Source organism: Salvia miltiorrhiza, chromosome 4 (genome assembly GCF_028751815.1).
Source record: "Salvia miltiorrhiza cultivar Shanhuang (shh) chromosome 4, IMPLAD_Smil_shh, whole genome shotgun sequence".
NCBI classification, from domain to species: Eukaryota; Viridiplantae; Streptophyta; class Magnoliopsida; order Lamiales; family Lamiaceae; genus Salvia; species Salvia miltiorrhiza.
The window spans coordinates 40,152,607-40,212,542 of NC_080390.1; the positions used below are offsets into that span (position 1 = coordinate 40,152,607).

General features: G+C 36.9%; 4 protein-coding genes and 1 long non-coding RNA gene across 5 annotated transcripts; 3 read left to right on the forward strand and 2 right to left on the reverse strand.

Moving 5' to 3' along the window:
- The first annotated feature begins 3,305 nt into the window (after positions 1–3,305).
- Positions 3,306–5,149, forward strand: LOC131021644 (heavy metal-associated isoprenylated plant protein 43-like). Its single transcript, XM_057950899.1, has 2 exons — positions 3,306–3,592; positions 4,672–5,149. The coding sequence occupies exons 1-2, from the start codon at positions 3,508–3,510 to the stop codon at positions 4,965–4,967; spliced, it is 381 nt and encodes a 126-aa protein (XP_057806882.1). The 5' UTR covers positions 3,306–3,507; the 3' UTR covers positions 4,968–5,149.
- A 3,312-nt stretch (positions 5,150–8,461) lies between these two features.
- Positions 8,462–11,151, reverse strand: LOC131021645 (uncharacterized). Its single transcript, XR_009101017.1, has 2 exons — positions 10,881–11,151; positions 8,462–9,493 (listed from the first exon to the last, which is right to left on the reverse strand). It is a non-coding gene; the product is annotated as an uncharacterized LOC131021645 (long non-coding RNA).
- A 16,743-nt stretch (positions 11,152–27,894) lies between these two features.
- On the forward strand, positions 27,895–30,721 carry LOC131021646 (mitogen-activated protein kinase 7-like). Its single transcript, XM_057950900.1, has 3 exons — positions 27,895–28,532; positions 28,660–29,086; positions 29,614–30,721. The coding sequence occupies exons 2-3, from the start codon at positions 28,664–28,666 to the stop codon at positions 30,301–30,303; spliced, it is 1,113 nt and encodes a 370-aa protein (XP_057806883.1). The 5' UTR covers positions 27,895–28,532; positions 28,660–28,663; the 3' UTR covers positions 30,304–30,721.
- A 10,918-nt stretch (positions 30,722–41,639) lies between these two features.
- Positions 41,640–43,103, forward strand: LOC131021647 (peroxidase 49-like). Its single transcript, XM_057950901.1, has 4 exons — positions 41,640–41,935; positions 42,026–42,217; positions 42,283–42,448; positions 42,526–43,103. Exons 1-4 carry the CDS (start codon positions 41,708–41,710, stop codon positions 42,936–42,938), a joined length of 999 nt encoding a protein of 332 aa, XP_057806884.1. The 5' UTR covers positions 41,640–41,707; the 3' UTR covers positions 42,939–43,103.
- An 11,872-nt stretch (positions 43,104–54,975) lies between these two features.
- LOC131021648 (uncharacterized) lies at positions 54,976–56,373 on the reverse strand. Its single transcript, XM_057950903.1, has 4 exons — positions 55,919–56,373; positions 55,672–55,854; positions 55,358–55,599; positions 54,976–55,281 (listed from the first exon to the last, which is right to left on the reverse strand). Exons 1-4 carry the CDS (start codon positions 56,219–56,221, stop codon positions 55,038–55,040), a joined length of 972 nt encoding a protein of 323 aa, XP_057806886.1. The 5' UTR covers positions 56,222–56,373; the 3' UTR covers positions 54,976–55,037.
- Positions 56,374–59,936: the final 3,563 nt, after the last annotated feature.

Here is a 59,936-nt window from a genome sequence, read left to right on the forward strand (position 1 = left end):
ATATAATATGAAAGTCTTAAGTTAGGAAAATAAAAGACAAGATATTAGCTAGTGCTACAACGGAAGTCTAAATAGGGAATTAAACCCTCGCCACAACTCAGTCCCGTCCGCACCAGCCAGTCAACCTGAAAATATTTGTGCAAAGTACTAATGTACTCAGTGGGCAAGCATTTTTTGAAACATTTCATATTTTCGTATAGAAAGTTTATCCAATCTTTTAAAACATGACTTATTAGGTTTTGAATAAAAGTGTTTCTAAGCATGCAAAATTATTTCGTTCATTTGGTGCCATTGTCACACTCAATTATGTTACTTGTCGTGATCCCGAACATTTTAGCCACCGACGGATCGCTTACTCCCATTTACTTGAACTGAAGGCTTAACCCAGATAAGTTTAAATTGACTTCGGGACGCTACCAAGGTAGGCCTTACATGCTCCGGAACACATCTCGTTGAGCACCCTTATAACGCCTCGTACATGATTAGTGTCCGATGGAGATCAACCTATCAAGTTAGCTAATTAGGTGTACACAATCCTCAAACAACATGTTAGGTCATAAGAGAACCTCGAACGCTTCATTGTTGCGAGCCTTAAATAGAACATAATGCACCCTTATAATTCATGAAATATTTAGAGCTTATATAACTCATTCATACATTTGGAAAGTAAACCACCTGGTTAGGTAAAGCCTGAAGATCTAATCACAAAAACTTGTCTTGGGAAAGTAGAGCTAATCCCCTCGTTCCACAAATATTACAAGAAATTCTATTCTTGATAGGTCTCGTGAAGCTAACATTATGGCTTAATGAGTGTGCTAAACATACATAGTTCATCACGCCAGGTTTTTAAAATTTAATTATAAAAATTAAAAACTAAAATCTTGAGCTAAAGGCACCAACAATATCTTTGCTCGACTTTTCTTTGATAATTAGATTTATGAAAATCATTTTAATCATAAATGATTTTATTTGCAGAATGCATATGCAAATTCATTTCATGCTTTAAACTCATATAGTAAGTAAATACACTTAATAATAATAATAATAATAATTAAACCCAAATATAAGGTCCAATTAATAAGCTAATTGGACTTAGTCAAATTAATAAATTAATTAAAATAAGCCCAACATCTTAAAATAAAAGCCTAGCGCAACAATTAAATAAGGACAGGCCACAATTCAAATAATAGGTGACCCAGCTTAAATAATTTAATGAAAAGCCCCTTTCTTGAATTAAAAAGCAGCCCAAGCTTTTAATTAAAGTCAATTGACAAATTAAAGAGAGGCCCAAATCAAATAATACGGCAGCCCCCCCTTCTCCAAATATTCACGCGCGCGCGCACACACACAGAGCACAAACACTCACGCAGCGGCACACACACACCAAATCTCATGCCGCAGCCCTTCCTCCGGCGAAGCCGCACCTGACCGGCAGCGCCGCTCCCCTCGTCTGCTCCTCTCTCCCTCCATTCTCACAGACACGCTCAACCCAGATCCTGCGCCGACTCCCTTCCCCCTCCTTCTCTCTGATTTACCAGCTCCGGTGATTTGCCTTCTCAACTCCGGCCGCCGCCGCTCGTATCTCGAGCGGTAGCAGCCGCCCCCCTGACCTCGTCTCTCTCCGAAATTTCCGGCGACATGGCAGCCACCATCGGTCAACCTCTCTCCCTCATCTCCCTCTGTTTCTCCTCTCCCCTGCTCCGGACAGAACGATGGCAGAGTCGCCGCCACCGAGCCCTAGGCTCCGAAATCCGGTCTCCTCTCTCTCTAATTTCCGGCGACCATAGCAGTAGCCATGGCCGCCGCCGACAACACAAGCCAGAAGCCAGGGTCGGGGCTAACCTACGGAAGGCCCGGTGCGAAATTTAAAATCGGGCCCTTTATAGCTAAAAATGTATCAAAAATATAAAACAAAAAAATATATATTACCGAGCGATAGTTTTTATTATTATTATTATTATTATTATTATTATTATTATTATTACATAATAAGCATGTAAAAACTAAAACATTTACTTGAGAAGTGTTGCTCTCCTTGTAAATTTTGAAATAAAATCACTAATAACACTTTGATAATTAATTTCACACGCCAGTTAATGAAGGAAAAGAGCCCCAAAGCAATAAAAATATAAAATTATAACTAAACAAAATCACTAATACCACTTTCATCATCAATTTTACACACCACTTAATGAAGGAAAAGGGCCCCAAAGCAATAAAAATGTAAAATTGTAACTCTCAAGAATCGAACCTACATCAACAAGATTCCACATAACTTGAAGAGAGCATCTTTTCACTGAACTAGTTAATAAAGTTATTTATTTTTCAATTATTTAAGTATATATAAATATATAGACCTATATATAATCAGGGGCCCTGAATTTTTCGGGGCCCTGTGCGGTCGCCCACCCCGCACACCCTCAGAACCGCCACTGCCAGAAGCCAACCCCCCTTCCTTCTCAGGCGACCGCCGTGAAGCCACGGCCGCTGCCCTCTAAGTCAGTGGTAAGCCATCGACGACCGGCCGTTGACTCACGACCAAACCCCCAGTTCAGCTTTTAAGTCCAAAAATCCTCCTATTTTATTTAATCATGTTCATTCATGTATGTAAAGAAAAAGTATACATATATATGAAGTTCATCACTTTATTCAGTTTCTTGCTTCTTGGTATACACAAATGTATGTAAAACATGTTTATCAATGAATGCGTTGCCTGCTAAACATGATTTTTTTTAGTCTGAAAATGGTTTGCTAGACTGAAATTTAGATGCTATAATCGTGAGGAAAATGAAGTAGTCAAGGAAATTCATAGATAAAACTTTTAGGAGTTTTTGGTCGAGTTGCGTCGTTGCTCTTGTCTGGATTTTTTTGAGCTTCTCTTGAGAGGGAAAGGAAAATGTGGTGAATGTTGAAAGATTGTGAAGATTGGGTGAATGACTTGGTTGATGTATAGCTTAAATTTGGTAGAGGCGTGGACAGATACGACTGCCTGAAATTGTCACTGTTGAGAAGAAGGCATGGTGGCTGACGGGGGAAGTGTCTTAAAAGGCTATGACCTACTCGTAGTCGTAGGTAAGGGTGTAATCGAGCTGAATAGTGTCTTGCTTTTTAATCGAGTTGAATACAATGTTGAGTCTAATAGAGCTTTTTAAATTTAATTTTTTATTATTATTACACTATAATGGACACTATCCAAAATTAACTATTTTATGCTTTGATTTTATCTTAAGGTAGTAGAAGTTTTGCATTGTATGTACCGAAATCTCACAGCCTTTACAAGATAGCTAGATAGATTAGATACACATGTCAAATTTAAGGTTAGAAAACCAAAGGCATTTGATTTAAACAAACCAATTCGGTTGTCCAGATGAAAACAAGGCCAAACATGTCTTAACAAAAAGGCGAAGAATCCGAGAAGATCCATCACACACAACTTCTCATTTTTATGTATGAATTGATCACCACAACGAATGAGTTTGCAACCAAAACACGCAGCAAGTTGTTGCGATGGTTCAAAAGACTGTGTTGAAGGTCAACATATCATGCGACAAATGCAAGACCAACATCCTCAAAGCTGTATCAGGCTTACAAGGTACTTATCATGTCACCTTCATACTTCCTTTCAATATTCTTTTTGTGTATGTGTTCATGGGAATCCACAATTTAGTGTCCATTGGATAAACCCACGTTTCTACATAATAACTTGCAAATCATACACGACGAAAAAAACTAGGTGTAATTGATATAGACCTTTAAGAGGATATCTCGAGGTCCTTGATTGTTTCTATCATTTAAGTTAGTTTTACTTGATTTTTATATCATTGAAAATGTGGGATTAAGAAATTCTACTCTTGAAGATAAAAATACTCAATCATGTATCTTATCAATCATGCAAAGTATACTACTCATAGAGTACTTCTCAAAACATGACATATGTGTAGCCTCATTTTGATATATACAAAAACTTGTGTCAAACTGACTCACCATGAGATCAGTCAAGATCTGAATTCAAATACATATTTTTGTTGCTCAATATGAATTTTGTTTGTACTATTGTAATTACAAAATATTATAATTTGATAGGAATTGGAATCCTGATCTTGATTTTTTTACAGTGAGATCGATTCCAAATTTAAACGTATATTTTTGTTGTGTATTATTATTTTTATAAGGGTAAATATCACTTTAAACCTCAAACTATTTTTGCACTATCAATTATATCTTAAATTATCGAAAATATATTTTTAAACCTTGAACTATCGGTTTTTTATCATTTGTACACCTCATTCATTTTTCACCCTTTAAATTTTCAATTAATAAGACATATAATGACTTCGTTTTGTACAATATAGGTTAAAAAAGAATAATTTTAAATATATCATGACATTGAGCGAACTAGGTCAAATATTTGGAGCCAAAAAAATGGGCTAGTGACATAATTGATACAAAATTGATTGTTCAAGATTTAAAAAAAAAAATATTATTTTTGATAGTTTAGGATATAAGTATGTTATAATTGAGTATGAATTTGAATCCCAATCTTGATTTGTCTGTCAGCAAAATGATTAGACACAAGATAAGTAATGAGACCAGTTTTAGACGACTAATATATAAAAAGGAATAATGATGTGTGAGAAATAAAAGAAGTTTCCATTTTAAATGTGGGTTTAGGGGTTGATAAAGTGGAAGTGGATGGTGCAAAGGGAACAGTAAGCGTGACAGGTGATGCAGATCCCTACGAGATAATAGTAAAAACGAGGAAAGCTGGGAAGTTTGCAGAAGTGGTGAGTATCGGGCCTCCTCCAAAACCGCAAGAGAAAAAGCCCGAACAGAAAAAGCCCGAAGAAAAAAAGGCAGACCACAAACCACATGACCACATTCCCTTCATTTGCCCACTTTGTGAGAGGTTGCCGGTTTTCCCCATCACCCCTTCGGAACAGCCTACTCCTCAATGCAACATCTTGTGATTATTATTTTTCCCCCAAATACTTTATTTTATTATTTTCTTAAGAATATATATGGGAAACTATTGATGCTTGTAATTCGAATGTTCCATTACTAATTCTAATTCAACTTTAGAAAGAATATATCATTTGATTGGAAACGAATTTATCTTGGAAAATTAATTTAATTCTATAGTTTTTGTTTTTATAAATGGTATTTTACTTGGTACGTGGTGAAGCAATAAATTACAAGTTTCCAATACTCACAAGATTATAAAGAGAAATTATTGACCTGGTGTTGAAACCAAAGAAGAGTGAATCAATGGTGTAAATTAAGAGCCTTCAAATTCCACGAATAATTAATGGGGAAATACTTTTAGAAAACCAGTAACGAAGAGAGAGACTCAGTATATTCAATGAGCGTAGCTTTACAATTTAAAAATACGGTCTATTTATAAGAGTACGTAGTGCTAAATATACATATTACTAGCAAGTGACCCGTCGAAATTCGATGAGGTGTATTAAAATATAAATTTATGAACTTATTAATGTAGTTTTTGGTTCATGAATTTTTTCATTAAAATAAAGAATTTAATGAAATTGTTTTAAAGTAGAAAATTATAATATTTATTTGAAATTGATCGACCTAAATTAAATATCTTATGAAATTTATATGTTAGCAGAGTTTCGATCCAACTTTATTGTGATTTTTAAGGGATCTGTAGTCTTTTTCTATAGTAGTTTTTTTATTCCTAATATACAGTAGATATTAGAGGCAAATTAAGATATACTAATAAATTTTAAATCGTGTCCATTAAAGTATTATTGATTAAGGGTATAGATTAGTTCTACATTCTTATCTTAAGAGTGGTTTTTATTTTAACCCAATTAAAATATTATATACGTTGGAAACTAAATTGGTCTGCCCATGATGTCGAAGATAATTTTTTAGGGAATATAAATAGAATTAATAACATCAAAGTCATATATATTAAAGTAAATCAAGTACGTTTTTTAATTGAAATTGGAGAGTTGGATATTATGAAGTATAATATTACAATAATCATTACAACCTCAAAATTACAAATATATGTATTTTCTATTTTTCATGTATGGATATAAAAAAAATTTAAGTTCTCATTTTTCGTGTATGGATATAATTGAAAGACAATGCTGTTGGGAACGTACGTGATAATAATAATACTAATAACAATAAAATAAATTTAAGTTCTCATTTTTTATTTTTTTATTTTAAATCATAGCCGTGAGATTCAATTTTACTCCTCATCAGCTACTCACTTAGTCTAGTGAACACGTAATCGAGTCCAACAGTAAATCTTATGGTTCAACGTTGGCGTATCAAGGCTGTCTTTTGGCGCTCAAATAATCGCTATTTCATCATCCTTTGGCTGACATCGTGTATAATGATGACCAAACAAAAGCTTTAATTCAAATTCAAAATGCACTTTTTTGAATTTCGAGGGGGACTTTTTGAGTTTGTAGTAATCTGGGCAGTTCATTATCTTTTTATTTTCGTTGATAAATCCTAGCTATTTGTTTTATAATTTTTAAATGGTAGCGCTAAACCCTAGGCGGAAACCATACCATCAATTCTCTTTTTCATCTCATATAAATATGTGAATTCATCTTTCATTGATACGTTTACTCTCTTCCACCATTTGAACATTCTGAAGCACTCTGCAACTCCAACTTTCTACGAAGAAGACGACCTTGATACTCTGGTTCCACCGTACATTTCCTCTGTTCATCTTGTCCATCGAAGCCCCTATCATTTTCCTCTTTTTTATTCTATATCAAGTACCCATTTTTCTCTTCCTGTGTTAGTTGCAAAGTCATCGCCATTTTTTTTTCTTCTTTCACCATGGCTATAGTAGGTGTCCGCCAAAACTTTATAAATGCAAAAAACGACACGCGTAGTCTAGGGATTTCCAATTCAACACTGTCATATGATGAATTTACCAAAATATTAAAAATCCTTCATTGCTCAATAGATAACCTTGAATTTAAGATGTAATCTAAGGGTAAAGTGGCAGGTTGGGCGGTATACCCATACCGACTGCCCAGAGCCCATTATGACTGACATACTTAAGAGTCTGGTACAGAGCAGCAGCGAGATCATTAATACTCTGGTGCAAAGTCAGCAAACTTTTTAGCAAGAGACACAAGCTGCGTTGGGTACATAGTATGATCACATAAATCACTCAACTTGCCACTCAAGTGAACATGATGCATGTAACAACCCAGCTCCAGAGTTGACGGCTGTCCCCACAAACCAACACAAGTTTTTTCTAGCGTGTTTTATCCTCACTCGCATGCTCCCCGAGAAACTTCACAGGGGGTCAGCCATCCTAAAATTGCTCCAAGCCAAGCACACTTAACCTTGGAGTTTCTTCCACGTGGGCAGCAGAAAAGAAGATGCATCTTGTTGATATGAGTAGCCCAATAAAATCTTTTAAGCTCTCCTTGAATATGTCATCGCATTCCAACATATTATCGGAATCCCTCTCATTCGGGTGTGTTTCGGTTCATCTCTGTGCCCTCCGCTTGGAATTCTTAATCGAAATCACTCCTTATCTGTGCCCCTTTTGCACCGGCGATCACTCCGCACTTCGTCCCTGAGCGTCACATTGCAAGCCAATCATGGAAAACTTCCATCTAAAACAGAAGTACATCTTAAGGAGTATGTTTATGCTGTGAATTTAATAAGGAAGAGTTGTTTGATCCAAAGCCTAAGGAAGTTGAAAATGAGAAGGAAGAGCAAGAAAGAGTTCAGAAAGATGAAATTGTCAAAGAGGCACAACAATTTGAAAATCTCTCTTCTTTCAAGGTAAGTGTTGAATCTAACATTTCTAATTCTAAACCACTAATTTCTTTGCCTTTTCTTTTCAGGTTGACTCAAAACAAGAAAGAAGAAAAATAAAAGGAGATTCTAGAGATATTCAAGAAGGATAAATAAGCACAACCATAATGTTATCATGGAATTCAAGGGTAAAGTGCAGTTGAACTCCACCAATGAAGTTCTCAATCGGCATCTATCGCACGGTATACTCATACCGACCAACATTGAACCGATTGTGCCTTCAATTGTGAAACTGTCAAAGCGGAAATTGAAACCACCTGATGATTGATCCAGATTCAGGATAGTTCTTTTAGTTTGCTTTCGTTTATTTATTTATTTAATTTTCTTTTTCTTATCTTTTACGCTTTCTTTGTTTTGTGTCTTTGTTCTTAGTACTTTCCCACACAATGAGGACATTGTGTTGTCTAAGCATGGGGGAGTTTTTATGTCTTTTGTCTTTAATCTGTGTGCTAGTTTTATTTTGGTTATCTTTTGGTAATCGTGAGTCTGTCTGTGGCAACATATCATGCATGCATTTTGATAGTTAAGATAAGCATATTGATATAGGTTGTTTGGTTGTTTTGTTGGATGATATAAAAATGTGTTGAAACCTAAATGTGTTTGAGGATGACGTGTCACACCCCAATTCTTGAAATAATAACTATAATTGGGGTACGACTAATCATTAAAATGAACAAGGGAAAAACCTTGTGAAATCCGAATTGAAGAGATAACAATCGGGCATCGCCCCTTTAGATGAAGAAAGACAAGTATCCAATTGATACAAATCAATCAACAAACATGACAAACGTCAGGATCACAAGTTTAGTTTCATGCTTCAGATAACCAACATTCCTTAATCAATATACTTGAGAGTCAAAAGTCTAGGCTCAACAAAAGATATCGTTTAGAGTCATAACATAAAGGTCTTAAGTCAAGAGAACGAAAGACAGATAAAGGCTAGTACTACATCGGAAGTCAAAACACGGAGTTGAACCCTAGCCTCAGCTCTCCCCGTCAACACCAGCCATCAACCTGAAAAATATTTGAAAATATTTGGGCTAAGTACTAATGTACTTAGTGGGCTGCAACTTTTAAAACATTTCACAATTCGTAAGAGCGGTTTATCCAATTATTCATGACATAACTTAGAAGGTTTTAAAGTAAAGGAACTTCTAAGCATGTTAAAATATTTTATTTTATTAGCGCGTTGTTGTCACACTCTGTTCTGTTACTCGCTGTGATCCCGGACCTTTTAGCCACCGACGGATCCCTCATTCCCATGATATTTGCCCTGAGGACGTAACTCAGACAAGTTGAATTGACCTCGGGACGCTACCCAGGCAGTCCTTACATGATACATGCTCCAGAACACATCCAGCCGAGCACCCTTATAACGCCTCTTGCATGAATTAGTGCCCGATGGAGATCAACCCACCAAAACAACTAACAAGTGTACACAATTCTCAAATAACGTGTTAGGCCATAAGAGAACCTCGATCGATTCATGAATTGCGAGCCTTAAACATAACAGAGCGCACAAAAACATTTATTGGATAAAAAGTTTTCATTTCATGAAATATTTAGAGCTTAATAACTCAATCATACATTTGGAAAGTAAGCCCACCTGATCTTCGGTGCGGAAGATAGAGATGATCTTAAGCTGTGACACTGTCCTGCGGACCAATTCCTACAAGACGAGTTCTTAACACTTAGCACGTATCATGGATAACGAAAACCGTTGTCTACTTAAGGTCTCTAGGTCAACCTATTCCCGGACTTACAACGCAAAATCGAACTAGGGATTATGCATTTTACATACGTTAGCTTATCTTGATGCCTTATCTAGGTTAACTCACTCATTTCATGAAAAATTTGCACAAAACATATCCCAAACTCGTCATGCACATATACATAATATTTCATGAAACATCCTTTAAAACCAACTTTCAAACTTAGAAAATAATTCAACAACTTGAGCTCTTAAGGGGCTATTTTGCAACAGACACCAAATATGTCTCGGGTCTCTAAGTGAGGCTCCAAAGGACATTCTGGAAACTAGGCATTTCAAGGATCATTCTCCAATTTGAATCGAATGAAACAGAGTTCAAACGAGCAAGATATGCCCACTCAAAGATGGGTATTTAACAAGCAAAAATCTGAAAATTTCAGATTTTCAGATTAGAACCAAGTCAGCGGGCTTTCTTTAAAAATTCATATCCCTCTTTACAAAACTCCACTGGGAACCCCAAAGGTCAATCCGAAAACTAGGGAGAGAGTGTAACACTCTACAATTCGATTTACCCCAAAAAGGTTCATGGTTTAGGAGATATTAACACCCAAAGTTCAGTGCACAAAAAGAGTTCAAGTTCGGCAGATTCAGAATGTAAATCAGAAAAACCACTTTAGGCTTCACCAAAAATTCTACAAATGGGAAAATAAGTTCCCAACATGTCAATTAATATTCAGTACAAAAATGGGCTTGAGAATCAAAGATTTAGGTTGGCCTTTGCAACCTCAAAGTCGTAGGTTTGTAAAACCTACTGGATGGTACAAAGAATAAGAACTAGATTTCAATAATTTATACCGGTTGTTTTCCTTACTCAAAAATAGTGAGGCCGATACTAAAAGAAAAACACGGGAGTCTAGAGGGACATATTCAAGTTTCAAAGGTTTTCACCGACTGAAACTTAACTTATGGCCTCCCAAAGATTGTTTACCAGAAATGCATTCCAGACAGGCAGTGATGTTCAAAAATTCATAAATAAACCATACGAGCTCCAAATATTCTGAAATTTTACCATAGTATAGAAAACATATTAAACACAATACACAATTAAGTTGGGAAATTTTGGGAACCGTTTGGATGGCTGGAATCTCCTTGCAAAACACTGCCGGAGCAGTGTGCTTATGGCAGATTCGCTGCCTTACCTCATGCACGGTTTTTCACCCAATAAAATCTACCAAAATAAACATCTAAAATCATAAAACATATCCTCAAATAATATATCACACATATGTGTAAAAATCCATAGTCATAAAGCTTTTTCAGTTGAGAAAATCAAAGAAAAACTCACCCTCGAAGCACAACCTTCACTCTAACTTTACGCCCTAGTTTTTTTACGCTCTCCCTTGCTTTGATACTTCTCTTGGGGCTTCAAGGGCTTCTATGGAGTGTGATAATGGTGGGAGAAAAGTTGTGAGAGTGGGGGAAAAGAGGAGGGACGAAAATGAAGAGAGGTGGAGAGAGTGAGAGCTTTTCTTGCCTTGGTATTTTTCTTGGAGTGAAATTGAGTGAGTGGGAAGAGTTATCAGCCAACTCTTGGCTTTAGGAAGGGGTGGGGCACGAAATTTAGGGTAGGGTAGAGGGGGGGGGGATGGCTTCCACCAATGCATGGATGCATTGGAGGTCACATTCTACTAGTTCACATGCACTTTTAATCATTATGTTGGCAAAAATAATAAAATAAGGGTGGCTGATCACATGTGGGCTTGGGCTTGAAAATTGGGCTGATATTTAACTAAATAATGGGGCCTAAAATAGGCCCAAGGCTTGTCCAAAAATCGGCCCACCCTTCGGCCCTTTCTACGAGCCCGTTCTCGCTCAAACCCGTTTTAAAAACAAACACGTATTAAACTAAATATGCACTTTGCTTTTCATACCTTGAAATAAAAAGTATGCATGTATATACATAATGATTTAAATCAACATCACACGGAAATATAAAATAATCATCTTCTTATTTTCCATTTTTCTTAAGAGAAAACCTAGGCATCAAGACTCATTAAATCATCGCGAGGATAATTATTCTATTTAATCGGGAATTAGGGACCTATCATATCCTAATAATATCAATATGATATTATGAATCCTAGGATCGAAAATTCGGGGTATTACATGACGAAAATGCAAATTGACTGATTTTTTTGAAAACCAGTCATATAGTGAGGATTGAGCCTTTCGAGTAATAATTTCAATGCTCCTTGCTTGTTTTCGATGAGTGTTATGCATAACTGACTTCTTGATATTCAGTTTTCCATGTTGTCATAATCAAAAATTTTAGAATTGGACTCATTTGTGAAAGTGATTTAGGCATTAGGAATGAACCTCATTAGCCTTAAAAATGTCCTACCTTTCAAATTTTGAAGCCTTGACCCTTTTAATTGTTATATGATTGAAGCCTCAAAAATTTTATCCATTAGCTTTCTTTTAGCCTTGTTTTGTCCATTACCAACATGATGCAAGTGGTTTGTTTTTTGATATTAGATTGTTGGAAAAATAAGGTTAATCAAAGGTTCTTGGTTGGAATAATTGAGTATTGAAATTAAAAAAGTGAGGTTACAGGTTGTCTAAGAATGAGGTGTTGATATGATTTTTTTTTTGTGATTTCCTTTCATTTAAAAAAAAATACTGAGAAGAGAAAAATTGAAAATGTCTGTCTATATATTTGGAATGAGGGTTGATTTGATTAAAGATTGATTTTGGGATTCGAATGTGGTGAACTACTTGCATTATGCTGATTTTATTAGCCTTGTTTATCCACTTTTGTTTATCCTACCTATGCACCCTAGCCTCATTACAACCTTGTGGAAAGACCTATTGATTCATGAATGAGTTTGTTTTCGAATTGAAGGTATTGGCATAGTGGCAAACTTATAATAGATAGAGTTGAGTTGCATGTGTGTGAATTACCTTACTTTTTTATATTGAGAGAATTGAGCGAACTTGGTGAGACTGGGTTGATTTGCACACTTTTGACTCGAATGAAAGGTGAATGCACATATTTGTTGATTCCAAGAATGATTTGAGGAAAAATGATGATTGCATCTTGTTCTAACTTTGAGATTTGCTTGTTATGATTGTTGCCATAGCTAGTCGTTGTTAGTTTGTGAGTTTAGTCTTGTCTTGTTTTGAGTCTTGAATTTGTTCTTCCCTTGTTTTTTTTTTTTTGTTTTTTTTTTTTCTGTTCTTCATGTGCTCGAGGGCGAGCATTGTCTAAATGTGGCGGAGTTTGATTAGGCGTATTTATATGCATATATTTTTGGTGTTTAGTATGAATTTTATGCTTGATTGGTACTCCCTCCGTCCATGAAAGAACTTCCTAGGAGGGAGTGACACGGGCTTTAAGAAAAAATATTGTTAAGTGTATTGAAAGTGGATAAAAAATAGTTGAGTGTATTGGGAGTGGTGAAAATGTGTTATAATTAATATTGAGAGTTGTGAAAAGTGAAAAGTAAGAGGATTATAAGTGGTGGGGTATAGTCCAAAAATAGGTAGGAAGTTCTTTTGTGGACGTCCCAAAAAAGAAAGATAAGAAGTTATTTCGTGGACGGAGGGAGTATTATATATCATCTTTTGGAATGATTTCAAATCTAGTAGTTCCTAATGGTTTCTGATAGGGTTTCGAGAAAAGTTCAATTTTTTGGAAATGTTAGAGTCGTGAAGCTATGATGAGAAAATTGTGCGCGTCTGCTGTGCAGGATGCCCATAACGTCTGAAGTCGAACTAGATTAATTTATGTTGTAGGCTAGAAGTTGTAGATAGCTTTTGACTTTTAAATATGGGGTGACTTTATTCTTTTTTTCTTTGTATTGGGCCTGTATGCCACTAATTAGCTTTAGGATTTGATTATTTTAAGAGTAAAAATTTAAAATGTCCACTTCTATTAAGTTGCAATAAAAAATGTCCATTTTTATAAAATTATTATGTTTATACTCAAATTGACTAAATTACCCTTAATGTCTCAATCAATATACATGCAAGACAAAAATAGCTTGCCTCAAGTAGTAGGCTGCCTCCCGCTCGACAACCTCACTAAGTAGGTTGCCGCCCGATCGCGTGGCAACCTACTTTTCCGACAGCAGACTATTTTTTCTTACACTTTTCTAACACATTTGTACTTGTGTCAGAAAAGTATAAGAATTTACACAAAAAATATTGTAAAACCATCGACATCCAAGGATAATTTCGACTCTTCACTTTAATTTGGGCATATGATCAATTTTTTTTATTAAAGTGGACATTTTTAAGTAGAAATTATAAATATGTGCATTTTTACCCGTTAATACTTATTTTTAATTTCCTTATGCTTATTTAACTAGAGTTTTGCACTTTTGGCAAAATAACACACACGCACACATTCTGGAGAATAGCCATTGGACGCCTACTTTGGATTTTGAATCAAGTTTTATTTTTTCATCTTTTATTCGCAATTATTTATTTATTTTTCTTTGATTTATTTTAATATGTGTTCTAGCTAATTTTATTTATTCAGGCAACAATTAAGGAAGCACCAGCAAGATTATTATGTGAGATTTAATTTGTTCTTATACATTATTTTATGCTTGCATCTACGATTCTCTGTGTTTATCGATATTAATTATTTAATCCATTAGATAGTGCGCGATATTTAGTGGGTTCAAATTAATTATACAACCAATTGAATCAGTCATATGTAATTGTGGTTTTATGTTCAACTATTGGTAAATTGACACATCGGGTTCAAGGAAAAAACAGTCTACATTCAATAACTCTAAGTTAGAGTTTATTGGTCTAGAATTGGATTTCTCAAGAAATTTATGTTATCGACTCATTAAATCTATAGAGCCTCTCTTTGTCGATTAGAGTAGTAATTAATGAAGCGTCTTCCTGGTTACCAAATAATTAAAGAGAAATAAGATCACGTCAGAAGCATCTTTGGTGGTTATAGCTGATTTGCTTACATAAATTAAAGTTATATTTGCACCAATGATCAGAATAATTAAGTTAAAGTTGACTTAATTGATTGATTGAATTATTTCTTAATTGTTGGAGTTTTATATTTATTCTTTAGGATTAGAACCATCGTAATTCTTTTGATTTTGTTTATTTATTTTTAGGTTTAATTTGATTCTATAATTGCGTGAGTTACATTGCTGGCTCTAATTGAAAAAAAATTCGCCAATCTTTTGAGAGATGATTTTACTTATTGCTATTTGTGGAGTGTGAACATACCGATTGACTGTCGAATATTTTTAGTGATCAACGAACCAATTACCCATATGAAATCACAGAGAAGAAGAGAAGATGCTAATAATTCTTGGCAAACATTATTAGAGAAGAAAGTGGAGTAGCAATTTTTGTCTAATTTAATTTTGTCGTATTCCGTATAACATGCTAAATAGTATAAGGGTGTGTTTGCTTTTTATCCCTCTAAATGAAGGGATAATAAAAATTTATGTCTTTAAATGTCTCCTTTCTTATTCCACATTTTACACAAAAGAGGAGTTCACAATTTTTCCTTCCTTATTTTCACTTCAAGGAGGGATAATATTATCCCTCCTTGAAGTGAAAATAAGGAAGAAAAAATAGTAAACTTTTCTTTTATGTAAAATGTGGAATACGAAAGGAGATATTTAAAGGTATATATTTTTGTTATCTCTCATTTTCCCATTCATCAAAGTGAATGCACCCTGGAGGGAAATCCATCATAAAACATTTTATATGAAATCAGCAATTGGAAACATATCTGGAGTAATCACAACGAAGAGATAACATTGGTAATTTTTATATAGATGCTTCCAATCATATGCTTGCCAATTAAATTAAAATAACAGCTAATATATAGTAAATTATATTTTTCGTGTGTCTAAATTCTTCTAACCATCAAGCGGCAGCCCTACACTTATAGGAGGGGTGGGTAGGCAGTGGGATCCTTGTTGGATGCACTAACATAAAACTTTATTCAACGATTTAATTTATTACACATAAATCTCCAAATATAACACAACCTCATGTGAATTTGGAAGCATAGGGTCTCTTCCGATGGTTTGTTAGGTAGACTTGGCCAACCACATCTATATATGATCATGATTCTGAAATAATTAATAAGAGAGAAGCCGGTTCAATGTATGCCTGACATATGTATGTTTCACATATTAATTTTTTCGCCAAAGATATATTCTCAACAAATAGCAAAATGGGACTGACGAGAACTATACTATAGTAATGTAATAGTATCATGTATCTTGAATATCACGAACTAGTTTATTCACATCATGCTTTCGACCAGCGCATAATCCTCCACACTATTATCATAATTCACGTTTTCAACCAGCTACTATCGAAAGAACCTTACCGCATTTACATTCGTTGAATCAATATTTGACTCATTCATGCTTTGAGATCACTTATAAGTCAAATATTGCATTGACTTGACTCATCATATTGACTCATATAAATTAATTTTAATTTTTAAAATTTAAATTTAATTTAAATTACTAAAATTTAAAATACATAAAATTAAATGACATAAATTTAAAATATGAAAATCAATCATTGTCGGCTCCCTGGCGTGCTAGGATTGCAGTCACCCGATGTGCATGTATTTCTCGTTGCTCCAGTGTCCTTCTCAACATATTTTTGAAAATAATTTACATATCTATTGCCTCGCGCTTGAGCCAATTCTTCTCCTCGTAACCCTTGGTGATTTTGGCGAGATTTGTGCGCATGAATTTCAAGAGCTCGGAAGAAGTCATTGAGGCTTCTGATCCTTTGTCCTTTGCCACCACCTTCGTCTTCCACGCCGCTTTGTAACCTATTGGCCGAGAAGAAGAAATTTCTTTTCCTGAAGCCGAAATTGTGAAATTACCGCTCTCCGATGTTTTTGTCTTCTTGGAGATTTGAACATCGCCTTTAAGGTACAAAGACTTGAACTTTTGGTTCTGCAAGAAAATTCTCCACACTTTCCACCACTTGAATGAAACGCCCTTGTTTCTGGATGTGTACAAAGTTTGAGCCTTCTCCCGGATCATGTCGTCGCTATGACCACTTGGCCACTTCACCTTTTTAACCCATGTTACCTCCCAAAGCTTCACCTCGGCAGTGACACGGGCCCAATGAGATTTCACTTGTCGGATGATGAACGGCTCGAGCACCACAACGTTTACTCGATCCAACACTTTTCCCCAATAGGCATCGCTTCTTTGGTCGACACCACAGATAACATCGTTCGTCTCCTCGATCCAATACAGGCTATGAGATCGGTTTCTTTGAGCGTATAAGTGTGGCACCCCCTTTTTCACCTCCACTTGTCGCCGCCTTATCCTTATACACCTTCCTCGCCGGTCACGGTTGTGGCTTCGCCAAGCCATGGCCTTCTTGCGTACACATAGCCCAAGTTCATCACCAAGAGGTCCGGTTGGTAATATGGCCCATAAAGATCACCGCACCAATTGGAGAATAGTAAATCGGGTCTGTTGGGATCTATTGGAAGAAAAAAAAGTTGAGAGAGATCGAGAGAAAGTTGAGAAAGAATGAAGAAGATAAAATTGATTTTTGGTGAAAATTTTGTATTGGAGTTACAGAGTATATATAGAAGAAAAAACAAAATAAAAATAAAAAGGGAGCAGATTTCCAATTTCAGTTTTTTTTAATTAGACGCATGTAATACACATACCTTTTATTATTGTCGTTGAGCCGAGCTCGTTCCATTAATTGAGTCAGGGCCTTTTGCATCAGCTAACTCATGGGTCCAGCTGATTCGAGCCAACCTATTAAGTCGGCCGATATGGATGCTCTTACAATGAAGAATATTTGTGAAGATTGGTTCACATGTGAAGTCTGCTATACCCATTTTACCCTTTTGCATTTTTTGTATTTGAAGGTTTTGTCACGTATTATGTGTGTGTGTGTGTGTGTGTGTGTGTGTGTATAGGGTTGGATTATTGTAATATCCAATTCTCATGTACTCCCTCCGTTCCACGAATCATGTTTCCTTTTTTGGTAATAATTATTACATTCTCTCTCCTACTTTATCACCTTTATTACCTTCTCTCTCCTACTTTATCACTTTTATTACATTCTCTCTCTTACTTTATCAATTTTATACTTTATTAATTACACACTTAAAATACTAATCTACAACTTCTTAATTCCCGTGCCGAACCCAAAAAATTCGCCCTCTAGAAACAATATCAGCCATATGATTGATAAAATAAACGCACAAGATCGTGTCTAAGATCTTATTAAAAATAGGGGGTCTCATTTGCCTAATCAGAACATAATTCGTAACAAAAGAACTTCAGATTCGTGTATAGAATATAATTCGTAACAAAAGTACTTTCAATTCGTAATAAGAAAAACGTATGAATTGCAAGGGAAACAGTTTTGAATTTCGGATCTCCGTATAATTTGATTGGGCCATTAATTCACTATGATCTAATGGACATGATTTGTTCCTATTTTATACGCTTAAAAGAATTTTCATGGTAGATCACCCCTATATATATATATATATATTTAAGCCCTTGTTATTATATTATTAATAAGGGTTGAGCTTTGACTCAAAATCCTTCACTTGCTTTGAGTGAATGTTCTTTTTTTTCTTTTTTTCTTTTTTTTTATACGGAGGATCAATAACGATTCCTCATTTTTCCTTATTTTACGTGAATATTTGTATATATTTGTTATCATAGTCTTAAAATTAAACATATAATCACTGATATTATTAGTTTGAAATAGTATATCCTATGGTAATCCTTTTGTCTAAAATAAAGCTCATTTGCCAATGCGGCCTATATCAAGTGGCAAAGCTGAGGTATTCAAAGACTTTTCTTTGTAAGAGGTCTTGAGTTCAATCTCGCTTGCGTGTGGGTGATTTTTCCACCTTTGTGTGGGTAGTGGTTCCGCCTACGTGCGGTTATTTTCCCACATTTGTGTGGTGCATAATTTCCGCATGCGTATGGGTTGCTTATTTGATTACATAATAGATACCTCTTGTAATTCTCAAAACATAAAGCCCCTTTCCTATTATTACCCTAAATTTCTATTATATTGGGAACCAGGATACGATAACTTGTTATTTTAATTATTAGGCATTTTATTTAGAAGGAAATATTAAATTAAACACTTTATTTCAGTAAAGGTTAATTCAATCCATAAAAATAAAAATTTAATAATTATAGCTACTGATGAGGAATGAGCTTTATCGGAGGAACGGACCTCGCTAGAGGGATGGATCTTGCCAGAGGAATGGGGTGTCGCCAGAGAAATGGCCTCTGTCAGAGGAATGGCTACCGCCAGAGAAATCACCGAAAGAGCGGAGAAGTCTCTCGCTCGGGAGCAAATTTACTACTATACCCTCGACCATGCGAGGCGCATGTTTTAGCATTGATTTTACTATTTTGCCCCTAGCTCGTGATCTATAAATAGCCATGCATACACTCTCTGTAACTTACGCTTACTTCACTTGCAATACTACATCAATCGGATTCTCGTGCTCTCAATTTTGCTCTTCTCTCTCGCTTTTCCAAACAATACTAGGTATAATTCGTAATCCGAGAATAAGTCACCGATTAAATCTATATCCGTTCAAATCTAATTCACCAGCTACAATTATAAAAATATGCCCTATTATATTTATCTTTGAAATATTTATAAAAAGAGAAAAGTTTAAAAGTTAAATAGATTTTTAAAATCTGAAATTAATTTTTATCATTGATAAAATTTGTAAAAATAAATCAAGCCTTAATAATCAAAATGGAAAGCCTCTTCCATCCTTAAAGCTCTGGTCGCCCCTTCCCTCTCTCTCCCTACCCAGACGTCGTCGTAGTATCATTGTCGATTTGTCGCCTGCATTATCACCATTATTGCTATTGTTGTTGCTACTTGTTCCACTATTGTTGTACTTCTATATCTTAGCGTCGTTGTTTCTCCAAGTCGCACTGTCATCTAGAGCCGCCTAACCCTGTGTCGTTGTCCAAACTGCATCCCATTGCGACTCGCTACCTACCGTTGCCCCGTAGCCTCTGACTAGTACCAACATCGCCCTTGATTTTTGCTGCATCCACCGATTCTGGTCTTGCTAAGATAACCACCAACTGATAGTTGTCTTGCTATTCTTCTTTATTTTGATTACATTGATATATTATCATGGAAACTTATAGTATAGATCACATTATATAATTACAACATGTGGCGACCCTTACTCTTGGATTTTCAAGATTGAGGAATATTTTCACTACCACAACACTCCTGATACTCATCGCTTTCATATTGTCGTCTTCCATCGTGATTGCAAGGCCTCCACTTGGTTCCAATGGTTGAAGTCTCAACGAATGCTTTCCACTTAGTCCGACTTCTTGACACGTGTTCGTTCTCGCTTTGGCCATTCTCAGTTCGAGGATTGATCCTGAGGGTGGTCTGCTCGCCAAACTCTTGCAACATGGCTCTTTTGCATATTACCAATCCTCTTTTGAGGCTCTCATTGGCTGTACTTCGGGTCTCTCTGAGCCCCACCTAATCTTTTTTTATATCTCAGGTCTTCAAGCATCGATACGTCATGAATTGCAGATAAATCGCTCTTCTACTTTGGACGAGATATTTTTCCCTCTCCCGTATCCTCGAGAGAAAATACTTGGATCGTCAAACTGAGGCTTGTGGGTTATCACGGCCCTTCTCTCGTCCTCCTATGTCGCCTTCAGCCACACAACGAACACCCTCATCCACTCCGGCCCCATCTTCTTCTGATCCACCAGTAATCTCTATCACAACATCCACTCATCGATGTGAGGCCACCACGTCTCTTCCAGTCGTAGTCTCACCCATGCTGAAATTCGTGAGAAGCGTGAACACGGATTATGCTTTCATTGCGATCAACACCGGAATCCTTCCCATTGCTGCAAAATTAAGGGCGTTGTCCTGCTTCTTGATAGCAATGACATCGATCCCACTTCTACAGTTGCGAATGATGATCCACATGACTTTTCTTTAGATGATGGCCTTATATTGGGCGATGTATCCACCCTTAACTCCCTATCTGGTGCGGCTCAACCACGCTCACTCCGCCTTTGGGGATCCATGCCCCTTGACCGTTTTTAGGTAATGATTGACAACGGCAGCACCCATAATTTTATTACCCCTTTACTTGCGGAACGACTTCAACTTCCTCTTACACCTGTTCCGAGCTTCCGGGTCTATATTGGAAATGGCGACTCTATTGTTTGCCAACATAAGTGCTCCAATGTCACCCTCGATCTCCAAGGGATTCCATTTACTCTTGATTTATTTGTTTTGTCGATCAAAGGGCCTGATATTATCCTTGGCATCCAATGGCTACAAGAGTTGGGTCCGATTACTCATGACTACAGTCGCAGTTGTATGGAATTCACTTGGCACGACAAGCACGTTCTTCTGGCTGCTGATGCTTCTCTCCGCTCTAAAGAAATTAGTTTCTCCATGCTCCAGACTTTCATTCACTCAAAAGACGTTGAGTCTCTTTTTGAAATTTGGGTAACTCAATCTGCACCTCATGTTGCCCCGATTAATCGTATTCCTTCACCATTCCATGATGTTTTGCTCCAGTTTTCTGATGTGTTTGCAGAGCCCCGCGACCTCCCTCCACATCGCCATTTTTATCATTGAATCCATCTGGAGCACAATGTTAAACTCATCAATGTTCGACCCTATCGATACCCATATTTTCAGAAAAATGAAATGGAGCGTCTAGTTTGTGAAATGCTCGATCAAAGCATGATCCGCCCCAGCCACAACCCATTCTCTTCACCTGTGCTCTTGGTTTAGAAAAAAGACGATTCTTATCGTTTCTGTGTTGACTATCGTGCACTCAATGCCGTGCCCATCAAGGATAAATTTCCCATTCCTGCAGCCGATGAATTAATAGATGAACTCGGCTCGTCCATAGTTTTTTCCAAACTTGATTTGCGTGCAGGTTTTCATCAAATTCGCGTTCATGAGAAAGATATCTTCAAAACCGCTTTTCGAACTCACGCAGGCCATTTTGAGTTTCTCGTCATGCCATTTGGCTTGAAAAATGTGCCTTTCACTTTTACATCTCGTATTACAACATAATATAACCACCGCCCTTGTATGACATGAATATAGTTAATTACAACTAGAGATGTCAAAATCGACCCAGCCCGATGGGCCGGCCCGGCTCGCCCGGGTTAGGAGGCGGACTGGGCTTGAAAAAATAGAGCCCAAAAAAAATCGGGCCTAAAAGCCCGGGGTTTTTGGCCCGTCGGGCTTATCGAGTTTCGGGCTTTTAAGCCCGGGGTTTTCGGGCTTTTTTGGCCCGTCCATTTATTTATATATATATATATATATATATATATATATATATACACATTAAGGAAACTTTAAAAGACTAAATTATCTCAAGCTGGATTACAAAAACAAAATTTAATTCATGTTTATTTATATTTAACAATGATATGATTTATGATTTTATTTTTTTATGAGAACTATCTTGTCGATTAATAATGCACTAATTAAATACATCATTTGTTATGAATTTTTAATTGCTCCATTTATGTAGAGCAGCAATGCAACATATGGTGTATTCTAGCTCAAATTTGAGATGTTTGTGCCGAAATTAAGATATAAGAGCCCAAGTTTATTAATTTAAATTTGAGTTAATTTTTTTAATTTAAATTATTTTTTATTATTTTTGTAAAAAAAATAATATTAAAAAAATTATGGGCCGGTTTAGCCCGACCGCCCGATGGCCAGAAAGAGGTTGGGCTGGGCCTAGAATTTTGTAGCCCGATCTAATTTTGGGCTGGCCCGACCCGGCCCGAAAAAATCGAAAGCCCAGTGGGTTCGGGCCGGGCTGGCTCGACCCGTACCATTTGACATCTCTAATTACAACATTAAAAAATTATTTATACCTAAAAGTATTTAGGAAATTGCTTACAAAAAATATAAGAGTGGATTTCACCCTTTTCAATTTATATATTACCTTCAAAATTGTGGGGACGAAATGGAGCCGACATTTATTCGATAGTTTCTCTTTTCTATCCTTTCCGCTGTTTTTATTCCCCGCAAAATTTTGGTCAATTGAGCTTAGTCAATTGAGTTTATGCAGCTTAACCTGGAGTAATAAATAAGGTTGGTGCTTGACTAGCGCTGGTGATGGAAGTTTAGGCCTAACACGTGGCAATTAAAATGATAATCCAAATTTATTTGTAACTACCTACAACTAAAAGATTTTTCTTCTCTTTTTTAATGGGAGGAGCCGTGAGATAAATTCTTCCTCTAACTTTTATCATTGGTAACAAACAAAATAGAAAAGTGACACCGCTTATATCAAAGTCCAATTATTTAGAAGTTCAACAACTATAAGGAAAGAAAAAGAAAAATAAATTAGATACTTGGCTATTTCATTGGGGGAATAATTCAGTGTTCGTAACATTTCCAACTCCAATTATAAAAAATAAAAAAAAATAAAAACAAGTTAAAAACAGAGGCACGAACAAATTGAGATAATCACTAGCTATTGAATAATAATTAAACCCATTTGAATCTTGTAGGGCATACTTAATAGGGAGGAAGCCAGAAGGAATGAAGAAAAATGGCTACAGAGAAAGTTAAATTGGGGAAGAAAGAGAGGGGAGAGGAAAAACACTTTTACTTGTTAGTAAGGGTAAGCAAAATACCCGAAATCTGAAAGTAAAATACCCGAAATCTGAATACTCGATCTGACGGATTTTTCGGATTTTTGGATAGGATCGGAATGATTTTTAAGAAAATTTGGAATTTTCGGATGTGATCGGATTGATACTTTTAAAATCCGAAAACATTTGAAATCCTAATTATTTATAATATAAACAATATTGTAATATTATATATAAATATATATAGTTTAGTTCTTAAATAGTTAATATTTCTAAATTCTAACCGTACACTCTCATCTTGGTTGATTATAAGTAATGATTATTAATTAGGACCTTAATTCGATCATAATTATCTAAGGTTAAATACCAAATACAACCCCAAGGTTGTCCCCCTTAGGGAAAAGATAACCTTATGGCAACGTTCATCGCATTTAACACCCTAAGGGCATGTTTGATAGGGAATATAAGACTTGATTGTTTATATTTCTTGCATTATTTGCATGTTTGATAGGATATATCTGCTATAGCTGCGGCCCGCAAATAAGTGAAGGCCCGCAGTAAAGTTACTGTTACACTTTGTAATTGTGTACCTGCTCCCCCGAGTTCCCCAATACCTTCGTCAACAGTACTTGATATTAATTTTGCCATCTTCCAATTTTAGCCTCCCTTCCGTCAAAGGAAAAAAAAAAATTGGCCCTCCCTCATCTCTTCTCACCGTCCTCCTCTTTCCTTCACTCAGCCATGCTGCCGTCTCCCTTCCCTTCCAACTCGGCGACCTCTGTCGCCACCAGCCACCAGCCACCAGCCACCACCACCACCACCACCACCATAGTACCACCCCCCTCCGTTTCCCCCGCATCTACCTCTCTCTCGCATCCCTCTCTAAAAAAAATCCCTAGCTTCCACCCCGCTGCGATTACCGGCGAGTTTACTGTCGGAACCACCGCCTCCTTCTCTTTTATCCTTTCGGAACCACAGCCGCAGTCAGTGGGACCGCCGCCATCATCGCCTCCCTCATCCTCTCTGTTTCCAAATTAGGAAGATGGAAAATTGTTCCTTCTCTGTTGGTAGAAATAGGTATTTATTTGCAAGTACTTAGCAGATGCTATTGGGTAAGTTCGATTAATGAATATTTGTTAAAAAAATTGGAGGCGAATGTTGGCTTCGAACTTCCAGAGTATGAGGGATATGGCGGCTATGGTGATATCAATTTCCCACCGAAAATGAGCGCAAGAGATAAGAGGGAATTTTGATGTTGCTTTGAGGGTAAAAATGTAATCTCCCTGCTTAAACTCAATCCCCATCCCCCGTATCAAAAAATTATACACCTTTTCTCAATTCTAAACAACCGCTATCAAACACAAATTTCGTGTAATGCCGGTATTAACAATGATCTATCAAACATGAGATTTGCTAATTAACAACATATTATCTACACTACTTTCTTCCACAAAATTAATATTTGCTTATCTCTAGTACGCTATCAAACTGGCCCTAAGATCTTGATTAGTATGCAATTTCATCCAGCTATGCAACGGACATTAACATTCCGTTCAGAAATTATTACTCCATCTGTCCCTCAAATAACTTCCTAGTAGGGGACGACACAGATTTTAAGAAAAAGTTGTAAAGTGTATTAGTAGTAGAGAAATGAGCCCACAAGTAATGATATATTGTGTTGATTAATGTTAGTTAATTGATAACTTGATGAAAACAAAATTTCTTTAACAATTTAACATTTTTTTATTAATTAAAAACGAGAATAATTAATTAAAAACATCAAAATGTTTACAGATTAAAAAGTGAAATGAGGGACACGCACTGTACTCTAATTAACAAATTCAATATTGGAAATGAATTGTACGCAAATCGATAATGAAGGGAAATGACTAAATTTTATATTTTTACCAAACTTTTGGTGGCTGAAATTAAAAAGATTCTTTTAAATACAACTACACGGTTTTCTTCATTACAACAAAAAGCCTAACACTTGCATTCACCACTGCATTAATTACCAAAAAAAATAAAAGTTTTATCTTTCGATAAAACAGCAACATTTTCCAGCTTTTTCAACATGTTGCAAAAAAAAAATTGCCTTGCACAATTCCTACTGAAATAACAACAACCTAATAAAGAGATTAGACGAGGGGCTCAAAGAGAAGCCGCAGAGAAGTATGGATTAACAAGAAGAACAATTAGAAGCATATAGAGAGAAATCAAGTTTCAGTTATCACTTGGTATTCCAATCTATTTTAAGAATAAAAAGTAAGGAATCACATACAAAAATAAACTCAAAGTTGATACAGACAAGGTAAGAACCTTATATGTGCTTGAAAGATCCACCATAAGAAAAATGGCACCGAAGTTACATGTAAGTAAAACAACTGTGGTCAGATGGATTAAACAAAAATTGCTCAAGCCTTACACAAGTAGGGCTGTAAATGAACATAGCTACTCGCAAGCTATTCAAAATTCGGCTCGAAAAAAGCTCGTTCGGAGCTCGATTCGATAATAAACGAGCCGAGCTCGAGCCTAATTTCGAGCTCGAAATTTTTATCGAGCCGAGCTCGAGCCTGACAGTGCTCGGCTCGTTGAGCTCGCGAACATGTTCGAATTCGATTGTTCGCGAGCTTGTTCACGAACCTTCAGTCGAGCCTTCAATCGAGCTAGTACACGAGTCTTAAACGAGTCGAACTCGAACTCGTGTAACATATTAATTAAGAAGATTTTCTTAAATTTATAACAAATTCGAGCTTGAACACCATATATACAAACATCTAACGAGCCGAGCTCGAGCTCAAGCTCGAATTCGATATTATCGAGCATCACCCGAGCCGAACTCGAACCGAGCCCGAGCTTAGTAAGTGGATGACGAGCCGAGCTTGATCATCAAGATAAAAGCTCGAATCGAGCTCGAGCCGAGCTCGAACACCCAAATATTTAAACGAGTCGAGCTCAAGCCTGCTAGTATTCGGCTCGGCTCGGCTCATTTACAGCCCTATACACAAGTGCCATCAAACCAACACTTTCTGAGGAAAACAAGTTGAGCAGGATGAGATTTGCATTGAGTCAATTGTCACTTGAAGGTGAAACAATTCCATATCAGAATATGAAAAATGTCATACACATAAACGAAAAATGGTTTTTCATGACCAAAACCACTGACCGATACTACTTATTACCAGATGAGGTTGAACAACATAGGTCATGCCAATCTAAGGGGTTCATAAAAAAGGTTATGTTTATGTGTGTGGTGGGAAGACCTCACTTTTCAAGTGAAGGGGCAGTGTTATTTGATGGGAAATGTGACATTTTCCCATTCACTAAACAAGAACCGGCAAAGATAAACTCTAAAAATAGAATAAAAGAGACTATGGAGACCAAACTCATCCAGTCAATCACTAAAGAGGTACATAATATCAAAGGTAATCTACTGCATTCATTGTACTTTATTATGTATGCTATCAGAAAGTATCTTCATCATTTAGCTATTAGTAGGTGATCCCACTATCAAGGCTAAATGGCCAAGTACAGAGCCCAAGCACCTTCGATACAACAAGACAATGCTAGACCATATATACTCCCAGTTGACAATGCAAATAGTAATCTAAGCATTTCACGAGGAGATGCCCATGGGCCGCAGGTCACCACTTCTTCCCCCAATAGATCTGACCATGAAGATTAAGAGTGGTCGAAAGTAAAGGGCCAATCAAGGCGCACCCCACTGTTGGAAAACGCCATAAAGTAAGATGACTGAAAGTGAGAGGGCCGAAAGTGAGACGGCTGACGCACAAATGCAGAGGCCGGTGGCGGTGCATCCAAAGCTGCCATGGGCGTAACTGACCGCATGTGGGTGGGCTGAGCAGATTCATCGGCCTGTCGAAAGTGGGAGGGCCAAAATTAAGTGGGCAGAAGCCGACGCAGAAATGGAGCAATCGGCGGTGGAGAGCCCAAACCCGCGACGACGGTTGCGCCACCTTCACTTGAATCAAATTGTGTCTCGGGGACTAATGTATCCTCCTCGCATAAATCAGAGTATGGATTTAGAGTCTGATCCTTGCTTTCGTTCTAGATTTGCGAAGAATGACCAGATTCATCCATTGGAAGGTATGGTTTGGGGTGGAACGACGTATCTCATTTAAAGGATGAACATATCTTATTTTGTGTTGTTAAATTAGAATTGTTTTCAATTCGGATCGATTTTCATTAAAAAATTTCGAATTTTTGGATTCGAATTTTCGCATAATATGGTTGAAATGGAATTAGGTAAAAAATTAATATGAAATCCGAATGGTCATCCGGATTCCGGATTCGACAACAAACGATTCAAACTCAATTGTTATTTGGGTTAAAGTACATATTCACCCCTGAAGTCGACACCCCTAGAGCATTGGGCTCTCCAGACTCGGTCGTGGCGCGTTGACCTCCCTGAACTCTCGGAAAAAGGGTGCAAATAAACCCCTCCGTTATTTAACGGAGGGGTTTATTTGCACCCTTTTTCCGAGAGTTCAGGGGTGTATTTGCACCCTTTTTCCGAGAGTTCAGGGAGGTCAACGCGCCACGACCGAGTTTGGGGAGCCCAATGCTCTAGGGGTATCGACTTCAGGGGTGAATATATACTTTAACCCTTGATATTTTTAGGATACCGACGCCAACTAATGATATAGTAGCAATTAGCAAAATTAATAGCCGCCGGCCTGCATGTCATATCTATCCACGTGGGACGTGCTCCAATTTCACCTCTTTTCTCAAAACTTTCAATTTTCAAAGTTGAACCATTCACGCCAAGAACACTCCATTTCACCACCACCAAAACTCGCATCTTGCTGGGGCATATCCCCAAACAAGAAACTTCCTTTTCTATTTATCTATTCAATTCAACAAATATAGGAAACTTAAATTGCCAAATTGCCTACGATTCTTGCGTTGTACTTGCACAAGATTCAGAGAGAGAGAAAGAGAGGCGTAGCTGTCATGCTTGTGCGTTGTGGAGAAGATCGTCATCTACCACGCTTGATTATATCCTTCCCTTTGTCCCTTCTCACACATCATCTCAACAAATCTACACTCATGATCCATCTTCTTTCTTCCACCGATAATTGCAATACTTTATTTACTACTACTGTTTGGTCGCCCACAATCGGCAAAGAGGGTTTAATTTAAGATTAATTAGCTTCGGATTCCTGTTAATCGGTGGAGTCTACTGGAAAAGTGGCGGCGGAATTTTGAAGCTTTGGCTTTACTCCTCAACTGGAACGATCGCTTTTCCAAGAAATGATCAAGGTGGAAGATTGAAGGGAAAGGAAAGTGAAGATTCCAATCAATACCAGACAGAGGTATTCCATTTTAATCCCTTTTATAAAATCATTCTCTTTTGTTAGTAGTGATTCATGAATTTGTGATCGTGTAGATTAGGGTTTATTTGTATAATTTGAGATTGATGTGTATGGAAAATCCTCACAGTGAAATGGCGACCCCCGTGGAGCCCCCAAATGGATTTAGGCCAATAGGAAAACATTACTACACAATGTGGCATACGTTGTTCGAAATCGACACCAAATACATTCCCATCAAGGGCATAGGCAGAGGGGCGTATGGGGTAGTTTGTTCATCGATAAATAGGGACACGAACGAGAGGGTGGCGATCAAGAAGATCAACAATGTTTTTGGGAATCGCGTTGATGCACTGAGGACTTTGCGAGAGCTGATGCTGCTGCGATGCATCAAACATGAGAACGTCATCGCCCTCAAGGATGTGATGATGCCCAGTAACTGGAGGGGTTTTAAGGATGTTTATTTGGTGTATGAGTTGATGGACACCGATCTTCATCAGATTATCAAGTCCTCACAGCCTTTGTCGAATGACCATTGCAAGTTCTTCATCTTTCAGGTGATTCTTCTTCACATTTGGCTGCCCTGCTCTGCTCTGCTCTGCTGTTAGCATTTGTATTGATTTGACTTGCAATGAGTTTTCAAGGATGATGAGATGAGTATTTTTGATTTGTGCATTGGTTATCTATTTAGTTGTGGTTGTGACAGGTGCAACTGTAAACGAAAGAAAGAGTATTGTGTTGGTATGTGATGGATGCATTTTTGCCGCAAAAAGCAATAATATACTCCATCTGTTTGGATTCTTTTATACATGATTGATGATTCATAAGCTGCATTACTAGATTGAGTTGCCAACATACTCGCTGTGCATTAACTAGATGAAGTAGCGGTAAAGTAGTAGATTTTCTAACTCTAACCAATGTGATTTCCTTGTATTTGTCTTTGTTTTCACAGTTTTCCCCTTCAATATATTGCTATCAGTAAACTGTAATTGCTCAGAGACAGCAGCATCCTTTCCAAATAATGTATTCTAGTTACATTCATACATAGATGCAATAATACTTACAATAATATGATTGATTGCAGCTGCTTAGGGGGTTAAAATATCTACATTCTGCAAACATTCTTCACCGGGACCTGAAACCCGGGAACCTCCTCGTCAATGCAGACTGTCAGCTAAAAATATGTGATTTTGGACTTGCACGTACTAGCAGAGACAACGGGCAGTTCATGACTGAATATGTAGTCACGAGATGGTACCGTGCACCAGAGCTGCTGCTTTCCTGTGACAACTATGGAACCTCCATTGATATCTGGTCCGTGGGATGCATCTTAGCAGAAATTCTTGGCCGGAAACCAATCTTTCCGGGTACTGATAGCCTCAGTCAACTCAGACTTATTATCAGTGTTCTTGGCAGCCAACCTGAAGCTGATCTCAAGTTTATAGACAATGCAAAGGCGAGGAAATATGTGCAGTCACTCAACTTTCCTGGAAGAGTGCACTTTTCTTCTTTATATCCGCATGCGGACCCTTTGGTGATAGATTTGTTGGAGAGGATGCTTGTATTCGATCCTACCAAAAGAATTACTGTTGCAGAGGCGCTCTGCCACCCTTACATTGCAAGTTTGTACGACCCGAGCTGCAACCCTCCGGCCCAGTATAAGATCAATGTCGATATAGATGAGAATATCGGGGAACCAGTTATTAGGGAGATGATGTTGAGAGAGATGCTCTATTACCACCCTGAAGCTGCCTATGCCAGTGCAGTATATTAAGATTTCAGAAAAACATTCTGCCTGCAGAAGAAGGTGACGCAGACGAAGAAACGACGAAGAACAGCAAAAGAGGAATCAATTTCTTGTCTGCTGAGAAGAGGAGTTGTATTCATTGGTGTTGGCTTTAAAGGTTCTGAAAAAGATGGATGCAGGAGCTTGTGGGTTATAATTGAATCGTTAATCTAAGATATTTTCATGAGACAGATATAGTTCATGATATGTAATTTGTTTTGTAATTAGTTTTTTGGTTTGAGAATGTTTGTCAGGCCATTGCTATAGCATATTTCTTATAGCTGCTGCTTGAGGATTATGAGTTCTATACTACGGCGGTTTGTAGTCTTTCAAGATTGAGGTCTGGAATAATATATATAGTATACTAGTGCGCAGAGCACGGTAAAGTGATCGATTTTATACTTCATCTTCTTCTCTTGGGTTCAAGCCTGGATTGTAGTTTTATTTTATGTAAATATTGATCTACTATGTACACAATAAAATCACTTTAAACTAATATTTCACGACTATAAATTAATAAATTTCTTCGATTCGAACATGGCTAATGCAAAAAATCATTGATTCCAATAAAATAATAAAAGTAACTTTTTAGACAATTCATATATATAGTGAGATCATGAGTACAATGAATAAGACAGTATATAGTGTTGAATAAGGCAGTATATACTGACGAATAACGATATTAAAAAAATTGGTAAAATTTTCGCTCCCTCCAGAATTGGAACCCTGATAAAAAAAATTCGCCCTCTAAGTAAATATCAGCCATAGGTGTGTGTGTGTCGCGTCAATATTATAAATTAATAGTTCATAAAATACTAAGATTATGAATATTAAAAGTAACTTCTTACAATATGAATCTACAGTTATATGATGTCATTTGAAATTAAAATGTAGATGAATTTTATCATGTAAAAAGTTGTGAAGAGTTGTTGTCTCTTTCAGTACTTCATTTTGCCGTGCGTATCTACTTATAATTGTATTGAATTAGATACAATGTGATACTGAATAATACTAACTCTCAGAAACACTATGTATCAAATCTCTCTATAGGACCTAGCACCGCTTCGGGAGCCACTTATTATCAAAATCCCTTGATAGATAGGTTATGTATTTCAGAAGCCTCTTAGTCTAAAGTCCCTATCTTGACCTGAGATGGCAAATCCTATGCTGAGAAGTCTATCTTCAAAAGTGTAACAACCCGGCTCCAGACTTGACGGCTGTCCTCATAGATCAACACGAGTTTTTTCTAGCGTGTTTTATCCTCACTTACACGCTCCTCGAGAAACTCCACAGAGGGTCACCCATCCTGGAATCACTCCAAGCCAAGCACGCTTAACCTTAGAGTTTCGTCCATGTGGGCACTAGAAAAGAAGAAGCACCTTGTTGATATGAGTAGCACCTATCAAATCATTTAAGCCCTCCTCGAATATGCAGTCTCATACGCATATTCTCATAATCCCTCTCGTTTGGGTGTGTTCCGGTTCATTCCTGCACCCCTCCGCTTGGAAGTCTTAATCGGAGCCGCTTTTTGTCTGTGCCTCTTTTTTGTACCGGCGATCACTCTGCACCTCGCGATTTTCCTCAGTTACTTTTACAGCTATGTTATTATTTGCTATAGTATTGGGAAGAAAATGTCCTATGTGAAAATACTATTTTACTCCCAAGGTACTTCATTACACCTATAAATACCTCTCTTCGAGCTCATGCGTACAGTACGCAAACACTTTATCATTTAAAGAATTATCTAAGTTTTCTCTTAGATTTTCTCCCAAAAACATTCTATTGCATTGTTGACTTAAGTGTCAAAAACTCTCTGAGGAGAAACCAATCAGGCTTGTTTTGCCGATTTCTCATGGAGATTTGAAGATCCTCGGAAGTTAATGCTTCGTCGATTCATCACAACACCTCTTCACCTTCGGATTATGATTTTGAAGGTAGTTCATCTTATATCATTACAAGATTGAACCCAAATAATACACAATGAATTGATAAATGCATGATAATAACTAATTAGTTACCATGAATTTGTTTAATTAAACATTCATGAATCTATTTAATCTAAATACATTAAGTTACACGCATGGTTATACACGCATTCCCTAGTGAAAATATGTTTTGTTTAAGAAACAGTCTTTTCTTTCATTCCATAGTGAAAACCATCCCAATAATTCGACGAATTGATATGCAGAAGAACTGGGAAGTTCGTACGCTTAGAGGATGCAAAAGCCTCACAGAAACTCTAAACAACGACATTTCGACGAGATTGCAAAGATAAAGCAGATGACAAAAAGAAAAGAGGAAATCTCGAGAAGCTTACATCTTATACACCTTTGACTCGAGAGCTACCTGAGCTCCTTGAGATAGTGGTTAAGAAGTCAGTGGTTGTTTCTCCTAAGGGGTTGAATAAAGACCCGCAGAATCATATGCCAACCAACTTTTGTCATTTCCATAATGAATATGGGCACGCGATAGAAAATTTAATCCGTGAAGGACAACTCCTAGAATATGTTAGGAGGGAAACAAATAAGACTAAAAGAGCCTGAAGGCAAGAAAACGTGAAGGCTCTTGAAAAAACTTTGAGGATAGAGAAACCTCAGCCAAAAAGGGGTTGATCAATATTATATTTGGTGGACCAACTACTTCTGCGCATGAAGCACAAGCATGGGATAGTCAAGGCGTTATGAAAAATGAGAAATGATTCATTCCTCCCAAAACCTCATCCGGAGAAGTAGCGATTACATAGTATAGCTAGTAGATAGGCTCATGGATTGTATCCTAAAAGTGTGCTTTAGTATAAGTGGGAGAATAATTGGATTTATAAATTGAAAAGCAAGACATTTTATACTTGTATACAATTATACCAAGTCGATGCTTATCCTCCTATCTGAATTGTTTACAATTGTATATGTATGTCCCTATTATCTCTTTATATAAGTAGATCATATGGTGATAAACAGATCACAAAGCGATCATATAATTGGACTAACCTTTATAAGATAATAAAATATTAAATCACAGCTAAGATAATTAAGGATAAATTATCGGTTTATAATAAATTAATGACTTGTCTTGGCTATTTATTTATGCAGGTATGTTGCTATGTATTGAGGATCACAGTAAGATGTGTTCTTCTTAACTGATCCAAGAAGCTGAACTATAGATCTCAGTGACAATTGGTAAACCTTATTCCTGATAAAGCTATAAGGGTGTATGCATGTCTATGTTTCATTTTGACTTACTATGGATAGAGTTAGTCTAAACTCAATATTTTGTGTATCTTGGGTGACAACAATGTGTATACGATTTTTGGAATTTGTATCGGGATACCGTCTCCGTTTAAGGTGATGATATCCCCTTGAGTAGCTCATAAATATTATTATGTTAAACCCTACAGATTGATTAAGTTCAAGCACATGGTACTATTCAAGGAATTAAATAAGAAATTAATTAATCTAAGCTAGCCAATAGCTTTAAGTAATTAATAGATGTCTGTAATGCTCCCTTTGTCCCAATAAGCTTGTCTCATTTCTTTTGGGTACGGTTATTAAGGAGAGTTAAATTAGTGTAGTAAAAATATGTAAAGGTGTGAGGCCATATTGTTTGTAGTGTAAAATCATTACCAAAAATAGAAACATGACAATATTATTGGTACAACCTAAAAAGGAAAACAGAACAAGATTAATGGGATAGAGGTAGTATTAATGGAACAAGATTAGTCTAATACATAGGACACAAAAAGAAAAAGATTAGTCTAATACAAGCCTAACTTAAATTAGAGATAAAAGGGTAGGTAAACATTGATTCTATAATGGAATTATTAGTATTTATTTATTAATTAATTTTTATTTGACTTGGATATAAGAAATTAATTAATATAAAGACCTATATTTATCCCTTGTATTTGGTTCCTGAAATGGCTCATTGGAGCCCAAGTCCAGTGATATATTGCACTTGTTGTGTAGGTGCCCAACTCCATATTATTTATTACTTCCTCCGTCCGCCAAGAGTATGTCACAATTGCTATTTTGGGCGTCCGCAAAGAGTATGTCACTTTCCTTTTTAAAACATGGTCCCACATCTTTTTCTTATCATTTATCCTTACAAATACCCATTATTTACAAAAAAAAAAACACCTCTTATTCAATTTCAACCGCCCATTTCAAACAATGGTGAGACCCTTTCTCCACTACATAAAAATCATCAACCATTTTATTAAATCTCGTGCCCAACTAAAATGACATACTCTTGACGGATGGACGGAGTATAATATATCTTTCAGATATGTTAGAGAATAAATAATTATATATCTTGGTCTTATAATTAATTATTATTGGGCTAGTCTTTCTAACCTTAACCCTGAATAATAATTAGAACATTAATAGAGAGAAAATGGAGAGGGCACATACACTACCTCATAGAGAACGCACACACACACGTTCGATAAGGAACATATATCAAGTAGGATTTTTCTACGAATTTTTATCCACCCCAAAACATAATCTTGGTACGGGATCATGTTGGTCCCGAGCGAGTGCGTACTGATGTATGAGGGGGAGGGGAGGGGTAAAATACATCAATTAGAAATTTACTTTGCTTTTCAGAGTAAGTGTTCTGAACAGTTTCAACTAGTAATGAGTCAGTTGGTTTCATGCAGATTAGTTTAACACACGTCAAACTGATTGATCTCCAGACAAGTATGTTCTAACTATCCAGTTAACAATCCTACTGACTGCTAGTAAGCTGACTACCAAGCTCGAGCTCAATATTTATTTGTCGAGTTGAGCTCGAGTCAATTTAAAGCTTAAATTTAAACTCAGGCCATGCTCGAGTCCAATATAAATTTAACGAGCCGAGCCCGAAGGTATTTAACTCGGCTCACATACAACCCTTACTCCCACTGACCGATGTAATAAGAGGAACAAGCTGAACAAGTCAACGTCAAACTTGATATCAGCTGAATATGGACATGATGCAACTACCAAGACAACCTGACATGATAAAGGGAAGTACAATCTTATCAGAAGTCAGCGTACGAAAATACAGAAGCACCAAAAGCTACAAAAAATGAGTTAAAAGGGAAGAAATCAATCACATGAAGCTTGAAGATTTGAAGACGTCTCTCCAACTGATCTATTCAGACATTGAAGCTACAAATACCGCAAGACTCACCCCAAACAAGGGGGAGGGGGGAGGGTTACACATCAAGAAACAAAACGATGGAAGATTTGCTCCAAAGCATTTAAGAGCAAGAAGTCAAGCCATCAACAGTTACTCAGAAGAGACAACACACTCACAAGAAGTTATTTTCTAAAATCTCAACTTAGTTTCTCTTAAGTTTTTTTAGGTATTTTGTTTAAACAACATTTCCTAGAAATGAAAATAAGCTCATCACATTCCACACATTAAACAACATTCATCTACACTACTCAGCAATCTGTTAACAATCATAAATATTTGTTGATCACTCCATGATTAATTTACTCGCAAGCAAACGCAATATAACTATTGTACCCTCTCACAAACATCAGTACACACTCACTTGAAAACCAACATTTACAATAATCACGTATAAGTAGGAGTTAATATATTAAACTAGCCTATTTTTTATAGTAAATTTAAAATCTATCCACTCAAATAAAAAATTTAAATAATACCCAGTTTTTGTGCTAAATAACTAAACTGCCCCTAACATTAAAATTAAAAAATTAACCACATCACATCTCACTCTCTCCTATCGATCTCTCTCTCTCTCTCTCACTCTCTCTCTTCGCTCGACGATGCTGAATTGGGGCTCGAATTAGGACTTCTCAACCTATCCCAACCTTTACACATTGAAACACCCTCTTGATAATTGAAGCCCAAGTTTGCAAAAAATCGAATCACACCTAATTCCCAATTTACTTGCTAGCATGCTTGGCTTTTGTGTGGGATGCCAAAGCTTTCTCCGAACCAAATGATTTGGTGCAGCTCTTGCACGAGACGGATCCTTCAGATTGTGGTGTCTCCAGATTGCATGAGACGGATCCTCCAAAGCTTTCTCCGAATTAGGGTTTGAGGCCAAAGAATAATTCAATTCAAGGGAATCGCCGCCCTAAACCGCCACTATCACAGCAGCAGTTGCTCCGTCGTGCCTATCTTTCGCTTGCTCTAATGGAAGCAACGTCGTCGGTGGCGCAGCCGTGCAGGAGCCTCTTTCCACCGCCGCGATTCAACCGGCGAATCGCCATGCCCAACCCTAGATGATCCAATTTCAGTCGATCAGTAGCCACATATCACAATTTAGATGCAGCAAGTGCTCATGATTCTAGATTTATGAATTAACAACCAGATCTATGAACACAACTTAATGTTCTTGAATTCACAACTAGATTTATTAACTCACAACTAAAACTATAATTCACAATCAGTTCGATGAATGCACAAGTGAATTCACAACTAGAAATAATATTAGTCGCAAATTTAAATTTTAAATCTTGAATTCATGACTAATAATATTTCTAGTTGTGAATTCTTTCAAAACTTGAATTCACGACTAATACTATTTCTAGTTGTGAATTCACGACTAACACTGTTTATAGTTGTGAATTCACGCTTTAAAACTTGAATTCACGACTAACATTATTTTTAGTTGTGAATTTAAACTTTAAACCTTGAATTCACAACCATACTAGTTATTCAGTTGTGAATTCGAGTTTTAAAGCTTGAATTCACAACCAATATTATGATAGTTGTGAATTCGATTGGTTGTGAATTCGTGAGCAATTTTTAAATTTTTATATGCAAGGGTAAAATGGTAAGTGTAGGTAATTTTTAAATTTTTTTATCTTAGCGGTTAATTTTTAATTTTTTTTTATCTTAGTGGGTAATTTTTAAATTTATTATTCTAAAGTGACTATTTTCAAAATTCACTCTATAAGTAGAAAGCACATTAATATTTTTTTGAAATTTTATTTTCTTCTTAATTCCTCTTCACAATTCTAAGAGCATTTGTTTTGAGATACACAAAACGCCAAAATTAGGTGCACGTGATGCGCTTTTGTTTGATTATTATCAACTGTTAGGTTAAACAACCTTGATTGTTAGATTGTTAAACACCTTTGAGTGTGGAACAAGTGAAAATCTAAAATGAGACACACTTGAATTGCTAACCTAATTATAAAATTAACCGACTAGCTTCCACACTTGAGCTAATAGGCACCTTAGGAATTCAGTCATGCCATAAATGGTTTATTTGGATTCTTTGTCTATTTCTCTCTGTTCTTATTTTTAAATTTGTTTTATTTAAATAAATTAAATATCCTCTATACATACATGGTTAGAGATAAAACTAAATTTTGCAAGCGATAGAAAAGAAAGTTTCAAAGGTACAGGCTACAGGCAGAGTTCCGGTACAATCTACTTTCTTGTTACAAAGAGACCAAAATAAGTTAGATTATTAATTGTTCCCCCACCCTTAGACTTAACAACGTCAACGTGCATCATCTCTTATTGTATCTACAATCAATATGTCTTAAGAATATTAAAAAATATATTAAATTTTGTGGATGAAAATTCATGAAATTGGTCAGATATTTGCACGTACAAAAGGAATAATTAAGAATTTTTTATAAATAATACTCCATCCGTCCTTATAAAAAGTATCCATTTGTAAATGACACGAGTTTTAATAAAGTAATTAAATGTGTTGTGAATGGAGTAAGGGTCTCACTTTATTGTGAGTGGAAAACTTACAAAAATAAACTTGATATATTTTATGAAGACAGACGAAAATAACAAATTGAATACATTTTTTGAGGACGGAGGGAGTATCTAGGTTTTCTTGAAAAGTAACAATTATTTGTAGATGGAATATACATGACATGTGATTCAATACTAAGCACCCTCCAAATTTGGATTTTTTTTTTTGTAAAAAAGCATTATTTATAGAAGAAATAAGATGAGAGAGAGAATATAGCATCTTTTTTAATAATTCAAGTTAGTAGAAAAGTCGTTTCCAGCTTTTCAATACAACCTTTTTCCAATAGAATAATTTGTCTTCGTTTTACGAGTTCATAGCACTAATTACTTAATATTTCACGATGATTTGTTATTATTAAAATAAAATTTTATAAAAGAAGAAAAGAGAAAAAAGCTTAAAAAAACCCTTGAAGGCACAAAAACAGATTAAGGGTTAAACCTCGTTAAAATTTCTTTAAGTCATAATGATTTATTATATCAACTTGTTAAATTTGTGTTATTTTTGTCCAATTTACCTATATATTAATTAATTTTAAATGTTGAGTTTGAGTCAATCCTCTAGTTAAAATAAAACACACAATCATAAAAAATGAAAAAAATACACGAGAATTAGTTACCCATTTTGTCTCTGTGAGATTAGGCAATGCCAAGTCAGAAATTTTTAACTATAATTTTCAGATACAAAATATAATAGGTGAACACCTATTAATAATTGTAAGTGACTAAATCATGATCATAAGCCTATGAGGATTTCACCTGAGCCCAAAAAATAAACTATGCCAATTATCCAAAAAAATTTGATTCGAGACCACCGTTACCAAACCCCCTTAGAGCATCCATAGTAAAGGAGGGTGCGGAGGCCGGTACAGACCGTAAAAAATAAAGGGAAAACGAAAATAAAATTAGAGAGTCAAGTAAAAGGCTCTCCCACTATGGAGGATGGACTCTTAAATGGTGGGGACCACTTTTAATAGCACACCTTAACTCTTTACTACGGATGCACTTATAGAGGGACGTTCACCGTGCTTCAACAAATTCAATCAGTATTGAGAATTTTGGATTTTGGCACTACTACATTATATAGAGGATCCGGCTTGTTAGTAGGTAGGAAATATGGAGGAAGGAGACAATTTTGCTTTTTAATGTACGGTTTCCAATTTGTGAAAGTTAGTTTTCTTCCTTATTGAGAGAAATTACATTGGATTTTCTGTTTCAAGCAGATTTTTAATTCAAGTGGTTTCTCTTCCAGGTAGAAGTAATTTCTTTCTCTTTTTTTCGCATGCAATTCTCTATCCCACATAAATAGTGTGTTATTTCATGTTGGATTATAAAAAATACGTAATTTTAATATTAATCATTCAATCAATTTATCCCATATAATTTGCTCCAAGTCGGCTCAGTCAATGAAAGCCGCGCGCATATCTTTTACTACTTTTTTGGGAGAATATTTTTTCTTCACTGCAAGTGATGGAAATCAGCCGAAATGTATTAATCTCCTCACCACTGCGCTGAAGATTAAAATGATAAGTTTCCATGTCTCCCGAATTTTAAAGCTTCAATATCATTTTTTATGTTGAAAAACATATAAGTATTAATCTTAAAATGAATATTTTCAATTCAATAATTTGTCTCGTGACGTATATTATTTATTGAACCGATTAGTTTCATGATTGCTGCCGTTGCAACAAATGAAACAAGCATAGTGGATTTTCCAAAAATTTATTATAAAAATTTCATTTCATTTAGCTATTGTAGAAAGTAAATGCTAGGGGATGAGAGGTTGATGTTGCTCTTGGCACAAGATTCTGATGTCGTTTCACTGCTCAAATTGGTTGAAGAAGTCGAACCATATTACATATATAACAAATCAAATGGTATTGCTGCTTGACCGTTGCCTATAGCTCGAGAAGATAACTATATATATAGGGGTTGGTTATAGCGAAAACCGCAATTTAAAATGAGAACTGAGAACATTGGCACTGATGTGTAAAGTTACAGCAATTAACTGTATTTGGAAAAAAAAAAAAAAAAAAAAATTGCTCCCTCCAATCCAAGTGGTGTATTCATCCATCAAAATGATGCATCCACCGTTGATCTTCATGATCTAAAAATGGTTCTCCGTTCTCATTTGAACCACATATATATATATATATATATAGGGGAGGGCTAGAATAAAAACACTCTTAAGTGTATAAAATATAAATGATTTTCAGTCCTTAGGGTGTTAATATATATAGGGTGTTCTAGAGAGAATTATATTATTTGTGAGAACGTGGGAATCATCAAATTTAATGCATTAACTGTAAAAATTAATGCATTCGCTATTAAAATTAATGCACTCAAAAAAATAAAAAAAATTGCTCCCTTCAGGATTCGAACGCAAGATCTGCATTCATCCAACAAGATGATGCATCCATCGTAGATCTTGATGATCGAATGGCTGAAAATGATTCTCCGTTCTTTTATTTAGTGGTTCTTTCTTGAACCTCTCCCTATATTCTTTGGGGGTGTTTACTTTGCATGCGTTTACCTTGGGACATAATAATCCGCCTAGCAGTAAGATGGTTCTTGGTAGCAAAGTAGAAGAGGTCGAAAAAGAAAGAGAAAGGGGGTAGGGAAAAGGGAATGATCTGGTGGCTGCAAGAAGAAGAAAAAACAATTCAAATAAGAGAAAAAGAAATAGATATCCATGGCCAAGCTCAGAATTGCTGCTAATTTCTATGAATTATATTACGTTGAAAATAAAAACATTTTTCATAATAGATGGAAATAGGAGATATTTTAAAATCCAAATCCAAATATTTGTGGCTTCCAGTCAGCCGAGCCGAGCCGGTTTGAAGCTGTTGTGGATGGAAAAAATGAATAATAGTAAAATTACGTAGTTTTAATAATGACTAATGAGACACAAAATAAAATAGTTGTAGTAGTATCTGCCCGGTCTTACTACCTAGCTTAGACACTTTTTTTTTTTAAGTATACTAGCTAGCTTAGATTTGCGACCTCCTAAATCAAATTTGTATAACTTCATACACTTTTATCGCATACGGCTTTTTCTCATCTCGTTTCTTAAACAAGATTGTAATGTATCCCATAAGTACTTGAACACTTTACTTTGAAGAAGTTTCATCTTTATAAAAAAATAGTATTTGCTAGAGAAGTTAATGGAAAAAACTGAATTAATTATGAGTTAGCAAAAGAATACTTTTACATGTGAAATGATGACAATATAACTTCCACCTTTTAATATGTGAAAAGAAGAATCCATATACAAATTTGTACTCACTCAAAAGAGGAAGATACATATATATATATATTTTAGGAGCAAAGAATACATCTTCGTGTCCAAAAATTAAGAATAAATTAACCATACGAATTCTGAGATAAAAGTATTGTAACATTTGTAAGCTTCGAAACCCCATGATCTTTTCTACGTTAAGCAAGCCGAAATAGATACGCCATTCCAATTTGTAATCCCTAATAGTATCAATTTTCACAACACAGAAAGGAAAAAAAAAACACTGGAAACTAATCCGACCAACTTCTGTACTCTTACTCCCTCCAAATCTCTATAAATAGTTGGATCATACACACTCTTCTAAAACACACTCCAAATCTCTTGGTTTCACTGTAATTAATCTGTTTTCAGCAGTTAACAATGGCTGCCAAGTCCACCAACTTGATGATTGTCTCCATCCTGTTTACCTCTGTAACTCTTTGCTTCTCGCAGAGTAGCAACGGAGGCTTCCTTTCCCCACAGTTCTACGCCCGCTCGTGCCCACAAGCACAGCAAATAGTAAACTCCGTCGTCACCAAGGCCGTCGCAAGAGAGCCTCGTATGGCTGCTTCGCTTCTCAGGCTTCATTTCCACGACTGCTTCGTCCAGGTTCCTCATCCTACACTACAACTATATATATATATATACACATTTTTGTTCAACAAATAACTATTTCTTATCAATGTTGATGAGATACAGGGCTGCGATGCATCGCTGCTTTTGGACACCGGCAACGGCATAATCAGTGAAAAGGGAGCTGTTCCTAACAACAACTCCGCTCGTGGATTCTACGTTGTCGATGAGATCAAATCCGCGGTCGAGAAAGCTTGCCCTCAAACAGTTTCATGTGCTGACATCCTAGCTCTTGCTGCTAGAGACTCCACTGTTCTCGTGAGTGCCAAAATTAGACTGGCTTTCTTCTGTTCTGCATATTTAGTGTGTTTCTGTGTGTGTAGGCTGGAGGGCCTAGCTGGGAGGTTCTGTTGGGAAGGAGAGATTCAAGAAATGCGAGTTTCAACGGCGCCAACAACAACATTCCTGCTCCCAACAACACATTCCAGACCATCCTCTCCTCCTACACTCAAGTTGGCCTCGACATAGTTGATCTCGTAGCACTATCCGGTAACAGACTCATCATAATAAGCAACAATTAATGTTCCCGTGTGATGCGTGGTGATAGTTATAGTCCACTTTTTCAGGCAGCCACACCATAGGATTTGCAAGGTGCACGAGCTTCAAGCAGAGGCTGTACAACCAATCAGGAAACGGGCAGCCAGATTTCAGTCTAGATCAGTCGTATGCAGCTCGGCTGCGCACGGGATGCCCCCGGTCTGGCGGTGATCAGAATCTGTTTGCGATGGACTTCATCAGCCCTGCAAAGTTCGACAACAGCTACTTCAAGAACATACTCAACTCCAAGGCGATGTTGAACTCCGATCAAGTCCTGGCTACGAGGAATAGAATGACGTTGGGGCTGGTACAGAAATATGCTGCAAACAATCAGCTTTTCTTTCAGCAGTTTGCCAAGTCTATGGTGAAGATGGGAAATATATCTCCGCTTACAGGTTCGAGGGGAGAGATTCGGAAGAACTGCAGAGCTATCAATACTTAGAATCCGGCTTCACTTATCCTTGCATACAAGCAATAAAAACCATTTGTCCTTTCTTTCTATCTTTCCGTTGCTTTCCTTTATGTTTGTTATGTTTCATAGGGAAGCTTCATTGTTGTTACTTGTTATTGTATAACATCTCGAATAATATATAGACTTCTTTCTCTTCTTCATCACACCATAGTTTCATCAAAATGTTAGTGTTACAGTTGTTAGGAAATAAACACAACAACAATCACGAAAGAAGAACAAAACACACACGAGAATTGTTTACCCAGTTCGTTACGTTATGTAACTACGTCTGGGGGTGATGTCAAGCCAGGGTTTTCACTATATGATTTTTCGGATACAAATTACAAGGGAGAACAGCTATATATACATAGCAATACTAATGAAGCCCTAACCCTAGTCAAACTAGGAGGCATGCTTGGGCCCCAAGAATACCATAGCCCAAAACTAATCAGGCTCCATACCCAACAATTTCCCACTTGGAGACTGATACCCCAAGTAATCATATCTTCTTGTTCTCCTCCTTGCTCCACTTAGCATCACCTAACCTTATCTTCAAGTTCCAAGGCCAATTGAAGCTATGCATAGCTTCAATTTTTCTAAGGTCACCATCTTAGTAAACATGTTGGTTGGAGAACAGCTATATATATAGCAATATTAATGAAGCCCTAACCCTAGCTAGTCAAACTAGGAGACAGGCTTGGGCCCCAAGAATACCACAGCCGAAAACTAATCAGGCTCCATACCCAACAACAATATGGTTATATTTCCTTTTTCACATATTAGTTTCAATAGACATTCTTGTTTGATTCAAGCAGGCATGCAGCTTCTTCATTTATCGGCAATTTTTTTACAGCTGGTAGCCTCCTTATTCAAGGATAACTTCGTAACACTCTACAACCATCTGAACTCTGATTTTCTTATGACTGAAGATATAATCTAATAAGATTATTGACAGATGTTTCCGTAGATATCTTCATACTTGCATGACACTAAGATTCAACTTCTCATGTATAGATCATGATGAAATTGAGGTTTAATACAAAAGAAGTGAAAAAAGAAAAAAATCCTTGAAGGCACAAGAAAGCAGACTAAGGGCCTAAGGCTAGAAAGGAGCTCGTTAAACAAAAACGACACCGCACAGGAAAGCCTAAATCAGCTGAAAACAACAGCATGTAGCCCCAAAAATATCAATCTTGAGACCTAGCGGAGATAACTATTTAGCGGATTCAGGAATGTATAATATAATTTTAACCTTGAGACCTAGCGAAGATAGGTGGATCATAGAGAGCTATTCTTGTGAGCTGTTGGGAGTTAGTAGATTTTTTTGAGACCTAACGGAGATAGAGAATTTATTAATCTACTGTCATATGCTTCTCTCGAGAGTGTTTGATTATATTTGTGATCTCTCATCATAACTGGATTAAACTGGTAATTAGGATTAATAGGTTAACTATGTGAATTTGATTAATGAATTTACATTCCTAGGATCGGTATTTTATTTATTTGAGTTATTTATTTTTATTTATTTATTTTTATTTGAGTCGAATATTTTACTTTCCTACCTCTTATTTGTGTTCTTGCCTGAATATTTCTAGAGAATTATTAGGATTACTTAGAGTATTTTCGTCTATCAGTTTTTGTGGATACGATACTCGATTGTTATATATGCTATAATTGCATCGTGTAAGTTGCTAAGACGGATCTACATTACATGGCATGGGGGCACGTGCCCCCACAATTGTTTTTTATATTTTTACTAATTATATATATATATATATATATATATTTGTATATATACTTAATTAAAGTATTTAATTAAAGTATATAATAACTAAGCAAACCTTTAAATTTTCAACCCCAATAAATATATACTTAGTTTGAAAGGATATTTTCTGTAATGAATATCATAAAGAATGCGGTCGGATAAGAGATAAATGAATAATTGATAGTTTGATTGTATATATTGAGAAAAAGATTTTTGATGGTCGATCGTGCAAATGTCTCAATTAATGAAAACTCATAAATTTTAATTTTAATAGACTAGAATTATTATGTAGTAATTTTTTTTATCATATTTTATATTTATAGTATATTTATATTTTGTGCCCCGTGATGAGCCCAGGTTTGTGCTCTGTTTTTGTGTTTGTTTTAAGTTTAGATCGAGTCTTTTTCCGTATGTTTGTGTGGTTTGGTCGCCTGGGAGGGCATAGTTCAATGGCAGGAACCAACTTGCGGGGAAGAGGCCAAAATGCCAGAGAAACGGAGTGTCAGAGGTTTCGAAAAGGCCAGAGGAATCATAGCCGCCAGCGGAGTCGGCTTTGCCAAAGAAACCTAGCTGCCAGAGGATTCACATTGTCAGTGCAGAGGAGCCGGCTTCGCAAGAGAAATCAAAAGCCAGAGCGGAGGTCATTCCTCTGACTGTCAGCGCAGAGAAGTCATCCGACCAGAGAAATCCTCCGAGCAGCGAAATCAACTGAGCAGAAGAATCCTCAGAGCACTCCAGGGGTCGAAAGCGCTGTCACCTCTCGTGAAAGAGGTATGTGCCAGAAGCAAAGGGGATTGTGGAAGCAAGATTTTTCCTTATGCCCAGAAGTACCGCACAAGAGCTGGCAGGCGAGAGAAGGAATGGAGGAAAGAGAAGACAGAGGCACGACAGACGGGCGAGGAAGAAGTGCAAGTGGGAGTCCGAGAAAGGCGGAAGGCGGTAGCTATCCAAAAGAGACCGATAAGGCCAAACCACAGCCTTATCCAAAAGAAAACATATCTTCATGAAGATTAGGTCTGAAAAAAGATACGCATCTCCATGCTTGCATGGATCCGGCCGCAAGTCATGGGCTGGGCCTTCAAACCCTAATGACTCCTATAAATACCCGAAGAGCTTCACAAGCCAAGGGTGCTGAAATTCCGTCCTGTTGAGCATTATTTGAGAGTTAGAGCTAGCCCAGGCTGTGGGCAATTTCCTCATACTTTATCATTTTATGTTTTGCACGGCACTTTCGGCCGTAGGTACTTTAATTTTCATTTAAGTCATTTCAATTCCAGATATGTTTTCTTTTACATCTTTTGCTTGTGTTATTTACGTTATGGTTGGCTAAGTTTATATTCTGATTTGGGTAAGATGATCTAAGCATGAATGAATAAACTCGAGAGGTCTAATTTGAACATAACAACTATATGAACATATTCCCGATACACTAGGTTTGATTCCAAAAAGACTTTAACAACTTGGTTAATTAATTGATCACTAGTTAACTAGGGAGTTTTGGTCACAAGTAATACTTTGGGTATAAGGCGAGTTGCCATCGACCTCCAAAATAGTACAACTGGTGTTGGAGCTGTGACTGCTGTGAAATATCGGCGTAAGAGTCAAGTGGGTCTATCTAGTCCTCAAAACATTTTGGGCAAAGCACAACTAGCGATAGGCCATCGCAGAGAGCGTGGATGTTGTCCGGGGTAGTTGATTTCCATTAGCTGACCCTTCTAAGGAATCATAAACTGAAAGGATAGATTGGGCAGGGGGTTTGTTGTGTGCGTGACAAGTGACAATAGGGGCACGACCATTCTTATGTCTATAACCACTGGTATGTGAATATAGTGATTAATCTTTGCACCAATGATCGAGTGTTAATTCATGTTTAGTAATTCAAACCCAAGTCAGAATTATTTTGTTATTTGATTTATCTACTTTGTCATTTCAGTTTAGATTGGATACCCGTTCTGCCCATAACCACGTTTCGGTCAGAGTACTGCAGAAAACAAAACCTTTTTAGTGACACCTTTGCAGGAGAAGTTACTGCTCAGTTCCCTGTGGATTCGACTCTGGACTTACCACTAGCTAGTCTAGTTGTGGGCACAGGATTATTTATTTGCACAAAGCTCAAACGACAGTTTCGTCACCCCGCAATAAAAAATTTCTGGATCCGTCCCTGTCGCTGTATTTTGTTGCTAATAAATTAGTGATCAGTTATATAATAAAATAGTTATCATATAGTGATAAGTATATATCAAATTTATGTTTATATGTTTCTATTAATATATTGATTTCCCTATTATTTTGTATAATAAAATAGTTATCAAGTAATAATGATAAGTATATATCAAATTTGAAACAATGGTGTCAAATGGCCACATTGAACATGCAAACACAATATTTGGCCACTAATTGAAAAAACACAAATTATGGCCATTAATTAGGCAATATGCCTAATATACCCCTAATTGGGCGGACTGGGTAGGGTCAGGAGCGCGGGTCGCGTGCCGGGTAGGATCAGGCACGCGGGTCGGGTTAGGCACTTATGGCACTTTTAGTGCCATAAGTGCCAACGAATTTTTTTTTAGTCCCCCTGCCATGTCTACCCCCCAGACCCCTGACCCCACCCACCCCCAAGCCAAAAGGAACTTTTTAAACACTTCCCCTAGGGTTTAGATATTCCATTTAGAGTTTAGATTATCCATTTAGGGTTTAAATGTTCCATTTAGGGTTTAGATGATGTTGTTGTTTCTATATTTGTTCTGCATGTTTAGCACTTATGGCACTAATAGTGCCATAAGTAGACATGGCCACGGTCCGGTTCCCGGTTCGAACCGAACCGGAACCGGCGGTTCCACGGTTCCGAACACGGGAACCGGAACCGAACCGATTTATCACTTACACGGTTCCGGTTCGGAACCGTGAACCGACGGTTCCGAACCGTGAACCGTGATTTAGTTTTTTTTTTCATTTTTTTTTAAATTGTATTCAAATAAAATATGTTTTAATTAATAGAAATATGCTTTAATTAAATAAAATATGCTTTAATAAAATAAAAGTTGCAATTCTTACAAATATAAAATAATTAACTTATATATTCTTACAAAGAATATATTCTTATATATTCTTAACTTATATAATTAACTTATTTATATATTCTTACAAAGAATATATTCTTAACTTATATTCTTATATAATTAACTTATATATTCTTAACTTATATTTTGAAGTAAAATCTTGAAAAAGCATTTGTAAATCACAATAAAGACCAGTTTTGATATCCATGAAATTCGGCATATCCAAAGCATCATAAATATCTATTTTTGAGGTACTGTAATTTTAATTAAAATCATATTATTAATATGCATTTAAATGTATGATCCATTAGTGCATCTCGCACTATGCTTTACATATGGATATAACAAAAATATTTTGTTCAAAGATTTGGTGAGCAATAAGCATCATTGAAAATGTCAAATAATGTCAAATTTGAAATAAATAACATAAAATTAAAAAACTTTACAGAATTAATCTCAGGCTGATCTGCCGGAACCAGCCGATCCATCACAAAAGCTAGAGTAAATAGGAGCTATTTTTCAGTAATTAATACATGATACATTAAATAAAGTTAAGCTTGAGATCAATTCTTAAAACGTAAATCAAACTATAAATATTTATGAATGCTAAAACAATAATCAAAACAGAGCAATATTTTTATTATTATTTTAATTAAAGAACTATAGTGATTAAGATGGAGCCTACAAATAAAATTACATCCAAGAAAAATTTGGAAAAGCAATAGGCCCATTTCGATTATTTTGACTTGTTTTGGTAATAATGGTTGAACATGAAATGGCCATCTGCACGGTTTCGGGCCGGTTCTGGCGGTTCCGGCTGGTTCCACGGTTCCGGTTCCGGTTTGGAACCGTGAACCGGCGGTTCTTGAAAATGGAACCGTAACCGAACCGTTTTGCGGCGGTTTCGGTTCCCGGTTCGGAACCGTCTCTAACGGTTCCGGTTCCGGTTCCGGAACCGTGCGGTTCGGTCCGGTTCCCGGTTTCGGTTCACGGTTCCGGTTCGGATGGCCATGTCTAGCCATAAGTGCTAAAAAGACCATTTTACTTTATTTTATTTTGGATTTTCGTTGGCACTTATGGCACTATTAGTGCCATAAAATAAAATAACAAAAGTAAAATTTGATTTATTTTTATCTAGGGGGAGTAAATTTTTTTTATTTTGTTTTTGGCTTGGGGGTGGGTGGGGTCGGGGGTCTGGGGGGATAGACAGGGCAGGGGGAGTAAAAAAAAATTCGTTGGCACTTATGGCACTAATAGCTAGTGCCATAAATGCCTAACCCGACCCGCGTACCTGATCCTACCCGGCACGTGACCCGCGCTCCTGACCCTACCCAGTCCGCCCAATTAAGGGCAAAAACGTCCCAAAGCTATAAAAATGGCCAAAATTTATATTTTTTCAATGAGTGGCCATAATTTGTGTTTTATGATTCATTTTGGCTATTCCAAAATTTTACTCATCAAATTTTATGGTATCATACGAATTCTGAATTGAAAATGATTATTTATCAAATAATATCAACTATAGAATACACGTAAAATAGACAACAACAAAATGTAATTAAGGATATAAATAAGTAAATAAATAAAAGTGCAATACGTTTAGAAATAATATAATGGGAAATAAATAGAATGAGATTTAGTGTATCATACTTGATGTCCCACTTTTAATTTTATTTATTTATTTTATATATTTTTTCTTCAATTTTAATTTTGTATGTTTTAGTTTAATTTTGTGATTATTAACTAGGGTTTATTTCATCAAATTAGGGTATATAATTATTTTTTATCATTTAATTTTACTTTTATTAGCTAATAATAAGTTGATAAATTCAAAGTCATGGTATATACTCTTTGAAAAATTTAATTTTTCAAAATAAAAATTAAGTATAATTCATAAGATTATAATAAATTTTATTTTACGAAAAATATTTTTATAATAATAGATATAAGAATGAGACATAGTGACACATATAAAATTATATTATATAGACAAAATTATTGATACAATCAGTGGCGGATCAGTGGGCTTAACTCCCCAATCCCCAAATTTGACATTAAAAAAAGGGTTAAGGTGCAGATCCACCCCTAAAATAGAGGTCCCTATAGCGTTTAGCCCCCCATTCTTGACATTGGCGCAAACACCCCCCTATAGTCCAAGAAAAGGGTGCAATTAAACCCAGACCTCTAACACCGTTAACGTCCGTTAAACGTTTGAGTTTAATTGCTCCATCTACTTCAGGGGTGGATCTGCACTTTAACTTCTTCTTTTTTTTCTTTTTTTTTTTTAATTTCGGCAATCCACCTCCGGCATCAGCTTAGCCGCCCTTGTACTCATCGGATCCGACTTGCACCTTGTCAACTCACACGCGCCCAATCTCTTGGTTGTCGACTGTCGACCATGCAGCAGCGCCACCAGCTTCTTCACCGCCCCGCACAGTAGCATCTCCTCCAATACCTTAACTTATTTAGTGCTTAATTATTATATATTTACTTATTTTGAATTTTTATAATATTTTTTTTATAGATTATGGTTTAATTATTTATTTTTGAATAATTGGTAAAACTCTAAACGATAATTATGATTTTATTTTTGGTTAATTCAATATTTATAAATTTATTTTAAAAGAGAAAAAATAATGGATTCAGGTCAGGACTCGAAACCCTGTGGATCTTATGGATCTGGACCTAGATCTCATTTTTTTTAATAATGTTAGTAGAAAGTAATTTAACAATGTTAAAATCAATAGATTATTTACCCCAGTTGTGAATTCCTGGCTGACATTATCCACCCGCGCGAAGTCGTCGTACTCCCGCAAACCACCACTTGCCTTGACATAAATCTCACGACCCCTACCCTCTCGACACCTAGCCATCCACTTCTCATAATGGTCACTGCAGACTTGTGTCACTGGACGTGGCATTTGGCTATTAACCCAAGGCGATCGCTGATAGTTAGACGGACGCCTCACCCTCTGACTGCGACGCGGGGGCTCTGCTGGCGGCTGCTCTGCCGGCGGCTGCTCTGCTGGCTGCTGCTCTGCCGGCGGCTGCTCTAGGTGCTGCAGCAGCAGTACCTGTGGCTGCTCTGCCTGTGGCTCAGGCTCCTCCGTCTGAGCCTGTCCTGCCGAACTGGACTGTCCCCACTCATGTGGTGCAATAGAAGTGAGCGGTTCAGCAAAGAATATCGGGGTCTCTGTTCTATACTGCGGCTTCAGGAATGGGGAAGACCAATGAGGGTAGACCTGGGTCGACCAGTCAAAAGTCTGCTCCGCCGGTGTGTAGTCGCCCTGAACAGACTGATTCATGGCCCGCCACTGCTCGTTGTAATCCTGGGTCTCTGGATGGCGTGGTTCCTCACCGCGGGGGTCGTCGTCGCAGGAACGTGAATGACGAGCCGGCTCTGAAGCGTCGGGCCCTGAAGCACTGGGTGGAGGAGACCGTCGCTGTGGAGGAGACCGTGGCTGGTAATCATCAGGGGACCGTCGCTGGTCATCATCATCAGGGGAGTCGGGCACTCGGAAATGTTTGCTCTTCTTGCACCTATCCTTTTTGCCCTTGCTCTTCAATTTCTCCACGAATTTGCCGAAGGCCTTCTTAATCTCCTGACGGATCGTCTTCTTCACCCACTTACGATCCACCTCACCCTCGCTGGGACTGGATACAGTCCGAGATCCGCTCGACGATGAAGAAGTATGCGGCGCTGGGCGCTTGCCCGGATCTACTGAATGACGAGCCGGCTCGTGGGGTCGAGCATCCCTCACAGGGCGCTTGCCCGGATCTACTGAATGACGAGCCGGCTCGTGCTGTCGAGCATCCCTCACAGGGCCCCGGACACTGTGACTGCGAGTCGTACGAGGCTGTCTAGGTACATCCTCCTCGTCCCCGCGCTCCTCCACAACACGGGCTCCGGTGCCCTGTGGAAATTGGACACCCCGAGCTAATGGGTTGTCGGGGGGCCTGAAGCTCACCGAGAGTTCGCCCGGTGTCAGCGCTGATATGAAGTAGTGACTCGACAGATCGTCAGCATCGGGGTCCAGGGGCATGACACCACCCTAGAAAGCAACAAAGATAATATATTAGAACATAAGTAAAACCAGTAACGGTGTGGAGGATAATCTTAAATAACTGATTACCTGTCCCTCGAATAGATCGCGCAGGCCGTGAAGCTTCGGCTTACCCCTGAAAGTCCATCTCAAACACCGAGGGTGCGTTGTCGGATCACCGCTAGATGCTGCGACCATGTGTCCGAAGCCCGGGACGCGCTCCAATGCCCAGACATATAAAGCCCACGAAGGACCGTAGAAGTGATACTTCTCGCCCTTTCCTGTCTCTCTCGTATAATGGCATAACATCTTATACGAATACGCGCCCCAGGGGAATCTATCAAATGCAGCCAGATCATCCACCAACACCCAAAGCCACGGCTGTACCCGCGCATCCAACCCAAGAACAAGGGTGTGAGCCACACACACGAGGACAGCACGAAGGTACAGGCTCCCATCCTCATCATCCACTCGACTATCCAAATCGCACACGCGTTTGATGAGCGACTGTATGGTCATGCTTCGCGTACCGCAGAATCGTCGGTATGCCTCCACGCGACTGCAGTCGTGCTGTAATGTCGCATCGAACCTCGATCCCCCGAAATTGAGCCCAGTCACTAATGCGTAGTCCGCAGGGGAAAATCTGACTCGTGCTCCGCACAGAAAGAAGCACATCTCATTTTCTTCTGACACAATCTGCCTCGATACAATCTGGTGTAATGCTTTATTGCTCTTCGCGCCGGGCCTCCAATCAGTGAAATGCCCAAAACATGATGCTCTAAATCTTCCCAATAAATCTGAATTGCACTGTTCGCCGACCACATTTAAAGTTTCAACCAGCTCCGGAAAATGTGAATCCCTATAGTAGGTGCTGATAGCAACCTCCGTCTGGTCTATAGTGTCGCGACGAAGATATGGGACATTCGCCTATTCATTTACAAAATGAATACCATATTAAATTCAGTAAAAAAATTAAAAAATAATACAAATAGGCATAATTAAATAACTACAATTTAATCAATACCAACCAATTTAATTAAACTGCAATTTAATACTAAATTCAGTAAAATTCAGTAATATTAAACTGCAATTAATACCAAGCAATTTAATTAAATTCAGTAAAATATTAAAAAACTGCAATTTAATATTTTACCAAGCAATAACAGTTTCAATAATTAATAATTAAACAATTAAATATATTTATTTAATAACAGTTTCAATAATTAAACAATAACAGTTTCAGTAAAATAACAGTTTCAATAATTAACGTAAACATACAGATATATTTAGTAACGTATTTTAGGCCTAAAAAGAAACTATCCGGCCGGTGAAGTGTCCGGTAAAATGAATCCGTCCGGGTACATTTCAGATTGAAACTGTTCCGGCCGGACGCATTATTTCGGGCATAGTGCCGGCCGGATAGTTTCTATATAGGCATAAAATACTTTATTTTATTAAATTACACAAAAACCACACAAACAATGCAATGTAATACCCAGCAAAACTCGCAATAATAATTCAATAATGATTACTTAAACAAATATAATTAAATTAAATTCAGTAAATTTCTAATGATTAATATAAACATACAACTAATTAAAATGGAATAATTTATGCTAAAACACGATCGGTCCGGCTGGTGAAGTGGCCGGATAAATCGATCCGGCCGTATGTTTCATTTAAATAATGTTCTCGGCCGGATCGATTTATCCGGCCACTTCACCGGCCGGACCGATCGTGTTTTAGCATACATTATTCTATTCAATTTCATGAAAATTAAAAATAAATACCTGTGAAGAAGATGCCATGGATGAGTCCGAGTGTGCTTCAATCTTTTGAACTCTCTGTGCTTCAATCTTTTGAACTCTCTCTCTCGGTGGGTAAAAGTGAAGAAGCCGATAGAGGTGTGTGGTGGAGTAAAAAACCCTAGTATTTTAAAGTAAGTGGGTAAAAGTGAAGAAGCCGATTGTATCGGCTTTATGTCTATCAAAAGGGAATCAAATTTTGAAGAAAGATATTTTTACCTTTATGTATCGGTAACATGCATGATTTTTTTGGGTAACAAGCATGCATTTATTTGGGACGGATATTGAGTATATTTTAAATTTAAAGATATCAATTGATTTACACGATATATAGTGTTATATAGTACTATATATCAACATTCAAGAATAACACAATATATATATATATATATATATATATATATATATATATATTTATATACAAATAATTTCAAAGAATATATGTATTGAAATTAAGATATTAAAGGGAAAAAAAAATTTAAGATAGATACGCATGGATATATATTATTAGCGTCTTGATTTTTTTTTTTATGAAATTGAATAAAATAGAATATTTTATGCCTAAATATCATCGATCCGGCCGGTAATTGTCAAGGAAAAATGTATCCGACCGGGTCATTTGTAAATTGAAATGTACCCGGTCGGATACATTTCTCTGGCCATTTTACCGGCCGGATCGATGATATATCGACATAAAAGTTTGTATTCTATCTATTTGTATCTTTATATTAATTTTTACTATTTTGCTGAATTTAATTTAATATATTGTTTAAGCGTTAATTAGTGTCCGGTCGATATATTTACAATTTAAAGATATGAACACTATATATATATATATACAGTGACTTACAAAATCATTGCATGCACAGATTGAAATCATTTCGGTCATTATTGTAAAGAAATGCATTGAAACTCAAAAATGTGTAAGATTGTATAAGAGAACCGAAATCATTACATTTGATGTTGACCCACTTAAGGGTTAATTAGTAATTTAGGGCATGGATAGCTTTGCATGATAAGGGTGGGCATTTTTTAAAATATGAATAAGGAATGGGGCACTTTTGCCTATTAACACTAAAATCAATGTGTGCTATCATATATCTTCTGCATTCGACTCTCTTCCTGAAAACTATTCGTCCATAGGATGCCAGGTGTTGCTTTATAATTGCATGAAATCAAATGCAAATGGTATATGTCACTGCAGTGAAAAGATATGATTCTAGAATCACAACTACCCCAAACAATGCAACTCACCTGTCCCCTCTCTATCTCTCTCTTTAATGATATAGCAGCATCCCATTTTACTCATAAAAAATGTGCGATCAATAGTGTGTGAGTAAAAATTGAATGAAATTGAGTAACGAACTGATCATATATAGCATTATTATTATTTGGAATCGTACATTATTAATGAATCAAGAGAGTTTGAGAATGAAAGAGAAAATTTCGTGGGAAACTTGGTGGGCCCTCTCTAAATGGATGAAGTGATGACCATCTAGAACGACGATCTCATGATCTGGGACTAAGGTTTTGAAGGTGGAGCTCTCGATGTATTCCTTTGTACCGCCGCTTTTGAATCCCATATCCTTGTCACCCACAATCAACTTCGCCGGAACTCCGATCTTCGATCCTTGCCACGCCGCTAGCAGCTCCCAATTTCTGTCATCAGATTTCACCATTACAGCGCTAGTGATCAATTTACCGACGACAAAACATATGTGGATCGGATACTCACAAGTTTAGGGCTCGGTAATAATTGAAACCGCCCGTGAAGCCCGACTCCTGGAATTTGTCGGCGAACACCTGAATCTCTTCCTCCGTGATCCACGGCGGCGTCACCGATGGCGTTTCTAGGAAATCGATGATTTCGGTTCCGGGAGGCGCGATGAGCATCTCAGTCTTGTTAATGAGCAGGAACTTCTTCATAACCGTCGCGCAATCGTACCTCGCTAACGCCCTCTCCGCTCTCCCTGCTTCCTGAGTTCAATTTTTTTTTTTTTTTTTAATGATTTTAAGTCGCAAAAATTGGGTGATTGATTGATTAATTACCTGGAACTGGCAGAAGTAGAAGTCATCTCCAAACATTTGCTTCATTGATTCGAGGGGTTTAATGTTAGTAAAGCGAGGAGCGAACGGAACGGAAAGAACTACGATTCCTTTGACTCTGTCGGGGCGCAGCAAGCTCAGATACCAAGCGGCAACAGCTCCCCAGTCCGTCCCCACCACATACGCCTATTTCCACATGCCAATTTATTATCACTGTATATTTCTAGAGAGAGAGAGAGATTAGAGAAACCTGTTGGACAGAGAAGTGGTCGAGCAGGGCAATGAGATCGCCGACGATGTGCAGCCAAGTGTAAGAAGAAGGGGAGAGGGGGGCATCGGTGTCGCCGAAACCTCGCAAATCGGGAGCGACGGCGTGGTAGCCGTGGCCGGCAAGGAACTCCATCTGACGGTGCCATGAGAACCAGGTCTCCGGGAAGCCATGGAGCAGCAGCACCAACGGCCCTGATCCTTTCTCAGCTACATGCATCCATATGCCGTTGCCTTTTACTCTTTGGTGATTCACATCGCATCCCATCATCATCGGTGCCGCCATTGCTTCGTCCTCGGTTATCTCACTCTACTTCAAATCTCAATGGGTTGATAGTGGTGTTTGGTGTTGACTTTCATAGTCAATAAAGACGGTTTGTTAATACCATATCGGATATGTATTAGCAATCATAGTTTTGCATTTGTTCAATTATTGCTCTTGTGAAATTTTCAAAAATTTCAAATAATTAGTAAATTTCGCATAAATAACAAAAAAAAAATATCTACTAAAAAACTTAAAAATCAATAGATTTTTATAAATGAAGATAATTTTACCTCTATTATTAATTTTTCAATACTGTCTCTCTTTTCTCTCTCTCCGCTTATCATCCCGTAACTCCTTCTCCAGCAATGACCGTTTCATATCCGCTTCTCTTCTTATGACCATCATGACAATTTGATCATATTGCCATGGTCGTTTGAGAAGTAGATGACAAGTATCCATCGGGTATAACATCACACCTAACATAATCCTTATATTTTTATCAATTGAAAAAATCATTAAGCGTCTATTTTCAACTTTTATTTTATCTCCTTTACTGAGCCAAGAAAGGTTAAAAGGACGTGGGTGTACCTCGACTTTGAGATTGAGCTTCTCCATCATTTCGAAAAACACCATATTTTCACAGCACTCTCCATCAATAATAACATTGCATATTTTTCTACCGCATGTGCATCTCGTGTGGATGATGTTCTGATAGAGCCAATTTTTCTCTTCTTGAATAACACTTAGGCATCTTCTCGTCACAAGGAATTATCCTTGATCTCCATAAGTGACTTTTTCGCCATCTTCATGTACTTCATTGGTGCCTTCAACTTCTTCAATCGGTTCGTCTTCTTTAACGAGCGAGACGATTCTTCTATTTGGGCAATCATATGCAATATGCCTAAAACCATGGCACTTGAAACATTATCGAGAGGACAAAGCAGAATTATTTGGAGCATATGTCTTCAGCAAATCACTCATCTTTGCTAATGGCTTCGACGAAGTTGGGTTGCTTAAAGTAGACTTTGCATTAGTACTGGCGCCTCTTTTGTTAGCAAACCAGTCTTTGTTCCAAGATCGAAAGTTGCTCACTGGTGCTTCATTGATTTGTTTCTCCACCTTCAGAGCAAGCTTGAAACATCACTATATATCCAATATGGGTGCAATTGGACAACATTGGCAATTTCAAACCTTAAACCTCCATGATAACGAGCTATTGTTTGTTCCTCGGGATCCATGACTTGACACCTCATTATGAGATGTTCAAAATCAATTGTGTATTCTTCCACTGTCTTATCCTTTTACTTGAGATTATGAAATTTGAGAAAAATATCTTGACGATAGTTCTTGGGTAAGAACTTTCACCTAAGAAACTTTTTCATCTTTTCTGAAGTTTCGACCTGACCTTTTGCTTCATGAATGCGCAGTTTCTTCCCACCAAGTTTATGCATGTTTAGTCAATTTGATAGCAACAAGCTTCACTTTACGGTCTTCGGGAATATCGTGACATTAAAAAATTCTTTCATCTTTTCCGAAGTTTCGACCCGACCTTTTGCTTCATGAATGCGTAGTTTCTTCCCACCAAATTTATGCATTCACCTAAGAAACTTTTTCATCTTTTCCGAAGTTTTGACCCGATCGCTTCATGAATGCGCAGTTTCTTCCCACCAAATTTATGCATGTTTTGTCAATTTTTGATAGCAACAAGCTTCACTTTACGGTCTTCGGGAATATCGTAACATTCAAAAATTCTTTCAATAGTGTGCAACCAATTAATGAACTCTTCGGGTTGCATTCTTCCTTGAAACACTGGGACATCGACTTTGGCGTTGAAGAATGGTTTAGATTGACGTTGGTGATGACCACGGGCTCTTGAATGGTCACTTGAATTGCAGTTGCGATAGAAAGGATTTTATACCTCGTTATCAGATTCGGTATCATCCTCTGAATCATGATGCGACTCATCATGTTCCATCTATTCGCCTTGTGCACGCTGTTGTTGGAGTTGTTGCACTTATCTCCTTAATATTTCCAGCTCGATGTCACGAAGATCGTGCTCACGTCTTGGAGCTTCACCCTGATTGTTCCTTTGACGTGGGCCATCACGAACCTTGGCTCTGCTGCCACTTGATACCGGCCAAATGGAAAAGTGAGAAGAAAACACAAGTAAGCACTCCAAGAGAACTCTTCACTCTAAAGAATCCGCCAAAGAGATTAGAGAGACTCGTCACCTTAAGGAATCCACCAAAAAGCTAGGAGAAAAAAAGAAGAACTTCTTCAAACAAGTTTAATAACTGAAATTATAAGTAATTGTATTTCAAATTGATGCCTTCACTCTCCCACTTAATATATATATAAGTGGGAGAGTGAAGGCATACATATATATATATATATATATATATATATAGGAATTGGTTCAATTGAGATTTATATATATTTTGAGATTTTGAGATAAATGAACATATAAGTACATTTTGATGAACTTGTCAATTAATTTTTATGAACGCGCGTTGGTCTAGGGTTCAATCCCTACAAGTGGCGTGTTTTTTAAATAAATTAAATAGATTCATATGTTCATCAGTTATATTGGTTATGTTCAAAGAATTTATTGATATGTTCATTTATCTCAAAATCTCAAAATATTTAAAATCTCAATATAAGCTAACCCTATATATATATATATATATATATATATATATATATATATATAGGGTTAGCTTCAATTGAGACCACTTCCCTATATAGAGAATAGAGACCAAATCACAGCCATTGATCTCACCAAAATCAATGAATCAGATTAATCCGAAATCTTCAAGTTTAGGAAATCCCGTAAATTCCTCATTTTCCAAATCTGGGAACCAACAGACATTATTATGAACTTACGAACATACTAATGTGCATCGTTGTGTTCGTATAAAAAATAAATGAACATACTAATGTTCGTCGATATGTTCGTATAAAAATAAATGAACATACAAATAAACATACTTATGTTTGTAAGTTCATAATAATGTTCGTTGGTTCCCAGAATTGGAAAATGAGAAATTTACGGGATTTCCTAAACTTGAAGAATTCGGATGAATCTGATTCATTGATTTTGGTGAGATCAATGGCTCTGATTTGGTCTTCATTCTCTATATAGGGGAGTGGTCTCCATTGAACTCTTCCCTATATATATATATATATATATATATATATATATATATATATATATATACATATATAGAGTTGGGCTAAAATAAAAACAGGATTTTTTGTTTAAAATAGGAACACATTTCAACCTTTGATTTGAATAGATCTCAGGGTCAGATTTAATGCATCAATTATGCTCAATTCAACGTAATTATACACGCTCTAAGTAAAAGAGGTTAATCATGTCATTTAACTTTTTCTAATCAGTTACTTTGATACGTTTTTTATTTCCCTATGATTTCCATATCTAAAGCATATCTTCTCTCACTAAATTAATCCCTAAATTAAGCCTGTATATTATCTCTTAAGGTCTTATGAAATTTTCTGCGCACATAATTTTTATCTCTCTAAGACGCAATGAAGCTGAAGTCCATTTGTTCTTTTCGTTGCTTGAAGATTTACATGGAGTCGCTTGGTACGTCACTCTTAACAGTTTGAAGCTATCCATGTTATTATCAAAAAATAATTTTTATGTTGCTCGATATATAAGAGATGCGATTATACAATACATTGATTTTATGAACTATATAACACTTTAGTTCGA

Coding starts and splice junctions, on each gene's coding strand:
- LOC131021644 (XM_057950899.1), top strand. CDS start 3,508: ATGGTTCAAAAGACTGTGTTGAAGGTCAACATATCATGCGACAAATGC. Junction 3,593..4,671: donor AGCTGTATCAGGCTTACAAG/GTACTTATCATG, acceptor ATGTGGGTTTAG/GGGTTGATAAAGTGGAAGTG.
- LOC131021646 (XM_057950900.1), top strand. CDS start 28,664: ATGGCGACCCCCGTGGAGCCCCCAAATGGATTTAGGCCAATAGGAAAA. Junction 29,087..29,613: donor GCAAGTTCTTCATCTTTCAG/GTGATTCTTCTT, acceptor GATTGATTGCAG/CTGCTTAGGGGGTTAAAATA.
- LOC131021648 (XM_057950903.1), bottom strand. CDS start 56,221: ATGGCGGCACCGATGATGATGGGATGCGATGTGAATCACCAAAGAGTA. Junction 55,855..55,918: donor ACCACTTCTCTGTCCAACAG/GTTTCTCTAATC, acceptor ATGTGGAAATAG/GCGTATGTGGTGGGGACGGA. Junction 55,282..55,357: donor TATTACCGAGCCCTAAACTT/GTGAGTATCCGA, acceptor ATCTGATGACAG/AAATTGGGAGCTGCTAGCGG.
- LOC131021647 (XM_057950901.1), top strand. CDS start 41,708: ATGGCTGCCAAGTCCACCAACTTGATGATTGTCTCCATCCTGTTTACC. Junction 41,936..42,025: donor TCCACGACTGCTTCGTCCAG/GTTCCTCATCCT, acceptor GATGAGATACAG/GGCTGCGATGCATCGCTGCT. Junction 42,449..42,525: donor TGATCTCGTAGCACTATCCG/GTAACAGACTCA, acceptor CCACTTTTTCAG/GCAGCCACACCATAGGATTT.